We start from the raw sequence: 72,089 nt of genomic DNA, 5'->3' as shown, positions 1-72,089 counted from the left end.
TCCATATAATTATCAACAATACATTCGATATAGAAGGCAAACAGAAACAATTCTAAATTAAACACCCACAAAGACATATGATAAGACTGTATAAGATGGAAGAACCTACATAATAATAATCTATTAAGATACAATTGCAAATGAGTTACATATTGTAAACCACTAAATCTTATTGCCTGTATAAAGTGCATACTATGAAAAAGGAGTGCTACTAAGAAACCTGCTATGCTGGGATCCTAAAGGGACCAAAATGACCCAAAAGGATACTGGGTATTTGAAAAGCAAATAGTGCAAATATACAAAAAGGCATGGAGTTCAAAATGGAAAAATCCCAGAAAACTTGCTAAGGAGAATATATGTCAGAGTGTACCCATTGGTAAAGATAAATATCACCGCCCTCTAAGAGGAAATATAAATATATACCCATTGGTAAATATGATACATGACACAACCCTCTAAGAGGAAAGAATTGACATACCGTTGTACATCATTGCACCTACCCTGTATAAATGGGCTGAGTGAAACTCAGATTATAGTCTAGGTGTAAAAATGAGCCATACTATTTGGGGGTAAAAATATACAAAAATGAACAATTATGTTGCAATATAGGATAGTTATTCCCACAAATTCATGACATCATACCTGGAATTTAAACCATTAGGCAAACGTGTACCCATGGTAAAAATCCAGTATGCCTCACGTCTGGCAAGAAGTTGGTTAATGTCACCTCCCCTAATGGGTACAGTGACTCTCTCAATGCCACACCATTTAAAGCCTCTAAGATCATTATCATGGTATGTACCAAAATGTTGAACAATGGGAGTAGATGCCCTTTTAGTGGAAAAAGAGGATAAATGTTCCCTAATACGGGAATTAAGGTCACGAGAGGTGAGTCCAATATATTGAAGTTTCCACAAGGTACACTCAATTAAGTATATGACTGATTCAGTCCTACAATTAATGCAAGAATTTATTTTGTATGTTTTATTTGTCACCACACTAGTGTATTCCTTAGTTATTCTTGTGTATTCGCAAGGTTTACATTTGCGATGCCCACACCTATACATGCCATTGTGTTTAAGCCAAGAGGCTTTCTCTTTCTGTGTCGGTCTAAGTAAAGTGGGAGAAAGTATTGAACCCAATGTAGGACTTTTACGATATGAACATCTAAGTCCCCTTTGTACAGTGTCGACTAATTTATCCTCTGCCCGTAATATCTGAAAATGTTTTTTCACTATATTACAAATTTGTGTGTACTGGGCACTATGTGTTGTCACAAATGTGACATTCTGTTGTTTGACTCTCTCCCTGGTTTTGGGGATCAATAAATCATGTCTAGATATATTCTGAACCTGATGCTTGGCTTTCCTGATTGCCTTCACAGGATATTGTCTATCCAGGAGTCTTTTTTCTAGATTCACAGACTCCCTTTCAAATTCAGACTGATCTGTACAATTTCTTTTTAGCCTGATAAATTCCCCTTTCGCAATGGCAAAGGGGACATGTTTTGGATGACAGCTGGTTCCCAGTAAAAGTGAATTACCAGAAATAGGTTTTCTGTATATAGTGGATTTGATTTTCCCATCAAAGCCACCTTCCAAGGTGAGGTCCAGGTAGTTAATGTGCCTATCTTTTAATTCAAAAGTAAATTTCAGGCCCACATTATTCTCATTGAGAGAATCAACAAAAAAACGGGCTGTCTCTGGGTCACCAGTCCAGATGAAAAGAAGATCATCTATGTATCTCCTATAAAAGGAGATATGCTGCTGGAAAGGGCTACTATCTCCAAAGATGTGGTAAAACTCCCACCATCCAAGGAACAAGTTCGCAAAGGATGGCGCAAATTTTGCCCCCATGGCTGTACCACATCTCTGGAGATAGTAGACCCCCTCAAATCTGAAAAAGTTGTGTGACAAAAGGAAGCTGGTGACCCTGAGAATGAAACCAATGAATATGATAGAAAAATCAGTTTGCCTTTCAAGAAAAAATTGAATCGCTTGTAAACATTGGGTATGGGGAATACTAGAGTACAGGGAGACAGCATCTATTGTTAGCCATTTAGAAGATGGAGACCATTCGACATTCTCTAAGATGTTCCAGGTATGATGTCCTGAATTTGTGGGAATAACTATCCTATATTGCAACATAATTGTTAATTTTTGTATATTTTTACCCCCAAATAGTATGGCTCATTTTTACACCTAGACTATAATCTGAGTTTCACTCAGCCCATTTATACAAGGTAGGTGCAATGATGTACAACGGTATGTCAATTCTTTCCTCTTAGAGGGTTGTGTCATGTATCATATTTACCAATGGGTATATATTTATATTTCCTCTTAGAGGGCGGTGATATTTATCTTTACCAATGGGTACACTCTGACATATATTCTCCTTAGCAAGTTTTCTGGGATTTTTCCATTTTGAACTCCATGCCTTTTTGTATATTTGCACTATTTGCTTTTCAAATACCCAGTATACTTTTGGGTCATTTTGGTCCCTTTAGGATCCCAGCATAGCAGGTTTCTTAGTAGCACTCCTTTTTCATAGTATGCACTTTATACAGGCAATAAGATTTAGTGGTTTACAATATGTAACTCATTTGCAATTGTATCTTAATAGATTATTATTATGTAGGTTCTTCCATCTTATACAGTCTTATCATATGTCTTTGTGGGTGTTTAATTTAGAATTGTTTTTGTTTGCCTTCTATATCGAATGTATTGTTGACAATTATATGGAATATTGCAACGAATAATAATTATTGTTGTATAAAACATTGTTTAACTTTTATACACTGCATTTGGAAACAATTTTGCTCTGGTAAACATATATGCTGTTTGCTTCACGGGTGAATAATACAGATTAACATTTCTGAGTGGGTAGAGTAGTTGGGCGTGTTTTTTATTCTTTGCCAATCACATTTGTTCTTAAGGTATTTTAACAGGTGTGAGGCACATCACTGTAGGCTATGACTACGGAGTAGATCCGAAACATGTAAGCCATTCAGTGCTGCGCCCTCTACACCGTCAGTATTTGCTGTTTGCTGTGTCCTATATGTCGTTTTTAAAGGATTCAATAAAGACTTTTGTTTTACTTATGGGATAGCTGGACTCTTTTCATTTGATCTTAATTTAAATAAAAGACATGCAAAATGCAATCTAATTTGTAAAGATACACATAAATATATATAATATGAGCCTAATTTGTTTAGGTCACACTGAAATTGTGAAGGCATAATCAGAATTTGCAAAATCACAATCCTAAATACACTGCTGTAAACAATATAAAATACAAAATAGAAAGAGCAAAGTTTAAATGTAATAAAATTGAATCTGAAGTGTAAAGTGATATAAAATAGAAAGCAAAAAGTGTATAAGCAGCAGAACTGTCAGGTCATGCTGTGCTATATTGCACTTTGCTTGTCTCTCCTTCACATACAGAAATGCCGGGAGCGCCCCTTGGAGAAACAATGCAAAATCTGTCTTTTGAATATTTTACTAGGGATCTCTCAGTGCTGGAGGATTGTTTTAGAATATCTCACCTAAGCAGAGAGGTTTTTGAAAATCAGGGCCTAAGAATTAAACATTCGATTGAAGAGTTTACCCCACACCATTTAAAGATGTTAGTGTTCTTATGTGAATTTTCCTGCAGATACCTCGCTGTGGAGGATATCAATTACTCCACGCATCTGCACTAGTTGCACAACTGGGTTGTGCGACTAGAGATGCTGTTTGGATCAGCGTCAGTTTCCACTTGGGCCAACAGTGCGGATTCTGAGTGGAACTGTAAGTTTGTGTTTAATCCATGTGCAGAGGTTAAACACATAGCATTACACAGTCGTTAGTGTTAAAATGACATGCTCTAGCTGATTAAAGCATGCCATTTTAACACTATAATAACCCTTTAAAAAATAGAAAACAAACAGTATTGATGGCTAGTAGTATATGCTAGAGAGGATCATTTGATGTTTTCACAAGAATCGAGATAAAGAGATACATGTATATTTACTACATGCATATTGTTTGAGTACAGTATGTACACTAGATAGACAGATAGATATACACAATTTACTCTCTAATAATCAGACAAATACTACTAAAAAGAAAAAATAAATACTGTACATTTTCACAATTCTTTTAAAAAATATTTTAAAAATTATCTATAAATGTGTTTCATCAAAAGAAAACATTTTTGGTATTTTGGAGAAAAGATATAAGATTGGCAGGACATGATTAAATTCAGAAATTCTTATTTAAGCAAAGCCTGTCAAAACTAAGAAAAAAATAGTTGGCCTTTAAAGGGACATTAAACACTGTGTGCCAGATTACAAGTGGAGTGCTAAATATTGCTTTCATAAAAGCGATATTTAGGCTCCACTGTGTAATACATTAGCGTGCGCTGGTATTACAAGTTCACAGAAATGCGAACGCGATCTTGCGTTCACATTTCCTGGGAAGCATAGCGATCACGAGAGCGTGCTTCCATAGGCTCCTATGGGAACCTCGTTCTGATGCCGTCAGAACTTCAGCACAGCTAAGGGGTTAAGTAGCGCTGTGATGGCAGCAAATATAAATATAAACGTATATAATTATATACATTTATTTTTATGTGTTAATATGTGTATATACACATATTAACACATACATATATATGTATTTAAGCATATACATATATATTTACAGGGAACACACAGTTCCCCATAGATCACAATGTAAAGGTTTCAGTGCCGGGGACTTCTAACACCCCACTACCACCAACTTTAGCCCCAAAATACTGCCTAATATAGTAATTTTATAAAAAAAATAAAGATGCTGCTATCTTTATTTTCTAATAAAATACGCTAGCTAGGGAGGTGGAGCTTGGCCGGGAAAGAAGATGGCCGCGTAGTGTGAATGCTCCGTGTTGCGACTGACCAATTCACCCCCTAATCGGTTCCTAGTACCGGGAACTTCTGCTAAAAGTTGTGAGGAACATGCACTGAGCCATCCGGTGCCTGCCGCAATAGACGGTGAGAGAAAATACATCACCTTTAGCGTGACATAGACTTAGCCTGCCCGCCGGGCCCCCGGTCCGCCATTACTAACCCACCTCTCCTGGGATATCATGTACCACCCTTGGTAGCACCGTTGCTGTATGTCCGAAACCTGTCCCCAGCTCTGCATGGGTCTTGGGAAAACCCGCACCCGGTAATATCGCAGCTCCACGAACGCCATGACGGGCGCCACGTGGCTGGAGTACAAACGCTGAACTGAATCTCCAGACAGCACGCAAGGTGTAATTGCAGAACCTGAACATAGGAACACCATGTCAATCTCTTATTTTATAACACAATAGTCCTCCTGTCGTTAGCAATACAAAAATTTCTTCTTATTGAACATGACATAAAAGTGACAATACATTCAACTTTCCTGAAGTGCTGATAACAATCTTTCTTATTTCACTCCCTTGTATATGAGCCATATGAACTTTACTATGAACTTTAAACTCTGTAACTAACAGTCCGGGTCACAAGCAATTGAGCACGCATGGGACATACTTAATGCTCCAAATTGTGCGCACCTACAGCTACATATTCAACAGGCGGGTTTGTTTGTGTGTGCGCCACATTTGCTTCTGCACGCTACCAATCCTTCTGCTACTTCTATTACCCACAAGGTAATTTCACTAATACTTATCACACCGCAGAAGCAATACAAACAACACCACTAAATTGTTGCCACATGTATACAAGAAGACATCCTATTGCCCATCTGTAGGTGTCAATAATAGCGGTGATTGCACTTCTGCTGTAGGTGTTGCACAATTATATTGCTAGCTGATCTACCCAACATGGCAGCAAAGAAATCGGCCAAAGCAGACAAGATCTTGAAAGGACATCTATCTAACCTGGTCTCAGTCACTGCATTTTTCCAACCTCAAGATAATTCACAAGAAGAAAATAACGAACCCACTGTGATCTCTACCTCTGACACTAACCCGGCTAAGATAGCTTTGACTGTCGACTACGCTGAACAGTTAAAAGCGGACATTGCAAACTTACCTAATAAAGCCGATTTTGACTCCCTAAAAGCCCTCATCAAAAAAGAGCTAACATCCCTGCGCAAAGAAATTAGTGAAATTGGACAGAGGGTTGAGGACGTGGAAGACACGCAAAACATTCTATCGGGTATGATAGGCAATATCAACACGGGTGCAGCTATGCAAGATTCTAAAATTGATCTACTTCAAGAAAAGGTAGAGGATCTTGAAAATAGAAGCCGTCGAAATAACTTACGGATCAGGGGGATCCCTGAGACCGTTCAAACATCAGACCTACAAGATTATCTGCAAGACCTATTTAAGTTTATTAAAGCTGACCCACAAGCACAACCGATAGAGCTGGATAGAGCTCATAGAGCCCTGAGAGCAGCAAGACCCAATTCACCACCCCGAGATGTCATCATACGATTTCTTAAATACAAAGATAAAGAAGAAATACGGAACAAGGGTCAACAACTGCCCGAGATTCATTTCCTCGATCACACTCTCCAGGTTTTTATGGATCTCTGCCCTACTACGATTCAGAAAAGAAAGGACCTGAGATTTCTCACTAAAGCCCTACAAGAAAAACACATTAAATACAGATGGGGATTCCCATTCAGCCTAATGGTGTCAAAAGATGGCCACACTCACATATACAAATGCCAAGACTTGGACTCCTTCACAAAGGGCCTAGGTGTAACAGTGACGGACCAACATCTGGGACCCTCTGAGGGCCCCTCAAGGGCCACCCCGGAAGGACATCTGAAAAACAAAGAACTCTGGCATAAGGTCCCCACCAGAAGACGTAGGGACAAAACCTCTCCCTCGACTGCAATGCACCCTGAGGACGATAACACTTGACCTTCTCCACCCGGAGAAGTGGTGAGATAATAATTCATTGTATTATTTGTTGTTCTTTGTTCCTTTTGCAGGATTTCTGAGAAGCTAGATCCACCAGAACTTTTTCTCTTGGTATCAGCCATAAAGGCTGACCCACTTCATACTAAAGTATCTTTCCTAATTTTCTTTATTGTATTTAACGATGACTGTATTTGTTATATGAGTTTATGCTGAAATTCATCCACACCTACATGCCCCTCTTCTCTTGATTCTACAAGATCGTTTTATATTAAGGATATTTGCCACCTCCCCGATATTCTTATTACAGGGCCCTCCGAATATCTGGAGTGTGCGGCATTATGTCACTCAGTAATTAATTTCCACAGTTGGCCTATAACTCTGGTACTCAGATTAACTCCCCATGCAAACTTTTTTCCCTTTTCCCTTTTCCCATCCCATACTTTGTTCAGGTATTTCCCCTAACCCTTAAGCTATCCAATCCTTGTAGTCAAATAGTGTTAGCAATAGCATATTCATTTGTTATATGACTCTTAGACAATCATATCATCCCCGGTACAAATTAATAGAATTGCCTCCACAATCTAGGGGGGGAGTCTCTGGTCCGCCCAACACTCCTCCCACCGTATAAGAGATTTTCTCTTTTTGGTCTTTAGACCTGTTCAGGTTCAAATGTTTTACTGTTTTTTTGTTCATATGTTTATTTTGTTTAACTGTTGTTATATTGTTTAGTTTGTTGACAAAGCAGTTATTTCAGTCACTGATGGACACTCAGAGTTGCACGACACCAAACGTTCTGGCTTCCTCCAACAGAATCCCACGCCAGGCCCTAGCTCTCTCCGATGGAGACACGGGATTTCATTGCTATGATATATAGTTAAGATTAATAATGCCTGCGCAATATAGTCCCAAACTAACCCTCCTTACCATTAACGCTAAAGGCCTCAACAGCCCACATAAATGTAATTTAGCACTCAGAGACTTTAGACACCAAGGGGGAGATGTAGTTTTCCTCCAAGAGACTCATTTTATATCGGGAAAAGAACCTAAGACTTACCAGTATAAATTTGGAGACTCTTTCTACGCATCTCATAAAGTACAGAAAAATGGTGTGGGAATTCTATTTAAGAAATCCTTACCTTTCAAGCTTCAGAAAAAAATTAGGGACCCAGAGGGCCGGTATTTAATCCTCATAGGCACATTATATAGTAGCCAAGTCACCTTAGCGAGCGTGTATGCACCTAATTTGAACCAAGGGAGATTTTTAAAAGATTTTCTAATTTAATTCTCGAGGAAGGTAAAGGATCAATTATAATAGGGGGGGGGGACTTCAACATTACACTCAACCCAACCTTAGATAATTCTACCGGTTCATCCTACATTTCCCGTAACACTATTCACAACGTTAAAACATATCTAAGAAAGGCAGTTCTGCAAGATGTGTGGAGAATAACCCATCCGGAGGGTAGGTCCTACACATATTATTCCCCTCCCTAACAATCCCACTCATGAATTGATTACTTTATGATGGACGTAACTAGTCTTTCAACAGTCAAAAACATAACAATTCTCCCCAGAACTTGGTCCGACCATTCCATGATCACATGCACCTTGTCCTGGCCCACAGCCCCACTTGTCCCCTTCCAATGGAAGATGGATGAAAGAGTACTAGATGACCCAATTTACTTCACTAAGGTGGAAAAAACGCTTATTGAATACTTTCTTATTAATAAAGGTTCGGTACAAGATGATAGAACCCTCTGGGAGGCCCATAAGGGAGTACTTAGAGGAGAATTTATGAGTATTAATGCCCATCAAACCAAAATGAATAATACAATTCTTAAGAAATCTCTGGAGGAAATAGAAAAACTAGAAGCTGACCAGATAAGGGACCCCAACAACCCCTCTATTAAAGAGAACCTGGAAACACAGAGAAACATAGTTAAATCCTACGAGCATAAAACCCAGGCACTTAAACTACAACAAATATACTATGATGGGGATAACAAATGCAGTCGCTTATTTGCCCGTAAATTGAAACGTAAAACATACAAATCCTTCATATTAGAGATAAAGGACAAAGGTCAAAGAAAATTTTCCTCCACCAAACAAATTGCTGAAGCCTTTAGATCCTATTATGAATCCCTATACAATTTAGCACCCTCCGATGGAGCGTTGGGCAGTAACCTACTTCAAACTAAACAATAGAAAATAGACACCTATTTAGATAAAATCAAATTCCCCCAGATCTCTAAAGACCAATATGACTCCCTTAATAAACCCTTCGTCATTGAAGGACTAGAAAAGGTTATTAAAGACCTACCGAACGGTAAGGCCCCGGGGCCGGACGGCTTCACTAATTATTACTATAAAAAATTAAAAGAGCATCTGACCCCACATCTCTTACAAATCTTTAACTCCATTTCAGAGACTAACCCTTTCCCCAGGCAGGCATTAGAGGCACATGTAACCGTCATACCTAAACCCGGAAAGAGTCCTGACAGGGTGGAAAATTATAGGCCTATATCTTTATTAAATTCTGATGTAAAGATATATACGCTAAACTAATAGCTATACGTATGAACCAAATTCTTCCAGACATCATAGCTAGTGACCAAGTGGGTTTTATCCCCACCAGAGAAGCCAGGGACAATACGATCAGGGCCCTCCACCTCATCGAACATCAGGTCCGCCAGACTTCGCTGAATACGGCGAGCAATACGCTCGCCGTAGTCAGCATTGCACCAGCAGATCACAAGAGCTGCTGGTGCAATGCCGCCCCCTGCAGACTCGAGGCCAATAGGCCGCCAGCAGGGGGGTGTCAATCAACCCGATCATACTCCATCGGGTTGATTTCCGGCGATGACTGTCCGCCTGCTCTGAGCAGGCGGACAGGTTATGGAGCAGCGGTCTTTGTGACCGCTGCTTCATAACTGCTGTTTCTGGCGAGTCTGAAGACTCGCCAGAAACAGAGGCCATCAAGCTCCTTACGGAGCTTAATAACTAGAGGCCCTGATCTCTAGTAAGTTTTCTAAGTGCTAATTGCTATCCCGAGCTCACAGTAGCAATAACCCTCCACTTGTAATGGATCATTAATTTTCGTGCCCGTTTGTGGGTGTTCAATAATTTAGCGCTCCACTTGTAAACTAGCCCTAAAAAAAATGCTGGATAGAATTAAACATTTAAAGAAAAGATTAGACTGAGAATAACATGTGGATGTATTTTTTAAAGTTTCCTTAGTTTAAATATTGACAAAATAAGTGTAAAGTTTTAGTGACTATAATACAATGGAAGCTGCCATTTTGTAACTTAGGTTACCTTCTTTTCTGTGACCAATTAGGGACAGTTATAAATAGGTCACTAGATTGTAGCCAATGGCTGTGAGGAATATAACATTGTTCTGCATTTCCATTTCTAACTAGGGTTGTCAGGTGTCCAGTATTCAACCAGACAGTCCATTATTTTAGCAGGCTGTCCAGTAAAATATGTACATAAAAAGTGGACACTTTAATAGCTAGTGTTTTGCTAGACCACTGTCAGCTAAATGTAAAGGGCCTTCTAGGCCTTTATGCATTAGAAAAATGGCTCAAAAAAGTTACTCTGTGCATTTTCTATTATATGTGTTACAGGCAACCATGGGTGTGTTAAATCATTGCTGTGTGTGTATCTCTGGCAGCCAAGGGGTCACAACACTACTACGTACATGTGTTACTGGCAACCAAGGGGATAAAATGATTGCATAGTTGTGAAAAATATATGTGGTGGGATAAAGGGTGGGGCCTAAGGTTGAGCTTTTGTGCAGACATTGTTTAAACCCAGCTACGTCCAGTATCCAATCACCTATAGGTTGTCTGGTATTTTTAAGAAGCACAGCTGGTAACCCTACATAAAAATAACAGCAATGGGCTAGATTATGAGTGGAGCAATAGTTTGCACTCACATTCAAGCATTAAAACTGCTAGAAGTAATTTTTGTGCTCGGAGATTCACACTCGTATATGAGTTGAAAGTAAAAAGTTTGCTCTCTCATGTTCATAACATCACGGTAACAAATAGACTTTGAGAAGTTGCGAATGCAAAATCGCATTCCCCATAGACTTCAATGGAGCCGAAAAAGTTGAAAAAAAAAAATAACACCCACAAGTCGCACAAATACGATCATGGTTATTTAAAAATGTAACATAAGAAAATAATATTTCATAAAAGCAGAATATGTTCTATTTATTCTTAAAGAGATATTTAAATATACAGTATATCTGATGGATATTTGCACAAATATATATATATATATATATTTCTAGATATTCATATATATATTAAAATATCTATTTAAAAATACATAGAACATGGGGGCGTGGCTAAGAAGCTGCCATGACTGGTCGCAATTAATGAAGCTCCCTGAACAATCCTAATAATCCATCAACTATCCATGCAGATATATAATATCTTACTTTACATTTGGGATGCTCAGCTAACTCACATTGTGGTGAGTCTGGCACACCAAGATTAATTCATCTAGGGATCTGATTTAGCCAGCTGCGAGCTTATGTGGAGGCCTTCACTTGAACTCTCATTACCCCCCTCCTGGCCCACCGGGTTTGAGCGGCTATTGTTCTGCTGAAAAATTGAGTACACCCTAACTATCCTACTCAACTCGAACATGGAGGAGGACCACCGTTTACAGTTACAAGTGGTCCTCATAAAACTGGACCTGAAAATGCAAAACAACTTTACAGAACTCCCACAGTTATTCAGGGACTCAAGGAGACATCAGTGAACCTAAGATGGTGGAGAGAGGGGATATTATTCTGCAGTATACGTATAGAGTCACAGACCGCTACAAACACTCCTTATTCCACAGCAGATAAAAATCAGAGTTGTCTACTGCAGAATGGAAAGATCGAAGTGGCATTGAAATTTTTTTCACCTGAATGGGAACCTGGTAATTTCTCTAACGCTGCTGGATATGGCACTGCCATGCAACAGAGTAGTCCTCATACAGACTCCTCCCTAGCCAGAACTCAGGAAGGTGCGGTCGGCCTCCTGTTATGCTGTGATAATACTACAAAGGCAAGGAGCATTGACAGCCAGACCCTAGCAGCACAGCGAGGTAGCTCCCGACAACACTCAGCAAGCAAGGAGAGACAATGGACTATAGGACATGGGACATATGTTCGTTCCGGCTCATTGACATGCGGCAATCTCAGCCAACAGAACTCACATGTCAGGTGGTGGTATCTATCCCATTAGAAAATTGGATAGTAAGTGGGAGCCTAATAGAAGGCAAATCTAGCAGAAACCTAATAATAATATATATATATATATATATATATATATATATGGGATCAGTTAATAGGATATTAAACCTTTAAAACTTTAAAAAATTCACATTAGTTGATTTTGTAAATGTATAAAATATATATCTATTCATTAAAAATTATTTATTCTTTAAAAGTGGTTATATTTATAAACCTTTTCTTCTAGAGATACATACAATAAATATATGCTGCAATAAATTATTGCTAAAGTGCACACAGTTGATTATTGCACAATAAGTAGAATTTTTAGGTAAAAACAATTGTTTAGGTGTTTATTCTAACTCTGCTGCAGACAGAAGTTAGTGAGCCTGAAAAAGGAGAATCAGGCATTGCAAGCGTCCAAATAATTTATTCAGTATGATAATAGTAGGTTAGTAGCCAGTTCCTCAAGATTAGCGCACTATTTATTGTGTACAAGTTGAAATGGACAGATAGTACCTTAAACTGTACTTTGGAGCTCTGAGTAATTTGTATCGGTGTATCCGTTGAAGGTTTGCATGAAAAGCAGATCAGCTCTGTGAATCCTTTTGATCTATGCACTAGGAAAAGCCACCGAGCTCCTCTCTCCTGCACTTCCTGGAAACCACCGTCAGCTGGGTTTGCATCTTCGGTCTCTGCCAAATACGGTGTCCTGTATGGTGTCCTGTATGGGACGAATTCAGATAGGAAAAACGGCAACGTGTTTCAGCTTGCAATGGAGCCTTTGAGCTCTTTATTTTCTCCATGCTCAGTGAGGCACACAGAGAAACACAACAGAGAGGTTGAGTCAATTTATCACCATTTTAACTGGTTGCCGGTGTTATTTCTATATTGTCAGCGCCTGTTAATTGATACAGGTGAGTTTAATTACAAATTACAGGAGCATCACAAACTTGTAATGCAATTATTTCTTCCAATTTTGAGAAGGGTTTTTTTTTCACTTTTTGTGTCATACCAATACAAACAAAAGAAATAAACATGAGAATGCCTAAACATTTGGGCGAAATGGTGCATTATCTGATAGAAATGTAGGGGTGACATTAATTTTGTCCATGACTGTATATATTTATGTGTTTATATGTCTGTAAATACATATATACACAAATAAATACATATGTACACACATATAAATATATATAAATATATACACATATGCTTATTTAGACATGTGTATCTATGTATCTCTATGTTATATCTCTTTGCAGTCTTTTTTTATAACACCTGAGACCTCATATCTTTGAGAACTTATATTATATATAATATTTTTATTTATTTTTTTATTAGATAATGTTATTATGAGTGTAACTGTGCTTTTAAAAGTTGATGATGAGTTTTGTGATTTCTGCATAGTATATCAAGGGAATTAAGCACATTTGATAATAGGAGTAAATTGGAAAATCATTTAAAATTGACTATAATTTTGTATCTGGATCTTGAAAAAACAAAAATGGGTTTCATATCCCTTTAGTAGGTCCCATAGGATGTAACCTGTAGTGTACTACAAACATTTAAATGCTCTCAAGAACATTATATTTGTTTGGCATTTACTTTGATCTCACACCAGGTATTTGATAGCAAAAGTGCAATTTAAAATATCTAAATATCTGATTTCTAAGTATTAATAGCACTGTTTTTCAAGTTCTTAGTATACTGTAATTAAACCTTCTTTACTACATGTGTTACAGTGTGATGAGCTTGTTTTTACATCAAATTTGAAAAATGTGAGGATTTTTAAGTTTACAATTATACAGTGTGGGTTACATTTTCTAAGGGAGGCTTGTTGTGGTCCTATTATAGAAAGCTAGACCATTTCAGCACTGACAACTTGGGAAATGGAGACCTGCAGTGAAATAAGCATGGACATAACTGCTAAGGTTTTTTGGGTGATCCAGTTGCTGCTATCATTAACAAATATTCTTTGTGTCCCCATATATAAAAATACAAACATATTTATTGCAGATATGTGCAGAACATCTGATCATTTAATAGTTTTAGGTAGGAACCCTTTTAATATGTCAAGGGCACTGGGAAATCAGGCAAAATCTTGAATCTTATGATTTATTTAAGCCTTATTATTTTATAGTATTATACACTATTTATTTTAGTTCTGCTTACATACAAATCCAGTACAAAAAGAGCGGTGTCTTGCAGGGGAATAATGCATTGTAATACTACAAATGTAAAGTGTTTTTTCCCTATAGGCAGGTTGTTTCTCCCTCTTTGGGGCTCTTCAGTATGATGTAGGTGCTATGTTATTGGACTCAAGCATTGATTTTATCATTGATTTTAGGTTTAAGGCTATATGCCAGTTTTGCTGATGATTACATTCATTTTCATAACCACACTTACAAAGCGTGAAATTAATGCTTAAGCAGAACAACATCACCAACCATAGACAGCTTGTTTGGCCCGTTTGGGGCTCATCATCCCTCCATTGTATTAATCTTAGCAAAAACCAAATATACTTATCTGTGGAAAAGTGCAACAATTATAATTCAAAACCCATTTAAATAATGGGCAGTCCTAAAGCAAAGGGTGGAATGCTCGACGAGGACATCAGCATCAACCATAATGACTTGAGTGAGAAAGAGTCCCAAAGTAGCAAAACAGGCTGCCTATGGTTGATGCTGTGTTATTTAAGCCTCATGTATTTCACAGTTTGCTACACTACTGGTTTAAACAACTGACAGATGCATATGGGGTGCCATATAAAAAATGCATTTTGAATTAGTAATATACTCTGTGGGATAATTTGTATATTCTATCCATTGTATATTGATTCCTTGTTGAATTTAATTCAATAGAGGGTTTATCTCACTCTATTAACAACAATACATTTATTTGTTAGAATTGGGGTCCCTGCTCTAAAGGATTTCCAAGGGTAGGTGCAGACCCTGTTCCAAGGAGCTTACAATCTAGTGTTTCAGTGTTTTGCTCAAAGAGCTTACACTCTTGTGTTTAGGGAGAACTTATTTCTGGTTACAGTGTATAAAATAAAATATATTCCTGATGTAAGACTGCACTCAGCATGTGACATAACTCTAGTCCCTCTGAAATCTTCAATCTTCCTGCCACTGCCATAGAGTATTCCAGTCTTCGTTATACTGTTTGCCACATATTAATCAGTCTATGTACATCTTGTAAGGATTTTTCATCCAATGCAAGAAGATAGGTGCATAACAACTGTATCTTATAAAGCATTATTTTTTACAGTTTCTAATCTGAGGTATAAAATACAGGACCATCCCATGACGTATCAAATCTTGTGCTTCACTATGACTCTCTGCTTAAAAAAATCCAACAGTAGTACTTGTCCCACGGTGACTGTAGACATTCACGTTTAGTGTCACAGACATGGTAGTCCTTTTCCATGGTGCTTCAGTTCTCATATAAAATTGTAAACCAGCTGCAAGGTGCTTATAACTAGTTGTATTATTGGTGTCCCTACATCAAGGCATTGTATTGAGGATATAAGTGCAAACATATTAATCATATTGTATTCTCTTTGCCAAGATCCTTAACATTATTACATTATACAGATGTGTGCAGTAAGAGTGGATTTAAGCCATTCAATTTGATTTAATATCAGTTTATTAAAGTTATAGCAGTGTAAGTGTGTTTAGGTTTTATTGTTGGTGTTATGATTCAAGTTCTAGTGTCACAGAGATGATTTGTATATCTTATATTAATAAACCATGAAAAGTACAGTCAACTTTAAACATACAGAAACAAATTTAAGCTAGATTTTTATGAAATGGGAAAGTACAGGAAAAGCAACAGAAATGTGAGAAATGATCTGACCTCACTGCACATGTCTGTAGGCTCTTGGAGCAGGATCTTTATTTACAATCTAGTGTGGCCACCATAATTCGACTCTTATATTTTATTTTGCACCTTAAACTTTTTCTGTGCTTATTGGGTGTAAAAAAAGCTCCTCCACTTCCACTTCGTTACTGGTTTAATGAAGTGTTTTCAACTGACTCTCCTCACCAGCCTTACCATGAACTTTGATACTACGATTTGCTGCCATAACTTGTTTCAGATCTTCATACTCGATACTGGGATCTGTCAGCTTCCGTGTCTCTGACGTCATCTCCCAGCAACTGCCACAACTACCTGACCGAGCACCAAATCCTCATACATTTTGCAGCATCTATCACACAGACTTCCCCTTTACCTCTGCAAGTCATCTAGGGAGCATATGACCAAGGTTCAGTGAGTACTGTTAACACCTGCAAACATTTATCGCTGTACCTCTACCATCCAGCAGTCACTGTTTTGTTAGCTTGGGTATCAATCAGTGTTAAAGGGATTCTGAACCCAAATTGTTTATTTTGTGATTCAGATAGAGCATGCAATTTTAAGCAACTTTCTAAATGACTCCTATTATCAACTTTTCTTCGCTCTCTTGCTATCTTTATTTGAAAAAGAAAGTCCAAAACCCTGGACAGCACTTGTTTATTGGTGGATGAATTTATCCACCAATCAGCTAGAACAACCCAGGTTGTTCACCAAAATGGTCCGGCATCTAAACTTACATTCTTGCTTTTCAAATAAAGATACCAAGAGAATGAAGAACATTTGCTAATAGGAGTAAATTAGAAGGTTTCTTAAAATTGCATGCTCTATCTGAATCACAAAATAAAAAAATTGGGTTCAGTGTCCCTTTAAGTGTGTGCTGCATATTGCCTTCTTCAGCCTATAGATACCCTCACTACAGGAAGTATTTACACTTGTAGTAAATTGTACTGACCTTCATGCCTATGTAACTTAAGATACCTATATTTCTCATATATCTATACTTTAGTTACTCTGGCCATATTACTCCGCTTATATTGTATCGGTTTGCATGATAAGCAGATCTCCAAATATAACTGTAACATCTAAACATTATTTTGCACTTAATTGTGCCAGGGTTGCTGAATCTCTTAAAGCCACAGGTTATCATTACACTTACAAACTTGTTAATCTCAGAAAATCTTACCTTAGATACTTACAGTTTAGTAAAATAAAAATCCTTGAAGGACATCTGCCATCAGCGCGTATAATCTGAATTTAATTTAGATCGCCAGTTCTCTTTTCTTCATCCGGATCAAGCAGAAAAACAGCTGCATGAGATGCTGCACCTTACAGTATAGTGTTTAATGAGGGTCCCAGCACCAGTGAGTTTGCAGCATATAAATTGCAGGCCAGTGCCATGGGGTTTATATTCTAGGCCTTTACTAGAAGTCCTTGGTTTAGAGCATTTGCAGACTAATGATGCAGTAATTCTTACCATCCTTAAATCTGGTTTAAAGCGTTTACTGCCAGCAGCAAGTCTTTTAAAGATATGTAGAGGAAGCACAAAAAGGCATTGTTGTGTCCTACATTTATGGCTATAATACATATAATGCTATAATATGTTTAAAATATATATTTTAAAAATGTAAATATTTATTAAATTATATGTATTTTTAAATAAAGGTGTGAAGATAATATTAATCATTAGTAGGTACAATTTGTATGCTATATTTGTTCTCAGAGTACTGGTACCCATAGGAACCTACAAAGTTTAAGCTATTAATTCTGTCATTTATCTGTATAATTTTATAATGTATATAAATTTGACTTAGTATTATTCAGTTACTGAGCTGGGGTGATCATGATAACACTACCTGTCATTGGTGTTAATACCTGCAGCTCCCATTGGATGCCATTTACATTGTGTTGTAGGTAGTCACTGTTCTTCATACCAGCACATATACAGAGCTGTGGCTGTAAAACACTAGCTGCACTGTAATGTGCTGGCTGTGAAATAAAGATATTAGATAACTCATATTTATAGGTAATTGATTACTGAAGTTCAGCAGGATCAGTCTTGCAACTCTATCTAGTAAAGTGAGCAGCAGTTATGAAGGTGGTGGCTTTGTGTTGTCAGTTGGTTTTGTGACATAAGTGCTGCATCACAGAAGCCACTCCCCTAAGGCTATCACCATGACAACCAGGCATCAAATTATACCATGACTGACAGTTTAGCCTTTAGTTATGTTATTAGTGTAGCAGCTTAAACATAAGATGTTTAATTATGCATAATAAAACAACTTTGTAATATACTCATTTATTTTGTCCCTTTTCGTGTAATTTAGCTCTGAAAATTGTACATTGAGTTGAAACTGCATCATGCTTACTTTTCAAAGCTAACTCTGCATCAAACATTTTCCTTTATACTAACTTAATGACAGTGATTAGCCTTGTTGTCAGTCAACTCAAACTTATTTGGCTCCTCCAAATAAGGTGAATGTTGGGTACGGTTTGGCTATTGAAAACCAATTGCAGTAAACAGGATTTTATTTTGTTAAACAAATGTTTACACTAAGCTAATATGTTTAGTCTATAGGACTGTAACAGAAATGTATTGTAATTACAAGGTGTTTACAGTCCCTTTAAGTTCTAACAAAACTACCAATATAAATTGTGAGTTTACATTGCTTATATGTTGGGAATAAATTAGTAAAATCACATGAACTGCTTTGATCTGGTAATATCTACAGAGCTATGACTGAGCCTCAGGATCATTTCATGTGATTACCTCTGGGGTTACCAGCCATACTAATTAGCATATGTAAGAAACTACATGTGCTAGGTCTGTCACTATTTAATAGTAGATTCCGCACATTTAGAAGCCGTTATGTATGTATCATCAATTTTATATTAATTATAGTTTATCTGAACCATACAAATAAAGTTGCCAAGTGTCCCGTATTTTAGCAGGCTGTCCAGTAAAATCTGTACAAAAATACTAGACACTTAAATGTCCAGTATCTTTAACCCCTGAGTGACCAGACCACTTTACAATATGTTGACCGTCTGGGACCAAGGCAATTTTTGCATTTCTGCAGTGTTTGTGTTTAGCTGTAATTTTTCTCTTACTCATTTACTGTACCCACACATATTATATACCGTTTTTCTCGCCATTAACTGGACTTTCTAAAGATACCATTATTTCCACAAAATCTTATAATTAAATATAAAAAATATATATAAAATATGAGGACAAAATGGAAAAAAAACACACTTTTTCTAACTTTGACCCTCAAAATCCCTTACACATCTACAACCACCATAAAACACCAATGCTAAATAGTTTCTAAATTTTGACCTGAGTTTAGAAATACCCAATGTTTACATGTTCTTTGCTTTTTTTGCAAGTTATAGGGCAATAAGTACAAGTAGCACTTTGCTATTTCCAAACCATTTTTTTTTTTTCAAAAATAGCGATAGTTACATTGGAACACTGATATCTGTCAGGAATCCCTGAATAACCATTCAAATGTATATATTTTTTAAAAGAAGACAACCTAAAGTATTAAACTTGGGGTATTTTGACTTTTTTCATGCAACCATTTTACCACCAATCTATGCCAAATTTAAAAAAAAAAATTGTAATTTTTTGACAAAATAGCAACTTAAGAATACATTTGCTGAGAATGTTAAGGGTTACTGTCAAATAACACCCCAATATGTCTTCAGCAGCATCTCCTGAGTAAAGTGATACCACCCATGTATAGGTGTGTCGGGTTCTCTGGAGGCTAAAAGGCCTTATTTTTAGGGGACACATTCCAGTTTTCCAACTTGAAATTTTCACATCCCATGCCCCCATCTCCTATTTAGGACATTTCTGAAGCCGGCCAATGTAATTTACCCCCATCAAACCATATATTTTTGAAAAGTAGACACCCTAGGGTATTTCAAAGGCTGGTATTTTAACACTTTGTATGCACTAATTCAACCACCAGTCTTTGTCAAACTATTGGGCATTCATTTTTTTGTGTTATTTTTCACACACATTGTACTTTAGACATGGATTATCAGCTCCTGTTATGTGTTACTGCCAAAGAAGACCCCAATATGTGTTCACCAACATCTCCTGAGTACAGTGATACCACCTATGCATAGGTTTGTTGGCTTGTTTGGGGTATTTCAAATGCTGGTATTTTAACACTTTCCATGCACTAATTCAACCCCCAGTCTTTGGCAAACTTTTGGGTAGTCATTTTTTTGTGTTATTTTTCACACACATTGTACTTTAGGCATGGATTCTCAGTTCCTGTTATATGTTACTGCCAAAAAACACCAATCATCAATATGTGTTCAACAACATCTCTTGAGTACAGTGATACCACCCATGTATAAGTGTGTCGGATTCTCTGGGTGCTAAAAGCCTTATTTTTAGGGGGAGCATTTCCAGTTTTTCAACTTGGAATTTTCACATCCCATGCCCCCATGTCCTACTTAGGACATTTCTGAAGCCAGCCAATGTAATTTAATCCATCAAACCATTTATTTTTTTAAAGTAGACACCCAAAGGTATTTCAAATGCTGGAATATTAACACTTTCCATGCACTAATTCAACCACCAGTCTTTGTCAAACTATTGGGTAGTCATTTTTTGTGTTATTTTTCACATACATTGTACTTTAGGCATGGATTCTCAGTTCATGTTATATGTTACTGCCAAAAAACACCTCAATATGTGTTCAACAACATCTCCTGAGTACAATGATACCACCCATGTATAGGTGTGTCAGGTTCTCTGGGGGCTAAAAGCCTTATTTTTAGGGGGCGCATTTCCAGTTTTTCAACTTGGAATTTTCACATCCCATGCCCCCATGACCTATTTAGGACATTTCTGAAGCCGGCCAATGTAATTTACCCCATCAAACCATATATTTTTAAAAAGTAGACACCCTAGGGTATTTCAAATGCTGGTATTTTAACACTTTGCATGCACTAATTTAACCACCAGTCTTTTTCAAACTATTGGGCATTCATTTTGTTTGTGTTATTTTTCACACATGTTGTACTTTAGACATGGATTCTCAGCTCCTGTTATGTGTTACTGCCAAAGAAGACCCCAATATGTGTTCACCAACATCTCCTGAGTACAGTGATACCACCTATGCATAGGTTTGTTGGCTTGTTTGGGGGGTACAATGCCAAATGTCTGACATGCGTTTGTGATTTATTTTTCACATTTAACATATTTTCTTTGCCTATCATCTTTTTTGGGGGTCTTTTTACATACCCCAATTTATTTGTTTTCCATGAATGTGCATATATTTAAAAAGTTGACACCCCAAGGTATTGTATATGGAGTGCTTTGATGCCTTTGATGCAACCGTTTTAGCCCAAACAATTGGAGAAAGTGTATGGTGGTCATTTTTCAATTTTCATTTTTACACACACATTGCTTTTTTACTATGATTTAGGAGAGACTGTTGTAAGTTATTGCAAAAAAACACTCCAGGTTGTTTTCTGCAAGGCCTCCTGAATACACCTATGCCCCCCATGCATAGGTTTGCCAGGATTTTGGGAATGTTCACTTAAAATTGTATGACTTGTAATTTGAGTTGAAAGTGAAGGTATTTTTTCTGATAGGCCTATCTTTAGTTTGGGGCCTATAGCATACCCCAGTTTTATTTATTGCCATGAAAGTGTATATATTTGAAACGTTGACACCCCAAGCTATTGTATATGGAGTGCTTTGATGCCTTTGATGCAACCGTTTTAGCCCAAGAAATTGGAGAAAGTGTATGGTGGTAATTTTTCAATTTTCATTTTTACACACACATTGCTTTTTGACTATGATTTAGGAGAGACTGTTGTAAGTTATTGCAAAAAAATACTTCAGGCTGTTTTCTGCAAGGCACCCTGAGTACACCTATGCCCCCAATGCATATGTTTGCCAGGAGTTTGGGAAGGTTATGTTACAATTTTATGACTTGTGATTTTGGTTATTAAAAGTGAGAGTATTTCTTCTGAAAGGTCTATCGTTAGTTTGGGGCCTATCGCATACCCCAGTTTTATTTATTGCCATGAAAGTGTATATTTTTTAAATGTTGACACCCCAAGGTATTGTATATGGTGTGCTTTGATGTCTTTGAAGCAATCGTTTTAGCAAAAGAAATTGGAGAAAGTGTATGGTGGTAATTTTTCAATTTTCATTTTTATACACACACTGCTTTTTGACTATGATTTAGGAGAGACTGTTGTAAGTTATTGCAAAAAAATACTTCAGGTTGTTTTCTGCAAGGCACCCTGAATAAGCCTATGTCCCCCATGCATAGGTTTGACAGAGGTTTTGGTAAAAAAAAAAAAAAAAAAAAAAAACAGCACCAATTTTAGAAAAAAAGTAGTGAAATGTAAAAATCTGGCATAGTAAAATTAAAAAAACAACCAAAAAACAGTAAACATAACCCAAAAAACAGCAAATTTATTTTATTTTTTAAAAATTGACCATTGTATGGTACTGCTTGAAGCAGTCCCCATTGCAGAGTGCAGGCTGTCCAGTGCAATCAGGACAGTGATATATGGTGTCCCTTCTCTTCCCCCTCTTGGTACAGACTGTGATTTTTTTTTGTGGTTTCTGCTTTGCGGCAGTAGGGGGGATTTTAAAAATAAAATGGGTAGCCCTAACTCTGCTCTCTCCCATCATGGTACAAAATCCCCAAAATGATCTGGAGCTGAAACTGTAAAAAAGTCTGTTTCATTCCGGGGTTTGCTTTTTTGAACAACAAAAAAGTGTTGTGGGTTGCAATCTGTATTAGGCAAATTGCAACCTTTTTGTATCAGGCCCTTGTCTTCCGCATAATTAGGTAGGGCTACAGCAGCTGATCTGCCAGATCAACCCCTCTGATATGCCGGTTATAAGACTTGATACACACTGGCTTCCTTATGATCTCAGCTCTGCCACGTATAGAGATCGCCACCGTCCTCTCTGTGTGGATGGTGGTAAGAAGGTATACATCCTTCTTGTCTCTGTACTTAAGTGCCAACAGCTCCTCTTAGCGCAGAGCTGAGGTCTCCCCCCTTTGTAGCCGGGTGCGTACAAGTTGTCCTGGAAAACCTGTGCGGTTCTTTTTAATTGTACCGCAAGCTACTGTATCAAAGCAATACAGTAGCTTGAACAAAAGGACACTTGTATAAAAATTGTCTAAGTACAAGTGATACCCTTTGTTCATTAGGGGTAATATCAGGTCCCAGACAATCTTGCCAGTGGTTCCCATATGTTCTGGGCAACCTGGAGGGTCAAGGTGGCTATCCTTTCCCTCATACACCCGGAAGGCCTGAGTATACCCAGTCTCGCTCTCACAGAGCTTATACACCTTTACCCCATAGCTGGAGTGCTTGGAAGGAATATACTGCTTGAAACCCAGCCTTCCCTTATACTTCATCAGGGATTCATCAACGCATATATTTCTTCCAGGTGTATAAGCCAAGCAAACCTGGCAGAAAAGTGGGTAATCAGGGGGTGGATTTTATACAGCCTGTCAAATTGGGGATGCTCCCTAGGGGGGCACAGGCTGTTGTCGCTGAAGTGCATGAAATGCAGAATCATTTAATACCTCTGCCTCGACATACTCTGGGAGAAAATGGGGGTAGAGCAGATGGGGCTACTGCTCCAGTATGAGCGAACAGAGGGTTTCTTTATGATGCCCATCAGCATAGTCAATGCCCAGAATTTTTTTAATTCTGGCACATCTACGGGGGCCCATTGCTGCTTTGCCAAATATGTTTCAGGCTTTGCAGCACGGTACTGATGGGCATATAAATTAGTTTGGGCGACAATGTTCCCCAATACATCATCACCCATAAACACCTCCAAAAACTGTTGGGGGCTAAAACCTGCCACATCTATATTTATGCCAGGATATGCTGTGGGATATCTGGCCTCTGGAGATGAGGCGTTACCCACTCTTCAGCGGCAATGGCAGCAACACGCCTCCTTCTGGCAGGGGGGCTAGCAGCCACAGATACATCACTATCAGTTGAGACTGCATCTAATGATGTATTTGAGCATATGGCAGGGTCAAAATTGGGGTCTGAGTCAGACATAGAGGCATCTGACTCTGACGCAAGGATGGCATATGCCTCCACAGCACTATGTTTTCTGTGACATTATTGTATCTGTCACAGAAAAACAAATTAAAATTAATTAATTAACTAAATGGCTCTGAAAAGAGCCTTTGGGTTTTTAAAAAATTACAACAAAAAAATTAACCCCTAAAAAAATGCAGACAGCAAAAAAAGTACAGCTATGCTACGGCCAGTGATTTATAGCGATCACTGGCAAGCTAGGGGTTAATGGCTCTGAAAATTAAATTAAATTAACTAAATGGCTCTGTAAAGAGCCTTTGAGTTTTTTAAAAAATACAACAACAAAATGAACCCCTAAAAAAATGCACAGATAGCAAAAAAGTACAGCTATGCTACTGCAAGTGATTTATAGCGATCACTGGCAAGCTAGGGGTTAATGACTCTGGAAATTAAATTAGCTAAATAGCTCCGAAAAGAGCCTTTGGGTTTTTAAAAAAAATTACAAAAAAAAAATGAACCCCTACAAAAATGCACAGACAGCAAAAAAAGTGCAGCTAAGCTACTGCCAGTGATTTATAGTGCTCACTGGCAAGCTAGGGGTTAATGGCTCTGAAAAGAGCCTTTGGATCTCTAAATGTTTAACAAATAAAGAAAGAAATCTCTCTCTGCTAAACACAGGTCTCTCTCTCTCTCCAACAAAATCGTAAATGAGGAGAGGGAGGGAGATCCACACTGATCAGAGTCAATATTTACAAATATTGACATGATCAGACAAATGGGGTATTTTATTTTTTTTGGATGGGAGGCTCAGATTGGGTGACCCTAGCTTGTCCCTATGATGTGGCAGGCTAGACACACCCCCAGAGGCCCCATGAGCAATGGGCATCACCATCTTGGAAGACTTGTGGGGGGAGAAGGGGCTATATAGGGGTTTTTATTTATTGTTTTAACTTTTTTTTAAAAAATATATATATTTTATTTTATAACTAACTAAGTGCCTCGACCCACAGAGGCACTTAGCACACAAGCAGAGCATCAGAAGCGTGTCTGATCGCTTCCGATGCTCTGCTGCACTGCCGGGCTCCCAAAACTGGAAGTGATCACTTGTGGGGGAGTGATCAATCTGGTCCAGGCACTCTGGAACAGTATTGAAGGATGCCTGGACATTGAGGCATCCCTGCAATACTGTAAGAGCGGCTGGAAGCGATCTCGATCACTTCCAGTGCTCAATTTAGTCGACGACGAACGCCATAAGGCGTTAACTGTATTTTTTTTTAGGACGTACGGCATACGTCGTCGGTCATTAAGGGGTTAAAGACCCCTGTCAGCTAAATGTAAATGGCCCTCAAGCATTAGAAATATGGCTCAAAAAAGGGGTGTTCAATCATTGCTGGGTGTGTACCTCCCAAGGGGGTGACATCACTACTATATACATGTGTTACTAGCAACCAAGGGGATAAAATGACTGCTTAGTTGTGAAAAAAGATATGTGGTGGGATTAAGGGTGGGGCCTAAGGTTGAGCTTTTGTGGGGACATTGTGTGAACCCAGCTACGTCCTGTATCCAGTCACCTATAGGTCATCCAGTATTTTTATGGAGCACAGCTGGCAACCCTATTTCTAACGAACTGAAAAGCTCACATTTTCAGAATGGAATTACAGGAAAAGGGGACAAAATAAATAATGAAATTATATTGCAGGTTTTTTTTTTTAAATATACGATTTATCATTTTATATTGCCATCTCAAAATGTTTAATGTCCCTTTAATATTCACATTATATAATTTGTTAAAAGTAGAACACACAATGAACACTAGAAACATGTCTAGTGCCTTTCAGATATGTTTTTGTCCCTCTATTAAAACCACGTTGTAATTGTGAAAAATGTGCTGCTTTTTAAAGGGCCAGTCTAGTCAAAATTAAACTTTCATGATTCAGATAGGGCATGACATTTTAAACAACTTTGCAATTGAATTTAATCATTAAATTTGCTTTGTTCCCTTGGCGGTATTTTTGAAAAGCTAAACCTAGGTAGGCTCAAACTGATTTCTAAACCGTTGAAAACCACCTCTTAACTCAGAGCATTTTTAAAGTTTTTCACAGTTAGACAGTACTAATTCATGTGTGTCATATAGATAACATTGTGCTCACTCCCGTGCAGTTATTTAGGAGTCTGCACTGATTGGCTAAAATGCATGTCTGTCAAAAGCACTGAGATAAGGGGGCATTCTGCAGTGGCTTAGATACAAGGTAATCACACAGGTAAAGCATATATTAATATAATTGTGTTGGTTATGCAAAACTGGGGAATGGGTCATAAAGGGATTATCTATCTTTTTAAACAATAAAAATTCTGGTGTAGACAGTCCCTTTAACTACAAAGTCCATAAGGAGTTAAAGGGATAGTCTACACCAGAATTTTTATTCTGCCCCCTTATTTCAGATCTTTTGACTGACATCCATTTTAGCCAATCAGAGCTGGCTCACTGGAACTCCGCGTGCATGAGCACAGTGTTATCTATATGAAACTGAGAGAAGAGGCGGCCTTCAAGGGCTTAGAAATTCAGACATCCCAACTTGCAAAAACTAATTTCCGCGAGGTGGCTTCACCCGCTACGGTGCCGTCACCCCCCCAGTTAAATATTGGACACATTGAAAGCCTAAATAAGATAGAGACGTATCATTAAAGTAGCTTCCCACTAAAGTCACATTAAAAAAAGTAGCTTTATTGCACGACCACATACGACAAACCTATTTTCCAGTGATCAAACGCTTGTTGAATGCTTAAATATTTTAGAATACAAAGTTTAATTACGTGCAGTAAAAAAGGTAGCATTTTATTAAAATCAGTGGGGGCTACTGATGCATGCTTTGAGGGTTCTATAATGTTCCACCAACTAAAGGCATTCCTTAAAGAAACACTTTTCCGGATTTGGGCGACATTGGATCATGGTACTTGGAATTTCAGGGAGATTGCATTTCATTTGCTGGCATCAGGGAGCCGCTATTACAATCAGGGAGACTCCCTGAACTTCAGGGAGAGTTGGAATGTCTGGAAATTAGCATATGAACCTCCTAGGTTTAGCTTTCTGCTAAGAATACCAAGAGAACAAAGCAAAATTGGTGATAAAAGTAAACTGGAAAATTGTTTAAGATTTCATGCCCTTTTTGAATCATCTAGACTGCCCCTTTAACAGACATCCCAAGTCACCCTGAAGTTCAGGGAGTCTCCCTGATTGTAATAGCTGCTCCCTGATGCCAGCAAATGGAATGCAATTTCCCAGAAACTCCAAGTGCCATGATCCATTGTAGCCCAAATCTGGAAAAGTGTTTCTTTAAAGGGACAGTAAACCTAAAAAATAATGTTATATAATTCTGCACATAGTGCAGAATTATATAACATTATTTAGGTGCTATAGCTATAAAACACTTTTAATATTTAAAAAACATACCGCTTTTACAGACCCGCTCTCTGCTGAGCGGGTCTGTTTTTTTTAGTCAGCGCATCGGGCCAGCTGTATAGACACAGCCCGGCCCGACCGCGCCATAAGACTAAGTGCAGCTCGCTCCTGCTCTGTCTGACAGCAGGAGCGAGCTTCACTTAATGCTATGGCGCGGTCGGGCCGGGCTGTGACTATACAGCTGGCCCGATGCACTGACTAAAAAAAAACAGACCCGCTCAGCAGAGAGCGGGTCTGTAAAAGCGGTATGTTTTTTAAATATTAAAAGTGAAAAAAGTGTTTTATAGCTATAGCACCTAAATAATGTTATATAATTCTGCACTATGTGCAGAATTATATAACATTATTTTTTAGGTTTACTGTACCTTTAAGGAATGCCTTTAGTTGCTGGGACGTTATAAAACCCTCAAAGCATGCATCAGTAACCAAAAAGCCCCCACTTAGGGCTCGATTTATCAATCATTTGGGGAATTCTCCTTTCTGTTCTCCTATCAGTTCTCCACAGCTCTCCTTAGGAGAGGAGTACATGTGCGCCCATATTTATCATAAAAAAGTAGTTTTTTCTCCATGGGAGAGCTGAGGAGAGCTGGGGAGAACTAATGATAAATTTCTCCAGTCGGATTAGTATCTTCTCCTTATTTATCACTAAAAATAAGCAACTATTCTCCATGTCAATCATATATAAACCAATAGAAATCTTTATACAGCCTTCCTAGTAGCTTTGTTAACGCCCCTCTTCAGCAAACTTTCATATATGAAATAGATCTACATTTTCATTGTTTTTGTGCTTCAATTTTAGCGCTTTTTTATATCTTATTTTTATGCCCCAATAGATATCATTTTTGTGCTCTGTTATATATTATTTTGGTGCTCCATTATATATATTTTTTTTTTACTCCATCATAAATTATTATTGCGCTCCAATAACCATTATTATTGTGCTTTGTTATAGATCATTTTTGCACCTTGTAGAGCCCTTTTTGTGTGTGTAACTGCTTCTACAACTGGTAGAGAATAGATTTCTAATGCTGTTCTCCACTGTGGCTATGGAGAACTTTAAGGTAGGAACTTGCAGGAGAACTTTCAGTCCTCCACAGGAGAATATAAATGATAAATTTGTAACTAGGAGAATTATTAGGAGAACTTTATGAAATACGGCTAAAAAGATCTAATTTAACCCTTTTTTGGAGAACATGTTCTCCAAGGAGAGTTAGAACAGAGTAGGAGAATATTACAGTCGAACTTGCCCAATTTTAGGAGTATTATTGAATTATTTCTCATGAGAACTTTTAGGAGAAAATATAGGAGAATTGGAATGATAAATAGAGCCCATATTCTAATAAAATAAAACACAAATACTACCTTATTTACTGCACGTAATTAAACTTTGTATTCTAAAAGAGTTGAGCATTCAACAAGCGTACAATCACTGGAAAATAGGTTTGTTGTATGTGGTTGTGCAATAAAGCTACTTAATTTTATTGTGACTTTAGTGGGAAGCTCTATCTGTATGTGCTGTTGTATAAGTCTCATCTTATTTAGGTATATATAACTGGGAGGGGGCATGGCGACGGCGCAGTAGCGGGAGAAGCTACCTCCCTGAAATGAGTTTTTGCAGGTTGGTATGTCTGCTTAAACAAACTTTTAACGGCGATAAGACAACCCATTGGATAACGAAGTGATTACTTGCTCTTATCTGATTGGTTAGGGTGTAGCTTAGAAAATCCATCTTTCAGTCTTATCTGTACTTGTCAGCCATATTTATTATGGGCACCAATTCCTTTTTTCTCGGTGGATGAAAAATACGGCGATGTCTACTATTATCTCTGCAATCTGCTACGTCCATTTTCAATGGTTCTAGCTAAATTTACAATGATTTATTTTGTTACTCGTTTATAAGTTACTTGCCAGTACTCTTCGGTGTCTGTCATAACACGGAAATGATGTTGGAGGAAGCAGGAAGTTTTGTGCACCAAGGAGATGGTCATGATGGCGGTGGTGTGTCAGCTTAACAGCGTAATGTTGATAATCTTACCGCTGTTATTGAGTTCGTGGAGTTCCAGGGTTGTTGCCGACATCACCGATGGGAATAACGAGCACTTAAAACGGGAACATTCACTAATCAAGCCGTATCAGGGTGAGGAGCTGAGGGATATACTATTCAATTAGGCGGGGACGTTACAAATCTTACCTGAGTGTCTCTTAGAGGGGTGATTACATATCAGGTCCTGTCTGATACGGGTTTTATTATGTGGTAGAAGCTGTATATGCGACCGTACTGCAGACACAAGTCCTATTGTTGTACCTGTTTGTGTACTGTATGTTATAGGACTTTTAAAGTTTCGCCCGGGGGGGATACTGTACCCATTGGTCTAGACACAGCAGCTCTGTGCCTTTTACTTATTAAGGGGCAGTCAATTGGGTCAAATCTCTACTTTTTACATGTGTTACAGGAAAGCAGAGGTATGGTAATTGATTTGTATGTTACTGTGAGTTAAGGGTTAATATGACTGCCTAGTTGTGAAAAATATACATGGTAGGATCAAGAGAGGGGTATCATTTTGGGGGGTGGGGGACAATGTCAGACTATCAAAGGGGGGAATGAACACAAAAATACACAGTCATACAGACACAGAAGGTTACCACAGTAGAGAAATGTTGGTAGTCTCTAGATTATGGAGTGTAATGTAATGACTTTTTTACCTGCAGGATTGCTTATGAAAGTACAGCTCACCTAGGGACTTCTGGGGGAATACTTTTTTTCTTTTTTTTTTAGTACTTTTACTCCTCTGTGTTGTGGGAGGTAATTACATATACATACATGCATATATATTGTCTTTTTATTTGGTAGTGGGTAAAAGCAGGATCCATTTTTTTTAAATGATTTTACTCATTGGACTGCAGACCTGAATCCCCTCTGGCAGCCAGTCAGTTAAAGTTTTTGGAGAGAAACTGTCTAAAACAGCTAGGTGAGGGGACAGTGTCCTGTTTTATGACCTCCAGTCATAAATAAGCAGCAGTAACAGGAGGAATGTTAAAATGGAACTTGCAGAAGTTGTAATAATACAACAGCACATACCTGCCAAGTGTGGGAGGGATCAGTAGAAATGGCTGGGAATGTCTTTTCTTTGTGCTATGCGTCTGGGTCAGCAACACTATATTCAATAACAGGCTGTCTGAATCATGAGCTGCAAGTAGAGATTTTAACACTGCTCATTGAGCGAACTCTAATGTTTTATGGGCAAAACACCCCTACAGGGATAGTGACATACAGTAAGTAGTAAGTACACCTTACAGGAGCTTCCTAAGCCAACTGCTTAGCTGTCTGCTTCTGCACCAGCCCTTATTTCACCAGTAATGGGGGTGTTCTGTGAAGGGACCGAACTTTGTAAAAGAGCGAACCATGTCACTTCCTGTGACGTTTCATCAGCTTTTGCACTCATTTTGCCCCTAATGCGCATGCGTGCCAGCGTCATTCACATACCTGGCCGCATACGTCACAGTGAAACTATTTAGACTTGGGAAATTCTGAAACCAATGTATAGCGCATGCGTGGGCTGTTCTATCACAAATGGGGGTGTTTTATTGAACGATGTTTATTCAACACTGTGTGTGCATTATGGTGTGAAACAGAAATAAATGTATACTTATTTAAAAATAGTTATTAATGTATAACTTCAAACGCATACAAACATTCAAAGCACTTGACTTTATGTTTACTGTAAAATACAACATGCAGTGGTGATATCCGAGTGGCTGTTTGTCATGCATGGACGAATAAACATTGTTCCATGTTTGTGGCTATATATAAATAAATATTTTTAAATAAGTATATCTTTATTTCTGTTTCACACCATAATTTACATACAGTGTTGAATAAACATTGTTCCATAAAACACCCCCATTTGTGATAGAAAAGCCCACGCATGCGCTATACAATGGTTTCAGAATTTCACAAGTCTAAATAGTTTTACCATGATGTATGAGGCCAGGTATGTGATGACACTGGCACGCATGCGTATTAGGGGCAAAATGAGAGCAACAGCTGATGAAACGTCACAGGAAGTGACATGGTTCGCTCTTTTGAAAAGTTAGGTCCCTTCACAGAACAGGGGCAATGGCCTGCCTGCCTCCAGGCCTGTTCTGCTCTTGGATGTAGCACGACAGTCACACTGTATTTGGAAGCTCATTCAGTAGATAGGATCTTTTTTCATTTGAAAAATTTACAAAATGTAATGTTGCATTTTACAGATACCACAAAATGAATCGAATCTAAAGGCAGTTTTACACTGCCATGCTGTTAAATCATCACATTATATAAAGCACATTTGCTAATTGCATTAATTAAAGGGACATTAGGCACTAATTGCCAGCCCAACAGAACTTTGTGGCGCTGTACAAATAAATTATAATAATAAATTCTAGATATAGTAACATATTCAAAGCAGAGTTTAGTTTTACACTAATATGCAGATGCATTGTTGTTTTAATTATACTAGCTGTTTAAATATTAAAGAATTGTAAAGCAACCGGTGCTACCATGTTGTAACCTAGATTTTTTTTTTATTGTCTGCTAAGGCCAAATAATCACAATTATAAATGAGTCACTAGAATTAAATTACATGTAAAGTGGACAAGATAAATAATACAAGTAAATTGCAAAGGTGCTTTTTCCTGTATGTAATTAATTAAACATTGTGCATTACCATCTTAAATTTTTTAACATCCTTTTAAAAAAAATTTTGGTGTTAGAAATAATCACCTTTTAAATCTATAATAACTCCATTCCCTTCCAAAGCTGAAGATTCTGGTACCACCAGTCATATCAATCTTAAAGGTACACTGAACCCAAATTTTTTCTTTCATGATTCACATAGAGCATGCAATTTTAAGCAACTTTCTAATTTACTCCTATTATCAATTTTTCTTCGTTCTCTTGCTATCTTTATTTTAAAAAGAAGGCATCTAAGCTAAGGAACCAGCAACTTTTTGGTTCAGACCATGGACATCACTTGTTTATTAGTGCTGTCCAATCAGCAAGGACAACCTAGGTTGTTCACCAAAAATGGTCCAGCATCTAAACTTACATTTTTGCTTTTCAAATAAACATACCAAGAGAATGAAGAAAATTTGATAATAAGAGTAAATTAGAGCATGCAATTTTAAGCAACTTTCTATCTGAATCACAAAAGAAAATTTTGGTTTCAGTGTCCCTTTAAGCACGTCATTGGGTACTTACCTAAATTGCCACTCACGCACAATAATTGTCCCACGTCACTTACACATCACTGAGCATGAACTAAAAGAAAGTGCATTGTTTGGCTTGTTGCAGAATAGGAGGCAAGAGATTGCAGAAGCTGCATTATTTGCACAACTTTAGTTGGCACAGCACATAAGTAAGCTGCATAACTTGCTATTGCACAAATATCTTTTTTTTCCCAAAACAAAATGTTGATGACTGCTTTTAAAATTTGTATTAGAAATGGATTTCATCTGTGGGTCTGATTGTCGATTGCTATAGAATGTGTGTATGAAAGCTGATTGCATGAAAAAAGCATTCAACGTACAAATTAAAATATGTTGCACAGAGAAAGAACGAAGACTGGGTCAGGTTGCAGTTTTCTCCACAGGAATATTGGCTAGCTGGGTGGCATTATGAAGTAGTCGGATGGGGCAGTAAAATATTTTCTAATATTATATCATTTTCTTCTATCCAAAGCACAAAATAATTACATAATTTAATATAAATATATTTTTAATGATAATTTGTGCAATATAAATTGGCTAATTTTAGTTTAATATTGACTTAAATTTTAGCCAGAACATACCATTTAAAAAAAGTTTCCAATTTGCTTTGTTCCCATGACAGTCTGTGCTGAAGAGATACTTGGGTAGGAATCTGGAGCACTATGTGGCAGGGAATAGTGCCGATATCTAGTGCTCTTACTAATAGTCAACATTCTTGCAAAACTGCTGCCATATAGTGCTCTAGAAATGGTCGGCTCCTGAGCATATATCCCTGCTTATCAACAAAAGGTACCAAGAGATGAAGAACGATTGACAATAGAAGTAATATAGAAATGTGCTTAAAATCACACGCTCTATCTGAATCATGAAAGAAATATTGTGGTTTTTATGTCCCTTTTTAAAGAGGTGTTTAATATCTAATAAGATAACACATTTTTTCAGAAAGTGCCAAATGATTGTCTCCATTGAACCTCTTGTCTTTGAGTGCAGCATTGTATTTCATTTGCTTGTTTAAACAGATTTGAAACAGGCAGTGTGCAGAAAACATATGACCCTTCACACCTGACTACACAAGGGATCGTCTGCACAATTATAGCTACGTTGAATTAATTTGCATCTCTTGTGTAGTCAAGTGTAAAGGAGTTTGTTCCCTGCACAACTGTAGTTTCAAAGCTGTTTTGCAAAATTAAAAAAAAAAGATTCTGCAGACTTGACCTCAGATTATGTTCTGAGTGCAGTGATTATTAGCTGCACATACAAATATCAAGTGAAGCCTTGCTGGTTGACTAGAATGAATTCTCCCATGCTGCTTATGCCTTGTGTGTGTACCACTGTTCCATGGGCCGCAAAAGGCCAGTTTCAGTGGATAGGGAAAAGCAAGCAGATTACATAGGTAAATATAAAGAAACCACTTAAAACAAAAAATGAGCATCTATTAGGACTTGTTTCAGAAATCATTAAAATGTCTTTGTAGGTTTATGTTCTTTCTTAATCGATGTTGTGCTCTTTTTCGACTTATATAGACTCTGTTGCTTTTGTAGTAACTCCTCTTATTTTGTGTTCAACTTTCAGGTGTGGGGTCTAGTTCCATGTCTTCGTGGGATTTCAGCGGTAATACTATTCTGACAAGTCAGTACGTGCGCCTTACATCCGATGAGCGAAGTCGGGAGGGCTCAATCTGGAACAGAATGGTGAGCGTAAAATTATGATACAGTCTCTGGCTTTCTCATTATTGTATTCTGTTTTGTTTTGTTTTTAAATCAGTGGTGAATACATTGCTCGCTGATTGCCAAGTACCACTCTTACAGCTGTGTTTTTGACAGTGACAAGCCTTTTATGAATAAGTAGGTTTATTAAAAACTTAAAGCAGTTGAGCATTAAACTTTCTGAATACATTGACACCATTTAAGAAACAATGTCCATAATTTCACCACCACTTGCCTTATTTAGAGGGGCCAATCTAGAGCAAACTTTTTATTTTTTGTAGTGCCATTTTATATGCCTCTTGCCCCCCCTGCTGAGGATAATTAGGGACATATATAAATTAATTTCTACAATGTTCAAACAATAAATAGCTCATAAAGGGACATGAAACCCCAATTGTTTTTCTTTCATGGTTTATAGAGATCTTGTAATTTTAAACAAATTTTCTAATTCTTTTATCAAATTTGTTTCATTTTCTTGGTATTATTTGTTGGAGTAGCAATGCTCTGCTGGGACATAGCTCAACACATCAGGTAAACCAATGACATGAGGTATATTTGTGCAGCTAGCTCCCAGTAGTGCATCAATGCCCCTAAGCCTACTCAATGATTTTCAACAAAGGATACCATGAGAATAAAGCAAGATAGAGAATAGAAGTAAACTGGAACTTAGTTTAAATGGTATGCTCTGCCTCAATTGTGAAAGTTTAATTTTGACTTTACTGTCCCTTTAAGGGGACATATTTGTCAAAATTGAATTGTACGTTAGTGCATTTCGGTTTTGTAAAAAGAAAATTTGTGCGATTTACAGATATAAACAAAAACACAATCTCTTCTTAATATTGAATTGTATGAGTGTAGTAGTATGATGTGTTTAAAGGGACACTAAATACATTTCATCCACCTTCTTGCTGCCATTATTTAAACTAGGTTACACTGCAGGTGTCTGAAGGGAAGTTGCTGCACATTTGCAAACAGGTCAGCACTTTAATTTAGTGAAAGATAGATTTCAGCATGGCAGTACCCATGAGTAGTGGTAGGCAAGGAAAAGCCTCAATACTATGCTTCTAAAATATATTTAGGGCGCAAGACAATTTGTCAGCCATTACAAGTGGCTGGTTATTGCTACCTCAATTAGCACTTATAAAATTAACCAGAGATCAGATCTCTGGTTAAAGGGACACAGAATCCAAATTTTTTCTTTCGAGATTCAGATAGAGCATGCAATTGTAAGCAACTTTCAATTTTTCTTTGTTCTCTTGCTATCTTTATTTGAAAAAAGATGGCGTCTAAGCTTTTTTTCTTGGTTTAGAACTCAGCACTTTTTTATTGGTGGATGAATTTATCTACCAATCAGCAAGGACAACCTAGGTTGTTCACTAAGAAAGGGCGGCATCTAAACTTACATTCTTGCATTTCGAATAAAGATACCAAGAGAATAAAGAAAATTTGATAATAGGAGTAAATTAGAAAGTTTCTTAAAATTTTATGCTCTATCTGAATCACGAAAGAGAAAACATTTGGGTTCAGTGTCCCTTTAATTTTATAAATATGCCCCAAAATACAGTGTACTTTATTTTATTAAAAAAATAAAGATAGCAGCATCTTTATTTTTTAATAAAATAACTGTACTAGGCAGTATTTTGGGGCTAAAGTTGGTGGGAGTGGGGTGTTAGAAAAAAAACTATAAATTATTATTATTCTTTATTTATAAAGCACCGACAGATTCCACAGCGCTGCCCATGGGTACAAGGATAACAGTACAATGGAGAAACAATACGATAAAAGACAAAATTTTACAGACAAATACAGGGGGAATTGAGGGCCCTATTCCCGTGGGAACTTACAATCTAGATGGGTAGGAGGATGGGAAACAGGAGGTGGGGACTGCAAAGGTGAGAATATTAGTGAGGAGATAGATGGGGGGCAACTTTAGTTTAGTGAAGTTAGTTTGTTAATAAGTCTGGTGATAAGCTTCCCTGAACAGAAAGGTCTTTAGGGAACGTTTAAAGGAGGAAAGGTTAGGGTCAAGTCTGACAGCGTGAAGAAGTGCGTTCCAGAGGGTTGGTGCCGCACGAGAAAATTCCTGTAGTCTAGCATGAGAGGAGGTGATGGTAGAGGATGCAAGAAGCAGGTTGTTGTTGGATCTTAGGGGGTGGGCTGGAGTATATTTGTTGATGAGTGAGGACAGGTAGGGTGGGGCAGCATTGGTGAGGGCTTTGTAGGTCAGGGTGAGAATTTTGAATTTAACTCTGTTGTGAATGGGGAGCCAGTGAAGGGACTCGCAGAAACAGAGCGTCAAGAGAGGTGGATTAGCCTGGCAGATGCATTAAGGATGGATTGGAGGGGAGAGAGGCGGGAGAGAGGGAGGCCAGTTAGTAAGTTGTTACAGTAGTCAAGTCAGGAAATTACCAGGGAGTGGATTAGCTGTTTAGTAGTTTCAGCACTCAGAAACGGACACATTTTGGAGATATTGCGTAGGTGGTTGCGGCAGGATGTAGAGAGCAGTTGGATGTGGGGAATGAAGGACAGATTTGAGTCAAGCGTATATATAAATATATATTTAAATATTTGATGCCATTACTGCTTTACTTACCCCCTTTGCTACACTTAGGTTCTGATGCCTTCTCTGACAGCATCAGAACGAGGCTCCCATTGGAGCCTATGGAATAGCACTCTTGTGAGCGCAATGCTTCCCAGTAATGCAAACACAAGCTCGCCTTAGCATTGCTGACAAATTGTAATACCAGGGCACATTAGTGTGCGCTGGTATTACACAGTGGAGTGCAAATATCGCTTTTATGAAACCAATATTTAGTGCTCCACTTGTAATCTGGTCCTTAGCATTTAATGTCCCTTTTAATCTTAAAATATATTTTGAGGTGAAATGCATGTGACCTATCAGGATACATAATATATGGTATATATTTTTAATTCCTATTACTTTAAAATTGATCTTCTTAAATTGAAAGAGTCCATAGCTGCATTCATTACTTTTGGGAAATAAGAACCTGGCCACCAGGAGGAGGCAAAGACACCCCGTCAAAGGCTTAAATACTCCTCCCACTCCCCTCATCCCCCAGTCATTTCTTTGCCTTTCGTCCCAGGAGGTTGGCAGAGAAGTGTCAGAATTTATTTTGTCTCTTATGTACTCTTCGGCATTCAGTCTCTCAGTGAGGGCTTGGATGAGTCCGGAGATGCAGGGAGAGTCTTTCTGCAAAACCACCCTGATTCATGTTAACAGCTCCTCAAGCAATCAGCGTAGTCTAACTTCGCTTCGCTGCCTGTTTTCTTCTCTCAAGTCCATGGTGGAGGCAATGCTACTATCCGTCACACTTGAAGGGCCGTGTTCTGTTTTACGGCGTAGATTCCGGTAAGATCGTTTCATTTTACTTTCTTTATAAATGTACTGTAATACAAAGGTTTTCCCGAGCAGCTACCACCTTGCGGGTCTAACTTTACATAAGGGTCTCAGTGAGTCTCCTTCAGTATCTTGGAATCAAGGGTTAATATCTCCTCAGGGGGTTATGGAACAAGGGGGTTTATAATCATGTATGTTTTTTGATTCAACCTGCTGATGTGTGATGCTTACTGGGCTTGTGGTTTTGAACATTGATGCCTTTGGATGTGACGCAACCTTATGATTGGGCGCGCTTTTTTGGACTGTATGGTTCACCTTCTGGTTGGACGTGGTTACATTCTGTCTTCCATTTCCGCATTCCCGACCGTGTGGTGAAGGAAAAATTCTAGTCTGCAGGGGTCTGGTCATAGGAGGTGGTGAGTGCCCCAGCCATTGTAGGTTTCAGGTGCTGTTTTTGTTTTACTACTTTAGTCCATATTTGCATATCTTCTATCCAGTTATGGAGGATTCTGATGCTGAGACTATTTTAATTTCAAACTCAGATTCTGCGTCCGGTGAAGAATCCGGATTGGCCTCGTTGACACATGTCAACCAGTTCTGTTCTGTATGCCATTTGAGAGCGACTTGTTCCTCGGACTCGGGGAATCAAGGGACAGCTGAGCCGTCCTCCCAGAGGCGAGTTCCCTTCCGCTCCACACTTCTACACATGTGGGTAACCCAGTTTATGATTATTCCTCCATGCAGGGTGGCGTGTTGCAGCACGCCTTCGCTTCCACATATTTTTGGCGATTATTCGTCTGCAGAGTCCAGACATCTGCTAATTCGAATGGTGCACCTCATTAGACATGTGGGGATGATGTTGTCTCCTTTTTTGTTCATTTATCAAGATTGTTCCCAGTTTATGGAAGATCTCGGCTCAGTTTGGCTGGTCCTGTGGGTAGGCCTGTTTCTTCTTGGGCGTTAACGTCCAGTTTGCCTTATATTTTATTTTATCCGATGGGATGTTTTTTGTTCTGTTTTATTGTTTCCTTCGGGAACTCTCTGGGATCGATACTCTTTGTTACTTCTTCGGAAGTTGTTTTGGACAGGTTAGTCCTATGTTAAAATGTCTTCTTCCCCTTCTGAGGGAGGATTTATGCAGCCTGCCGGTTAGGACCCTGGGTGCAGGCTGGTCCTATTGGGTTCGGTTCTGTCTTGTGGCTGTTCAGACACGTGGCGCTGTTCGAGGTGCCGAGTGCCCATGTTACCATTTGTTTTACATGTTTCAACTACGTATCAAGAGGTCTGTGGGCCTGTGAGGCGGGAAGGATTGTTTCAGTTCTTATAGCCTTCATCTGGATGCCTGGGTTAGCGGAGTTTCCGCTGCGTCACTCTCTCTTATGTCTGGTATTATCGGACAATAGAGTTTCCTCTCCCACGTAGTGGAGGGTTGGAAGGCTTAGCGCCCTCTTACCGCTGTTTGATTGGTTTGGCCTTCTTTTGAGGCTCTGGTTTTGTCCTTTTTTGGACTTGGTCCATCTACAGCTAGTAGTTTGAATAGCTGACTAGCATGCAGAAGATTTGCAGTTTGAATCTGAGGCAGCACCTTGAAGGTGTGCTCACAGGCTGTTTAATGTAGCAAGCTTCAGCTATTGTTCATGACCGTGTACTGTCTAGCTAGCTGATTAGGAGACCTTCTTAGTCTTACCCCGTTGTCTCCTTTTAGGGATCTGAGTTTCCCTCCGGGAGATGGTTGATCCCTGTGGGGACATTGGGCTTTGCTCGGGTTCCCCGGAGCTGAGGCTTTGTACCCTTTTCTCCCTGTATCCCTCTGTTGATAGGGAGGTGATGTGTAGACTAGCCCTGCTCGAGGTTTTTTGTCCCGAGGCTGTGTTGGAAGTCTAGGGGCTCTAGAGTCGTTATTCGACTTTTATCGCCTTGCTCCTTGGAGCATAGTACTATTAGCAAGGGATGGTTCCTTCCTTAGGTTGGGACTTACGAGTGCTTCTCGTTATCCGGATTGCTCTGAATATTGCATTAATACCCCTTGTGTCTGTTTTTTTATCAGATGGGGTGTTAAGTTCTTGGATATGTTTGATCAAACATTTGGGTGCCCAGACCTGTTTTCTCCCTGAGGCTTCCAGTTGCTGAGGCTTCGCTCAGTTTTCCCTTGTGGACCCAGTTGTGAGTTGTTACCAGACTCTTAGGCCTAGGGGCTAGTTTGGGGTTCTCCAGTTACTGGGAACTTGAGCTATGTCTCTTACTCGGTCTATTTGACCTGGTTATGGTGGCCAGGTTTTCTGAGTGTCTGTTGCTCATTAGGCTTGATGCGCCTGGGAGTTGGCTTCCCTGGGTCAGCTTGCTAGGATAACCCTTGGATTCACTGCTCTGCAGGCGCATGGGTTTGCAGTATTGGCGAGCTGCTTTTTAGGGGAGTCCTTTCCAAGGGAATCAGTGTTGGGAGTTGATTTCTCTTTAGCCTGTAGCTTCCTGCCTCGAAGACAGGTGTTGCCTTCTGGCTCCTTCCTTTTCTTAAGGGGGTTATTCTCACTCTTATGGTGATGTGCTCTCTTTCTTGGGGCTTCTCCTGGATCAGGAGGTTGGAACTTTGTAACTTATCAGAGAGGGGTGTCTCTCTGGGGTGTTACGTTCCATCTGGAGTCTTGCTGACTCTGTGCAGACACTTTGTTGGGCCTTTTGCTAGATCCTTTGGGTCTGGGCGTGGGTTCAGATAGACGTCATTTTCAGGAACTAGGTGGGTGTAGTTGCTAGCACCCTAGTCCTACAGGCAGAGGGTCCAGGTTTACACCTCCTTTGGGCTCTGGGTGTATCCTCTCCTTTCGGGGGGCCTCGACTGAGGTTGTGTTCCCCTTTTTGGAGACCTGTGTGTAGGTCTGGCGGTTTGATTGCCTAGAGTGTGCACTCTGTCTGGGGGTTGCTTTTTGCAGTCTGTTCTCCGGTTGACCGCTTCTACTTATTAGCAACTATCCTCTGTGTCGCCCTGTTGTGGACTCTGTGTTCTCGACTCAGGGTTTTTTGTCTGGGTCTGTTGCACATTTTTTTTTGTGGTTGAATACTTTGTATTCTATGTTCGGACGCTGTGAGGACTCAGTCTTCCATTGTCTTTCGGTGCTTTGCACGATGTTGAGAGAAGGGTTTCTCTGTTTTTATGCCCGGTCCTAAACTTCCGGTTTCTGCTTGGTCTGGGCGTAGTCTCCCCTTGTTTGTGAGGACCCATTTGGGTCTTGTGAGCGGGGCTCGTTATGGGAATTGTTCCTTATGGATTCTGTGGTGACCTTTCGGTTTCCCTTCGGTTCTTCCTTGCCCTATCTCATTGGGAGTTTAGGCTGGTGTCCCCTTTATTAGTGAGTGGTGAGGGATCGACTTTTGGGCGACGGTGTTTCCTGGAGGACTTTTGGCTCAGTTGAGTCAGATTTTGTCTCTAGCTAGGCTTATACACTATCTGCGGGTCAATGTCCTTGGGGCCTTTCCTTTTCAAAGTTTCTTGGCTTCGGACGAAGCAGGGTTTTTGTTGGGTAGTGGTTTCAGGCATGGTGCCCTCAGAATGGGCCGCCTATTGTACCCTCCCGTCTTGGCATTCAGTGTCCTCTATAGCTTGGGTATTGTTTTCCCAAAAGTAATGAATGCAACTGTGGGCTCTTTCCATTTTAAGAAGAAAAACATAAATTATGCTTACCTGATAAACTTTTCTTCTGATGGAAAGAGTCCACAGCTCCCCACCCGTAATTATTTATTTTATTTTTTTTTTGTCTGGCGTCCTGTTATCTTCTGGCACTTTTCACCCTGATATTTCTTCTACTCGTCCTTGTTTCTCGGCTGAATGACTGGGGGATGAGGGGAGTGGGAGGAGTATTTAAGCCTTTGGCTGGGGTGTCTTTGCCTCCTCCTGGTGGCCAGGTTCTTATTTCCCAAAAGTAATGAATGCAGCTGTGGACTCTTTTCATCAGAAGAAAAGAAAATTATCAGGAGAGCATAATTTTATGTTTTTTATACGGATTAACTTTTTGGGTTTGAAGGTTTTTGAGTGAATGTGGAGATAACGGGATTTTGGTGCAAGCATGTTGTATTCTCTGCATCACATCCAAAGGTTGTTGGTAATAGAGGTTTTACCAATATCTTTTCTTATTTTTTTATTATAGCCATGTTTCTTGATGGACTGGGAATTGCATGTACAGTTTCAGATCCATGGAGGAGGAAAGAAGAACTTGCATGGAGATGGCTTTGCTCTGTGGTATGCAAAGGATCGTTTGATACCAGGTGAATTGTAGTCTGTTTTTTCTGCTGGAATTAAAGGGATAGTTAAACCCATTTTTTTTTCTTTCATGATTCAGATAGAGCAGCAATTGTAAGCAACTTTCTAATTTACTCCTATTATCAATTTTTCTTCCTTCTCTTGGTAGCTTTATTTAAAAAGCAGAAATGTATGTTTAAGAGCCTGCCCATTTTTGGTTCAGAACCTGGGTTGCACTTGCTGATTGGTGGTTACATTTAAAGATACCAAGAGAAGGAAGGAAAATTGATATTAGGAGTAAATTAGAAAGTTGCTTAAAATTGCATGCTCTATCTGAATCATGAAAAATATGTGGTTTTACTATCCCTTTAAGATGTGTATTAATGTGTTTTTTTTTTTTTGTTTTTTTCTCTAAGGTCCTGTTTTTGGAAACCAAGATAACTTCCATGGTCTGGCAGTATTTGTGGACACCTATCCTAATGATGAAACAACAGAGGCAAGTCCATAAAATAGAACAGAAGTGAGCTGACTGTATTAAGTGACAACTATTTCAGATAGTCAGCTTCGCAAAAATGGACAGTACCGTGTTAGCCCGTTTTTTCAAAGAAAGTAAAAATCCTTTTGTAAGAAAATAAAAAAATTTGATGTACAGGTGATACCTTCAATAGCTCACTAATAGTGGATACCGTGGCTGGACTATTATCCGATGGATATTTGTGCGACAGATAATAATCCGACAGAAAAATGTCCGTCGAATAACAGTCCGGCCGTGGCTAAATGTGTCAGATTCTAATCACGCTCCACACCGCATGGACCCATCACAGCCTCACTCTAATATCATGATATATAGTGAATCTTTATTTAAAATATAACAAAAAGCACAAACCTAAAACAATTAAAATTAGCTTATATTTTTTTTTTTAATAATATTAACTTACATATTTATATATATATATATATATATATATATATATATATATTTTTTTTTTTTTTAATATATTAACTTATAATTATATTTACAGGGAAGGTAATAGGAGATATGTATGGGGAGGGGAATGTGTTAAAAGCACATCGTAAGGGTGGGACCAATGGTTAGGTTCCCAGAGGCGGTTACGGCGCCTGAGGCACTGATTATAAAATAACACTCTGGAGCGTATCTGCCGAATGTTCTTGTATAATGAGGCTTTACAATCTGATAGTGAGTAGTGTACGTGGGCCTGTGAGTTAAGAGAAATAGACGTCAGCCATTTGTGACTCGGTCATTTCTCCACTCAAAATATAGTCTCTCAGACATATGTCTGACGGATAAATGTGCTTCAGCATTCTGTACGAGAGCCATGGATACAGTTGCAAGCTTTTAGGATAATGAAGTCCCTTCATCATGCATTCATAGTAGACTAAAAATGCACTTTCACTGTAGTCTAATCGGTTTCATATCTTCAAATTGTTTTCAAAAAGTATACAGTATTTTGTTGTTTAAACGTTTTATCACATACATACAGACAGAAACATATTTCTTGCCTGAATAGAATAGGCAGACATATTTGTTGCTTTAGAAAGGCTTATTCTTATGTAAACTTGCTTTTCAGAGAGTTTTCCCATATATATCTGTCATGGTAAATAATGGCTCATTAAAATATGACCATAGTAAAGATGGACGCACTGTAGAACTTGCAGGCTGTACTGCAGATATCCGCAATAAGAATCATGACACTTTTCTCGCAATCCGCTATTCTCAAGGACGTCTTACGGTAAGAATAGGTTAATCTTCTACTACTGAAGACATAGATTCAATATAGTTATCAAAATGTATTAATTTTATTTCTTCACTTGAAATTAACTGATCTGAATTAATTGAAGGTCATGACTGATATTGAAGATAAGAATGAATGGAAAAATTGTGTTGATATTTCTGGAGTCCGGTTGCCAACTGGATACTTTTTTGGGGCATCTGCTGCCACGGGAGACTTATCGGGTTTGTTTGATCTTTTTACATTTACAACAAACACTCAACCTGGCAATCTGATGTTCCTATTTTTATTTAGTGTCTAAAGATCTGTTTGTGCTCTATAGATAACCATGATATAATCTCTATGAAGTTATATCAGCTGATGGTAGAACATTCACCAGAAGATGAAAACATTGACTGGACCAAGATTGAACCCAGTGTGAGCCTACTGAAATCCCCCAAGGGTAAGATGCTTAGTATTCACATTTTGAGTTTTCATCTGTGAATAAAGGTTTAGTTTTAAATTGCCTCCTTTTATTCCATAATTGAAACATTTAATACTGTTTATTTGAAAAACCCAAAATTGATAGAGGCTACACCTTCACTAGAAACGGTACATTCTGGTGGTGTGGCTACACCTTCATTAGCAACGATCACCAGATCTTCTGTCATTATGTCATATTATGTAAAGAGTTTACCATCAGTAGGCAGCATAAAAAGCTCTGGTGGTGAGGCTACACCTTTTCTAGCAACAGTACACTCGGGTGGTGGGGCTACACCTTCGCTAGCAACAGTACACTCGGTGGTGAGGCTACACCTTCGCTAGCAACAGTACACTTGGGTGGTGGGGCTACACCTTCGCTAACAACAGTACACACGGGTGGTGGGGCTACAGCTTCGCTAGCACACTCCTTGGATAGAGTCTTTAAAATTGCCTTTAAAACCAGTATGTAAGTATATATTTCTTTCTCCATCAGATAATGTTGATGACCCAACTGGAAATTTTCGAAGTGGACCTCTAACTGGCTGGAAGGTTTTCCTACTACTACTAGCTGCTCTCCTTGGTATTATTGTATGTGCAGTAGTGGGAGCTGTTGTTTTCCAGAAACGTCAAGAAAGAAACAAGCGATTTTACTAGTTGGAAGTTATGGTGAACATTATCAGTGCCCAAATGTGAACTTTGTTTTTCTTTTTTTTTTTTTTTCTTTTTTTTTCTTTTTTTTCTTGATTTTTAAAAAAATTGTACAAAACTGAAGTGGGTTAATAAGAAAATAACTTCATTTCTATTTTCTTACTTTGCATTTAAAGGTGAAGGAATGAAATCCATAATATGGGTAAAAAGAGGAGCAATTGTTTTATGGACAATACCTGATATCTGTTTGTTTGTTTTTATGACATATATTAATTTCTGACTGTAGCGGAGTGTGCTTTGGAGACATTTCCTAGTTTCTGCACACACAGCCTAGAATGCTTCACTTGTGGAGTTGAATCTAGGTGTGTAAGGCAAACCATTTTTCATACTGAATGTCTTCTTGTGCAGCTTCTGGCAGCAGGATCCTGTGGATTGTAACAGCTGCTCTGCACAAAACGCTGACCGGATTTAGTAAGCATGGCTGCACTTTCCATTATGGTTTCCTCAATCACAAAGTTTACAATGACCTGAGGATGGGGAGTCAAGGATTTGGGATTTTTTTTAGCTTTGGTCTGCACTACATATCCTGTAAATCCTCTGGAAAGAATATTATGCCACAGAAATATTGACTCTGCAGGAATCTGGGTATGCATTTAGTAACATTGTGGAACATCTAGCTGTTACGGAGGTTGGTTGCTCATTAAAAAATATTTGGTATCTTTTTGTCTGGTGTTTTTATACTAAAGGGAGAAAACAATTCTATACTTGCCAGTATTTTTGTTTTTATTATTTTATTTACTGTGCAGTGTCAACATGCTATATGAATAAAAAACGCTAAAATGTGTTTCATGTTTAGCCCTGCAGTTTAATACAGGTGGCCCTCATTTTACAACGGTTGAATTTACCAGATCTTCCTGTCTATAAATCAGTCCAGATTGGAATGCATAGAAAGAACTGTTTGCAGAAAAATGCAAGTGAAGTCTGTGTTGTGTGATTATTTTATTAGGTTTATAATGCTGCTTAGCAAATGTTTTTGTTCATTTAACTTAGTTTAATTATATATTCTGTGTTGTGTGATTATTTTATTAGGTTTATAATGCTGTTTAGCATTTAAAGTCTTTATTTCAAAGCTTTAAAAATAATGTATTCGGTGTTACTCATTACAATTTTGAGAGGGGCCTGGAACCTAACTCCCTCACTTCCCATTGACTTACATTATAAATTGGGTTTCAATTTACAACGGTTTCAATTTACAGCCATTCCTTCTGGAACCTAACCCCGGCGTAAACTGAGGGCTACCTGTATTATATATTAATATTATGACTGAAATCATTAACCTGACAATAACATGGAAGTCACGAATCAACGTTAGTAAGACAGAGCCTGCATTTTTAAAGGCTCATTAAATACGGTAGATTTGCATAATCGCCAAATGCATGATAAAATGACAATGCAAGAGCATTTAGTCTGAACTTGAAATGAAGAGTAGTTTTTTTGTTTGTTTTTTTGACAAATTTCAGTCATTTCTATTTCCACTCTCCCTGTATCCTGTGACAGCCATCAGCCAAAAACAAATGCATATACGTATATTCTCGTGAATTCTTGCACATGTTCAGTAGGAGCTGGTGACTCAAAAAGTGTAAATATAAAGAGACTGTGCACATTTTTGTTAAAGTTAATGTACATTTTGGTGCTAAAGTGCCCGGTTTTTAAAAATTCTATTAAAAACGGGGGCAATTTAATTAATCAAAATTTACTTTTCACTCGTGTTGTGAAAAAAAAACTTACCTTTTAATCTTGACAGCAGCTCCAGCTTCCTCTACCCGTCGCAAAGCCTCTTCCTGGGTCTAAAATGAGGAATCCGGCTTCCTCCAATCACAGCGTTGAATCAGACACTGTGATTGGAGGATGATCTATCCATCATTTCTGACATCAGAAATGACTTGCGACGACCGGAGGAAGCTGGAGGGGCTGTCAAGTTTAAAAAATAAGTTTTTTGTTTTTGTTTTTTTTCTTCACAACGAGTGAAATGTAAATTTTGATGAATTAAAGTGCCCCTGTTTTTAATTGAATTTTTAAAAACCGGGCACTTTAGCATCAAAATTTACATTCACTTTAATGGAAGAAGTAAATTGATAAGTTGCTTAAAATGTTATGCGCTATCTGAATCATTAAGGTTTCATTTTGACTTGAGTGTCTCTTTCAAGAGGCTTTTTAACTTTATTACAGAATGTAATTTTTAGAACATAAAGACAGCACTGTATAAAAGGTATCTAATATTAGATGCAACAAAGAAAATGTTGTAAAACAATTTTAATTAAATATGCTGTATATATGCATATCACATAATATTAAAGCAACTGAATACAAATATTTGCATATCACAATGTAACAATTGCAATACAATCAGTGTATGATATATTGTGCACTAAAAAACATTAAAAAGCTCAAGTAAAATCACACAAAGAAACGGCAGCACATGTGGTTAAAGTCTGACCAGGCAAGTGCAGCTGTTTTTTCTTGTGATTTTACTCAAGCTTTTTAGAGGGATACTAAATCCAATGTTTTCTTTCATGATTCAGATAGAGCATGCAATTTTAAGCAACTTTCTAATTTACTCCTATTATAAAATTTTCTTTGCTCTCTTGCTCTCTTTATTTGAAAAGCAGGAATGTAAAGCTTAGACGTCAGCCAATTTTAGGTTCAGCACCCTGGATAGTGCTTGCTTATTGGTGGTTACATTTTAGCCACCAAACAGCAAGCACTACCCAGGTGCTGAACTAAAAATGGGCCGGCTCTTAAGTTTTACATTCCTACTTTTCAAATAAAGATAGCAAGAGAAGGAACACTAATTGATAATAGGAGTAAATTAGCTTAAAATTGCATGCTCTATCTGAATCATCATTAGAGAAAAAAATTGGGTTTAGTATCCCCTTAATGTTTTATTAGTGCACAATATATCATACTGTAATTTGGAAATATTTGTATTCAATTGCTTTAATGTGTGCCATGCATAATCATTTAAAATTTGTTTTATAAAAAAATGTGGTGTCTTTTATATTGGAAACTTTCTATACCGCGCTGTCTTTTTGTTCTAAATGGGTTTTTTGTTGGTTGTGGATAGCTGCTGATAGTTTGTATATTTCTGGTTTGCTGTCATATTCCTGTTTAAAAGGATCGCTGTGTTAAAACAGAATTTTTGAAGCAAAAAAACTGAGAATTTGCATATCTTACCCACAATTCTCTTGTGCATTGGAAACATTGCATATTAAGAATTTCTGGGAGCAAGCGGGGATACTTGCTTAGATGTACTAATTTCCTATGCAAATATTTACATTGATTTATATTGGGATACAATTATCATATTTGTGAAATTAAATAACACTAGGTGGCGCTCTTTCATAATCTTTAAATGTATAGGAAAGGCAAAATTAAATTTGCATGATTCAGACGCTTTTAAATTCACTTCTATTTTAAAATCTATTGTTAAAAAAAAAAAAAGAGTGTACATATCCTACACTAGTAGGAGCTAGCTGGTGATTGGTGCCTGCACACATTTGTCTCTTGTGATTGGCTGACTAGATGTGTTTAGTTAGCACTCCGTAGTGCTGATCCTTCAGCAAATAATATCAAGGGAATGAAGCAGATTTGAAAATAGAGGTAAAGTGGATAGTTGTTTAAAATTGTATGTTCTCTCTGAATCCCGAAACACAAAATCTGGTTTCATGTCTTTACAAAATGTACTTTGTTCTCGTAGTCTATTTTGTAGAAAGCATACCTAGGGAGGCGCAAGAACCGCTGCAAAAACATGCCTCTTGCTTTCTGGCCTAGTGAGATTCTATCAGATGACTCATTAGTACAACGAGGCCCCTCGGGGATTGTTCTAAAGGCAATCTGTTCATTGGGAACTGTGTATCTCATTAAGGGGCGTTCACTAGTATATTTTATGTTAAGAGAGACTTACTTTACAATATAATGGTCCGTAAAATAACCTAATCATTTCTTTCTATGCCAGCAAACTTTTGAGAATTGGACCCCAGATCTGTTCAACCAATTCCCAAAAATGCATTGCTGCGTTTAACCCATTTGCAGGAGTTAAATACACAGAATTTTTTTTTGACTTGTGAATTAGGATCTAAATGCGTAAGAAGGCAGCCACTTGTGGGATTCGGCTCTTTTCAGAGCCGGATTTATTGTTGTGAAAGTTTAACACACTTAGATCTGGATTAGCAGTCGATTCTCTAATGTCTGGGATTTTGTGATTTTCTAAGAATACTCGCCAGCCCTTCTATTTCCCTGGTGAAGTTCAATAAAGCCTCTTTTTACCCTGAAAACAGGGTGTCTTGCTAAGGGGGCGTATACTGCATTTTCGTATGAGAAACAGATGCACACATTACAAAAGTGCACAATAAAATTTGTAATTTAAAAATCATACAAAACATACAAAAGTAATTGGACCATTGCATATAATTAAAAAAAAAAAACGCAGGAAAAAATTTGTATTGTTAAGGTGCATTAAAAATTGTAACAAAATTCTTCACCAAAAATCTTATTTTATCAAAATTTAAAGATTGTATGTAAATTACAGTGTAAATCGTAATTTAAAGTGATGGTAAATCCTAGCGTTTGTGAAACGCTAGGATTTACCATTGGAACAAATAAAGGGGACTTTCAGTCATGAAGTACAAAATACTTCATGCTGAAAGTTCCTTTATTTGTTTGAAGCGTTGCCACGCTAAGCGCCTCAGGCAGCCCATGGCTGAACGCTATTTTTCTAAAAGTTGACATTTCCACCTCTTAGCCAATAGCTGTGCGGGCTATCCGGCTTGGCGCCAGCTGGGAACCACGGCTGTTTGCTAAGAAGTGGAAATGTCACCTCTTTTATAAATAGGATGTTAGAACATTTTCTTTTTACACTTTTTTTATGTTCCTTTTAAATATAATTTAAAATAAAATAACTGCTAAAAAATGTATATTTTTGTTTTGAAAATATAGAAATGAGAGTAACCTTATCCTTGTGCCACAAGCCGTTTAATCATGTGCTGCTTATACTGATATTCATGATTCTTATGCTGGGACACACCCAGTAAACTGAAGCACATTAATTGAGTAGTTACGGAGTGTAATGTGCGCGTAGTACTCTTCATCACGTTAATGAATTTTTAAAACATTTACTTATGTTAACACGTGGTTAGCATAAGATTAATCCTTAGGCTTTCTAGTTTCGATTATGCATTCTCTATGGGCTGTAAATTAAGAGAAATATGTGTGTGTGTGTATATATGTATGTGTATGTGTGTGTATATATATATATATATATATACATACACACACACACACGCTAACAAGCACTTTTTCTATTATATTGGTGCATATCATTGTTTAAACACTGACATTTGGCAGTTGTGTTACTTATTTTTACATATTCAATATCCTAACTAATCCTGTTAAAGGGATAGTCTACACAAGAATTGTTATTGTTTAAAAAGATAGATAATCCCTTTATAACCCATTCCCTAGTTTTGCATAACCAGCACAATTATAATAATACACTTTTTACCACTGTAATTACCTTGTATCTAAGCCACTGCAGACTGCCCCTTATTTTATTTATTTTCACAAACTTGCATTTTAGCCAGTCAGTGCTGACTACTAGGTAACTCCACGTGTGTGAGCACAATGTTTTCTATATAGCACACATGAACTAACACCCTCTAGTTGTAAAAAAAAAAAACCTGTCAAAATGCATTCAGATAAGAGGTGGCCTTAAAGGGCTTAGAAATTAGCATATGTGCCTACCTCGGTTTAGCTTTCAACAAAGCAAATGTGTTTCAACAAAAAAAAAAAAATAGCAAGAGAACAAAGCAAAAGTAGATAGGGCATGCAATTTGAAACATTACAATCTGAATCATGAAAGTTTAATTTTGACCTAACTGTAACTTTAACTATGTGTTTAACCCCATCACAACATATGACATTTAATGTTGGGTCATATACCTGTCTTTTATACATGCACCCTATAGGTAAGTGCTCTTTTTTTTTTTTTTTTTTTAATATAACAAAGATAATGTGACTCTGTTTAAAAAAAAAAACAAACAGCGTTTCATTTGGCCCAGTGACAAATTTCATCAGTGTTAACACTCGATTCTTAAAGGTCCAACCACAAATGAGATTGTGGACCTCGTTCGTGACTTAGGGCTGGATGATGTAAACATCGCCTGCTCAAAGCTACTTTTTCTCGCAGGGCTTTCCCGGTTGAATGATCGTTTAAAAGCGATAGGCCCTGTGAGTGGCGAGATGGCTCCTATTGAAAGTAATGGAGCTCGCTGGTTAGGGAAACTTCGCTCCTTAGAGCGAAGTTAGCAGGGAGCAGGGGGAGCACTTTAAAATTAAAATCCTGCAGCCAATGTAACCCACATTATGCTGCTTTCTGCATAGAGCATCTTACATTTGCCTGTACAGGTATACCCCGCTCATACAGCGGGTTAGGGACCGGAGCCCCGCTGTAAAGTGAAACAAGGAGTTTTTAGCTTTCTTTTCACTTGCCAGTGTGTTTAAAACCTTGAAAACATGTTTGAACTAACATGTATTAGGGGTGCAATAGTACAAAGTTTAGTTTAACACTAGCACAGCATAGTATTCAATAAATACTGTACCTGTAAAATAGTGACAATTACTGTAGTAAAATTTTCCAGACTATAGCACTGAGACACTGTAATGCTGTAAACAGAGTGAACTGCGCATAACAAAATAGTGCCAGTCACTTTTCTTGCAATCTCACGAGGTTGAACTTCAGCTCCACAAAGCGCTGTATTAGCGAAGCGCTGTAAAGTGAGGTATACCTGTATTTTCATATATAGGTGTTTTTCTATTAGGATTATAAGTATACTGAGTGTTATGAGAAAAGCTCACCACCTTTTAGTTGGCGAGGGAAAAAAAATGAAATCTGTAGTATGAAAATCTTTATAGAATTACGCTGGGATTAGAGAGACATTTTCATATATACCAATGTTCAGCCCATTTTACGAAAAAACAATTACACTTTGCATTTTGTATTTATAAGTACAAATTTCTGTGTGATTTTTGCACATCCAGTGTACTAAAATTACGATTCACGCTGTGCATATTTAATTAGATTTATTCCTGTGTAAATTACACACAAATGTTATGTTTTTTGTTAAAATACGAATTTTGGTGAAGAATTTTATACGATTTTTGATGCACTTTAACAATATAATTTTTCCCTGCTTATTTTTGTGTGATTGGGTCAAATATTTGTTTTGTATGATGTTTAAAATACAAATTTTATTGTGCATTTTTTCATGTGGAAATGCAGTATACGCCCCTTAGCAAGACACCCTGATTTCTCTTGTAAGGTGTATCCAGTCCACGGATCATCCATTACTTGTGGGATATTCTCATTCCCAACAGGAAGTTGCAAGAGGACACCCACAGCAGAGCTGTAATATAGCTCCTCCCCTAACTGTCATACCCAGTCATTCTCTTGCAACTCTCAACAAGCTAGGATGTTGTAGGAGAGAGTGGTTAAATATAGCTAGTTTATTTTCTTCAATCAAAAGTTTATTTTTAAATAGTACCGGAGTTGTGCTATTTTATCTCAGGCAGTAAATAGAAGAAGAATCTGCCTGAGGTTTCTATGATCTTAGCAGGTTGTAACTAAGATCCATTGCTATTCTCACATATGTCTGAGGGGATTACACAGATGAGGTAACTTCAGCGAGAGAATGGCGTGCAGTTTATTCTGCTATCAGGTATGTGCAGTTATTTTTTCTAGAGATGGAAAACACTAGAAAATGCTGCTGATACCGGATTAATGTAAGTTAAGCCTGAATACAGTGATTTAATAACGACTGGTATCATGCTTACTCCCAGGGGTAATACCCTTATGATATTGCAATATAAACGTTTGCTGGCATGTTTAATCGTTTTTATATATGCATTGGTGATAAATCTTTATTGGGGCCTAGTTTTTTCCACATGGCTGGCTTAAATTTTGACTAGAAACAGTTTTACTGTGGCTTTCCACTGTTATAGTATAAAAGTTACAGTTGGTGCAGTTAAAATTACAAACTGTGACATCCAGCTTCCCTCAGGAGTCCCCTGTATGCTATAGGACATCTCTAAAGGGCTCAAAGGCTTTCCAAAGTAGTTTATTGGGGAAGGTAGGCCCACAGCTTGCTGTGGCAGTTGGTTGTGACTCTTAACTTTTTTTTTTTTTTTTTTAATTTCGTTTTTTTGATCCGTTTTTTGAACTAAGGGGTTAATCATCCATTTGCAAGTGGATGCAATGCTCTGCTAGCCTATTACATACACTGTAAAAATTTCGTTTGATTTACTGCATTTTTTCACTGTTTTTCAAATTCTGACAAAATTTGTTTCTCTTAAAGGCACAGTACCGTTTTTTATATTTGCTTGTTAACTTGATTTAAAGTGTTTTCCAAGCTTGCTAGTCTCATTGCTAGTCTGTATAAACATGTCTGACATAGAAGAAACTCCTTGTTCATTATGTTTAAAAGCCATGGTGGAACCCCCTCTTAGAATGTGTACCAAATGTACTGATTTCATTTTATGCAATAAAGATCATATTCTCTTTTTAAAAAAATTATCACCAGAGGAATCTGACGAGGGGAAAGTTATGCCGACTAACTCTCCCCACGTGTCAGACCCTTTGACTCCCGCCCAAGGGACTCACGCTCAAATGGCGCCAAGTACATCTAGGGCGCCCATAGCGTTTACTTTATATAGCGCTGCGGAATCTGTTAGCGCTCTACAAATAACCGATAATAAATACAAGACATGGCGGCAGTCATGGATAATACACTGTCAGCGGTATTAGCCAGACTACCTGAACTTAGAGGTTAGCGAGATAGCTCTGGGGTGAGACAAAATGCAGAGCATACTGACGCTTTAAGAACCATGTCTGATACTGCCTCACAATATGCAGAAGCTGTGGAAGGAGAGCTTCAGTCAGTGGGTGATGTTAATGACTCAGGAAAGATACCTGATTCTAATATTTCTACATTTAAATTTAAGCTTGAACACCTCCGCGTGTTACTTAGGGAGGTTTTAGCTGCTCTGAATGACTGTGATACCATTGCAGTGCCAGAGAAATTTTGTAGATAAATGCTTTGCAGTGCCGGTGTGTACTGATGTTTTTCCAATACCTAAAAGGTTTACAGAAATTATTAATAAGGAATGGGATAGACCAGGTGTGCCGTTCTCTTCCCCTCCTATTTTTAGAAAAATGTTTTCCAATAGACGCCACCACGCGGGACTTATGGCAGACAGTCCCTAAGGTGGAGGGAGCAGTTTCTACTCTAGCAAAGCGTACTACTATCCCTGTCGAGGACAGTTGTGCTTTTTTAGAGCCAATGGATAAAACATTAGAAGGTTACCTTAAGAAAATATTTATTCAACAAGGTTTTATCCTACAGCCCATTGCATGCATTGCCCCTGTCACTGCTGCTGCGGCGTACTGGTTTGAGTCTCTGGAAGAGGCTTTACAGGTAGAGACTCCATTGGATGACATACTTGGCAAACTTAGAGCACTTAAGCTAGCCAATTATTTTATTTCTGATGCCATTGTTCATTTGAATAAACTAACTGCTAAGAATTCTGGTTTTGCTATACAGGCGCGCAGAGCGCTATGGCTTAAATCATGGTCAGCTGACGTGACTTTAAAATCTAAGCTACTTAACATTCTCTTCAAGGGGCAGACCCTATTCGGGCCTGGTTTGAAGGAGATTATTGCTGATATCACGGGAGGAAAAGGTTGTGCCCTTCCTCAGGACAGGTCCAAATCTAAGGCCAAACAGTCTAATTTTCATGCCTTTCGAAACTTCAAGGCAGGTGCGGTATCAACTTCCTCTAATAATAAACAAGAGGGAACTTTTGCTCAATCCAAGACGGTCTGGAGACCAAACCAGACCTGGAAAAAAGGTAAGCAGGTCAAAAAGCCTGCTGCTGCCTCTAAGACAGCATGAAGGAACGACCCCCTATCCGGTAACGGATCTAGTAGGGGGCAGACTTTCACTCTTCGCCCAGGCATGGGCAAGAGATGTTCAGGATCCCTGGGCGTTGGAAATTATATCCCAGGGATATCTTCTGGACTTCAAAGCTTCCCCCCCAAAAGGGAGATTTCACAATTATCTGCAAACCAGATAAAGAGTGAGGCATTCTTACACTGTGTACGAGACCTCCTAGTTATGGGAGTGATCCATCCAGTTCCAAAGGAGGAACAGGAACAGGGTTTTTACTCAAATCTGTTTGTGGTTCCCAAAAAAGAGGGAACCTTCAGACCGTTTTTGGATCTAAAGATCTTAAACAAATTCCTCAAAGTTCCGTCGTTCAAGATGGAAACTATTCGTACCATCCTACCACTGATCCAGGAGGGTCAATATATGACTACAGTGGATCTAAAGGATGCTTATCTTCACATTCCGATACACAAAGATCATCATCTGTTTCTCAGGTTTGCCTTTCAAGACAGGCATTACCAGTTCTAGCTCTTCCCTTTGGATTAGCTACAGCCCCAAGAATCTTTACAAAGGTTCTAGGGTCGCTTTTGGCAGTCCTAAGGCCGCGGGGCATAGCAGTAGCCCCTTATTTAGACGACATCCTGATACAGGCGTCAAACTTCCAAATTGCCAAGTCTCATACGGACGTAGTACTGGCATTACTGAGGTCGCATGGGTGGAAAGTGAACGAGGAAAAGTGTTCTCTATCCCCACTCACAAGAGTTTCCTTTCTAGGGACTCTGATAGATTCTGTAGAAATGAAAATTTACCTTGACGGAGTCCAGGTTATCAAAGCTTCTAAATTCCTGTCGGGTTCTTCATTCCATTCCGCGCCCTTTGGTGGCTCAGTGTATGGAAGTAATCGGCTTAATGGTAGCGGCAATGGACAAAGTGCCGTTTGCACGCTTACATCTCAGACAGCTGCAACTATGCAGGCTCAGTCAGTGGAGCGGGGATTACACAGATTTGGCCCCTCAACTGAATCTGGACCAAGAGACCAGGGATCCTCTTCCCTGGTGGCTATCTCGGGTCCATCTGTCCAAAGGTATGACCTTCGCAGGCCAGATTGGACTATTGTAACAACAAATGCCAGCCTTCTAGGTTGGGGTGCTGTCTGGAACTCCCTGAAGGCTCAGGGATCGTGGACTCAGGAGGAGTCTCTCCTTCCAATAAATATTCTGGAACTAAGAGCGATATTCAAGGCTCTTCAGGTTTGGCCTCAGTTAGCAACTCTGAGGCTTACATCAACCATCGAGGGGGAACAAGAAGTTCCCTAGAGATGTTAGAAGTTTCAAAAATAATTCTCTGGGCAGAGATTCACTCTTGCCACCTATCAGCTATCCATATCCCAGGTGTAGAGCACTGGGAGGCGGATTTTCTAAGTCGTCAGACTTTTCATCCGGGAGAGTGGGAACTCCATCCGAAGGTATTTGCACAACTGATTCTCCGTTGGGGCAAACCAGAACTGGATCTCATGGCGTCTCGCCAGAACGCCAAGCTTCCGTGTTACGGATCCAGGTCCAGGGATCCCAAGGCGACACTGATAGATACTCTAGCAGCGCCCTGGTCTTTCAACCTGGCTTATGTGTTTCCACCGTTTCCTCTACTCCCTCGACTGATTGCCAAGATCAAGCAGGAGAGATCATCAGTGATTCTGATAGCACCTGCGTGGCCACGCAGGACCTGGTATGCAGATCTAGTGGACATGTCATCCTTTCCACCATGGTCTCTGCCTTTGAGACAGGACCTTCTACTTCAGGGTCCTTTCAACCATCCAAATCTAATTTCTCTGAGGCTGACTGCCTGGAGATTGAATGCTTGATTTTATCAAAGCATGGCTTCTCCGAGTCAGTTATTGATACCTTAATACAGGCACGAAAGCCTGTCACCAGGAAAATTTACCACAAGGTATGGCGTAGATATCTTTATTGGTGTGAATCCAAGGGTTACTCATGGAGTAAGGTCAGGATTCCTAGGATTTTATCTTTTCTCCAAGGTTTGGAAAAAGGATTGTCAGCTAGTTTCTTAAAGGGACAGATTTTTGCTCTGTCTATTCTTTTGCACTAGCGTCTGGCAGATGTTCCAGACGTTCAGGCATTTTGTCAGGCTTTAGTTTGAATCAAGCCTGTGTTTAAACCTGTTGCTCCACCATGGAGCTTAAACTTGGTTCTTAAAGGGACACTGTACCCAAAAAATTTCTTTCGTGATTCAGATTGAGCATGAAATTTTAAGCAACTTTATAATTTACTCCTATTATCAAATTTTCTTCATTCTCTTGGTATCTTGATTTGAAATGCAAGAATGTAAGTTTAGATGCCAGCCCATTTTTGGTGAACAACCTGGGTTGTCCTTGCTGATTGGTGGATAAATTCATCCACCAATAAAAAAGTGCTGTCCAGAGTACTGAAACCAAAAAAAAGCTTAGATGCCTTCTTTTTCAAATAATGATAGCAAGAGAACGAAGAAAAATTGATAATAGGAGTAAATTAGAAAGTTGCTTAAAATTGCATGCTCTTTCTGAATTACAAAAGAAAAAAATTGGGTACAGTGTCCCTTTAAGGTTCTTCAAGGAGTTCCGTTTGAACCTCTTCATTCCATAGATATCAAACTTTTATCTTGGAAAGTTCTTTTTTTTTTTTGGTAGCTATTTCCTCGGCTCGTAGAGTCTCTGAGCTATCTGCCTTACAATGTGATTCTCCTTATCTGATTTTTCATACGGATAAGGTAGTCCTGCGTACCAAACCTGGGTTCTTACCTAAGGTGGTATCTAACAAGAATATCAATCAAGAGATTGTGGTTCCATCCTTGTGTTACACAATCTGGACGTGGTCTGTGCTTTAAAGTTTTACTTACAAGCTACTAAAGATTTTCGTCAAACATCTGCTTAGTTTGTTGTCTACTCTGGACAGAGGAGAGGTCAAAATGCTTTGGCAACCTCTTTTTCTTTTTGGCTAAGAAGATTAATCCGCTTAGCCTATGAGACTGCTGGACAGCAGCCTCCTGAAAGGATTACAGCTCATTCCACTAGAGCTGTGGCTTCCACTTCGGCCTTTAAAAATGAGGCTTCTGTTGAACAGATTTGCAAGGCGGCGACTTGGTCTTCGCTTCATACTTTTTCAAAATTTTACAAATTTGATACTTTTGCTTCTTAGGAGGCTATATTTGGGAGAAAGGTTTTACAGGCAGTGGTTCCTTCCATTTAAGTTCCGGCCTTGTCCCTCCCTTCATCCGTGTACTTTAGCTTTGGTATTGGTATCCCACAAGTAATGGATGATCCGTGGACTGGATACACCTTACAAGAGAAAACACAATTTATGCTTACCTGATAAATTTATTTCTCTTGTGGTGTATCCAGTCCACGGCCCGCCCTGTCATTTTAAGGCAGGTAATTTTTAAATTTAAACTACAGTAACCACTACACCCTATGGTTCCTCCTTTCTCGGCTTGTTTTCGGTCGAATGACTGGCTATGACAGTTAGGGGAGGAGCTATATTACAGCTCTGCTGTGGGTGTCCTCTTGCAACTTCCTGTTGGGAATGAGAATATACCACAAGTAATGGATGATCCGTGGACTGGATACACCACAAGAGAAATAAATTTATCAGGTAAGCATAAATTGTGTTTTCAGGATAGAAAGTGGCTTTAGATCATTCCACCAGGGAAATAGGACTGGCGAGCATTCTTTAATAATCTCGCCAGCCCAGAGAGCGTTTAATCATCGAGCCCTTAGAGTAAACCTAAACAAACTTAGGCCTAGTTTCCATTGAGGTGAGTTTTAAAACTGGTGGTAACATAACAAATCTCCATAGACTTTAATGGAGATTAAAGAGACAGTAAACACCAGAATTTTTGTTGTTTAAAAAGGTAGATAATCCCTTTTATCACCCATTCCCCAATTTTGCATAACCAACACAGTTATAATAATATACTTTTTACCTCAGTGATTACCTTGTATCTATGGCTCTGCAAACTGCCCCCCTTATTTCAGTTCTTTTGACAGACTTGCAATTTTAGCCAATCAGTGTTTGCTCTTAGGAGCTTCATGTGCCTGAGCTAAATGTTATCTATATGAAACACATGAACTAACGCCCTCTAGTGGTGAAAAACTGTCAAAATGCTTTCAGATTAGAGGTGGCTTTCAAGGTCTAAGAAATTAGCATATATACCTCCTAGATTTAGCTTTCAACTAAGAATACCAAAAGAACAAAGCAAAATTGGTAATAAAAGTAAATTAGAAAGTTGTTTAAAATTGCATGCCCAATTTAAATCATGAAAGTGTATTTATGACTTGACTGTCCCTTTAATGTTTTTATCACAAGTTTCCACAATTTACTACATCAATGGAAACTAGGCCTTAGTTTGTGGATTCATTTCATTGTGTTGTATTAGTACTACCTGTCAAGTGTACCAGCAAACCCACACTATATGGCAGCAGTATTTGCAACAATGTCTGTAACAATGTTACATTTATAGTGCTCAAGGCACATGCATGGTGCTGAGATTGTGTTCTGTCTAAATTTGCTACCTGGATGTGTGCATGCTCGGAATTTTGTAATCACACTCCACATATGTTTGAAAAGAATGTGTGGAATACGATTACGTGATGACAAGCATGCGCACATGGAGGTAGCAAATTTCGACAGGGGATACAAATTTAGTCTTGCATTTCAATCTTAATCCAACCACGGACATGTGCACATGCGCAGTTAAAGATGTTAGGAAATATTGACACTGTCATATCTTATTGAAATACACAATATTTTTTGACTGCTCATGTGAGCCACCCCCGCCACTTCTTAATTTTATTTACAGATGGAGGTATAAGTAACTAAACAGTTTGTCCAACACTTTTTAATATGCAGCTACACATGTCATCCCAATAAAGCTTACGCCTATATTAACTGTACGCTACAGGGGCTCATCAAGTAAAGAAGATAATGTAGCGCACAGTTATTGAATTTAGGAGTAAGTCAGGAATGTATTGCTATAAGAAACTCATTTTCTCCAACATTGGTGTGTCCGGTCCACGGCGTCATCCATAACTTGTGGGAATACCCTCCTCCCCAACAGGAAACGGCAAAGAGCACAGCAAAAGCCGTCCACACAGTCCCCCCCAGGCTCTGCCCCCCCAGTCATTCTCTTTGCCGCTCTGAACAAGTAGCATCTCCACGGAGATGGTGAAGAGTATGTGGTGTTTAGTTGTAGTTTTTATTCTACTATCAAGAGTTTGTTATTTTAAAATAGTGTTGGTATGTACTATTTACTCTGAAACAGAAAAAGATGAAGAGTTCTGTTTGTGAGAGGAGTATGATTTTAGCAGCAGTAACTAAAATCGATTGCTGTTCCCACACAGGACTGTTGAGATGAGATAACTTCAGTTGGGGGGAGCAGTTGGCAGACTTTTCTGCTTAAGGTATGACTAGCCATATTTCTAACAAGACTGTGTAATGCTGGAAGGCTGTCATTTTTCCCCTCATGGGGATCGGTAAGCCATTTTCTTAGTCTCAAACAGAATAAAGGGCTTAATATGGGCTATAAAACTGGCAGACACTTTTATGGGCTAGATCGATTGCTTTATTTAGGCATTTTATACAGTTTGATGTTGATATTCACACTTTATAACTTTGGGGAACGTTTTTTATGTCAGGCACTGGTTTAGACACCTTCCCAGTCAGGAAGGGCCTTTCTCTGTAGTAGGCAGAGCCTCATTTTCGCGCCATTACTGCGCAGTTACTTTTGAGAGCAGTACATGCAGCTGCATGTGTGTGGGTCTGGAATTAGTTGAAAAGGTTCCTAGAAGGCTTCATTTGGTATCGTATACTCCCCTGGGTTTGGTGAAGTCGCAGCAAAGGCTGGGGCTGGGACTGTAAGGGGGTTAAAACTGTAAACGGCTGCGGTTTCCACATTTTAAGGGTTAACAGCCTGAAATTTGGGGTGCAACGCTTTGAATGCTTTAAGACACTGTGGTGAAAATTTGGTTAAGATTGAATAATTCCTTCATAGTTTTTCACATATTCAGTAATAAAGTGTGCCCTGTTTAAAATTTAAAGAGACAGTAACGGTTTTGTTTTAAAACGGTTTTTGTACTTTATTGACAAGTTTAAGCCTGTTTAACATGTCTGTGCCTTCAGATAGACTATGTTCTGTATGTATGGAAGCCAATGTGTCTCCCCCTTCAAATATGTGTGATAATTGTGCCATAGCATCCAAACAAAGTAAGGACAGTACTGCCACAGATAGTAAAGTTGCCCAAGATGATTCATCAGATGAAGGGAGTAGACATAGTTCTACATCATCTCCCTCTGTGTCTACACCAGTTTTGCCCATGCAGGAGACCCCTAGTACTTCTAGCGCGCCAATGCTTGTTACTATGCAACAATTGACGGCAGTAATGGATAACTCCATAGCAAATATTTTATCCAAAATGCCTGCATTTCAGAGAAAGCGCGATTGCTCTGTTTTAAACACTGTAGAGCAGGAGGGCGCTGATGATAATTGTTCTGTCATACCCTCACACCAATCTGAAGGGGCTATGAGGGAGGTTTTGTCAGATGGGGAAATTTCTGATTCAGGAAGAATTTCTCAGCAGGCAGAACCTGATGTTGTGACATTTAAATTTAAATTAGAGCATCTCCGCGCACTGCTTAAGGAGGTGCTATCTACTCTGGATGATTGTGACAACCTGGTCATCCCAGAAAAATTGTGCAAGATGGACAAGTTCCTAGAGGTCCCGGTGCACCCTGACGCTTTTCCAATACCCAAGCGGGTGGCGGACATAGTGAATAAGGAGTGGGAGAAGCCTGGCATACCTTTTGTCCCTCCTCCTATATTTAAGAAATTATTTCCTATGGTCGACCCCAGAAAGGACTTATGGCAAACAGTCCCTAAGGTCGAGGGGGCGGTTTCTACACTAGCCAAACGCACGACCATTCCTATTGAGGACAATTGTGCTTTCAAAGATCCTATGGATAAAAAATTGGAGGGTTTGCTTAAAAAGATTTTTGTACAGCAAGGTTACCTCCTTCAACCTATTTCGTGTATTATTCCTGTCACTACAGCAGCGTGGTTCTGGTTCGAAGAACTAGAAAAATCGCTCAGTAGAGAGACTCCGTATGAGGAGGTTATGGACAGAATTCACGCACTTAAGTTAGCTAATTCCTTTATTTTAGATGCCGCTTTGCAGCTAGCGAGATTAGCGGCGAAAAATTCAGGGTTTGCAATTGTGGCGCGCAGAGCGCTCTGGCTAAAGTCTTGGTCAGCGGATGTATCTTCCAAGACAAAATTGCTTAATATCCCTTTCAAAGGTAAGACCCTCTTTGGGCCAGAGTTGAAAGAGATTATTTCAGACATCACTGGGGGTAAGGGCCATGCCCTCCCACAAGATAGGCCTTTCAAGGCTAAGAATAAGTCTAATTTTCGTTCCTTTCGCAATTTCAGGAACAGCCTCCAACTCTGCAGCCTCTAGACAAGAGGGTAATGCTTCCCAGACCAAACCAGCCTGGAAACCGATGCAAGGCTGGAACAAGGGTAAACAGGCCAAGAAACCTGCTGCTGCTACCAAAACAGCATGAAGGGGTAGCCCCTGATCCGGGACCAGATCTAGTAGGGGGCAGACTCTCTCTCTTTGCTCAGGCTTGGGCAAGAGATGTTCAGGATCCCTGGGCACTAGAAATAGTCTCTCAGGGTTATCTTCTAGAATTCAAGGAACTACCCCCAAGGGGAAGGTTCCACATCTCTCGTTTATCTTCAAACCAAATACAGAGACAGGCATTCTTACATTGTGTAGAGGACCTGTTAAAAATGGGAGTGATACACCCAGTTCCAACTGTGGAACAAGGACTGGGGTTTTACTCAAATCTGTTTGTAGTTCCCAAAAAAGAGGGAACCTTCAGACCAATTCCGGATTTAAAGATTCTAAAAATAAATTCTCAGAGTGCCATCGTTCAAAAAGGAAACTATTCGAACGATTTTACCTACAATCCAGGAGGGTCAATTTATGACTACCGTGGATCTAAAGGATGCGTATCTACATATTCCTATCCACAAAGATCATCATCAGTTCCTAAGGTTCGCCTTTCTGGACAAACATTACCAGTTTGTGGCTCTCTCATTCGGGCTAGCCACTGCTCCAAGGATTTTCACAAAGGTGCTCGGGTCCCTTCTAGCGGTTCTAAGACCAAGGGGCATTGCAGTGGCACCTTACTTGGACGACATTCTAATACAAGCGTCGTCTCTTTCAAAGGCAAAGGCTCACACAGACATTGTTCTGGCCTTTCTCAGATCTCACGGGTGGAAGGTGAACATAGAAAAAAGTTCCCTATCTCCGTCGACAAGAGTTCCTTTCTTGGGGACAATAATAGATTCTTTAGAAATGAAGATTTTCCTGACAGATGTCAGAAAGTCAAAGCTTCTAAACGCTTGTCAAGTTCTTCACTCTGTTCTACGGCCTTCCATAGCTCAGTGCATGGAAGTAGTAGGGTTGATGGTTGCAGCAATGGACATAGTTCCTTTTGCGCGAATTCATCTAAGACCATTACAACTGTGCATGCTCAAACAGTGGAATGGGGACTATACAGACTTGTCTCCAGTGATTCAAGTAGATCAGAAGACCAGAGACTCACTCCGTTGGTGGCTGACCCAGGATCACCTATCCCAGGGAATGAGCTTCCGCAGACCAGAGTGGGTCATTGTCATGACCGACGCCAGTCTATTAGGCTGGGGCGCGGTCTGGGATTCCCTGAAAGCTCAGGGTCTATGGTCTCGGGAAGAGTCTCTTCTCCCGATAAATATTCTGGAACTGAGAGCGATATTTAATACTCTCAGGGCTTGGCCTCAACTAGCAAAGGCCAGATTCATAAGATTCCAATCGGACAACATGACGACTGTTGCTTACATCAATCATCAGGGGGGAACAAGGAGTTCCCTGGCGATGAGAAAGGTGACCAAAATCATCAAATGGGCGGAGGATCACTCCTGCCACCTATCTGCGATCCACATCCCAGGAGTGGAAAACTGGGAGGCAGATTATCTGAGTCGTCAGACCTTCCATCCGGGGGAGTGGGAACTCCACCCGGAGGTGTTTGCCCATTTGACCCAATTATGGGGCATTCCAGACATGGATCTGATGGCGTCTCGTCAGAACTTCAAGGTTTCTTGCTACGGGTCCAGATCCAGGGATCCCAAGGCGACTCTAGTGGATGCATTAGTGGCGCCTTGGGCCTTCAACCTAGCTTATGCGTTTCCACCGTTCCCTCTCATTCCTAGGCTTGTAGCCAGGATCAAACAGGAGAAGGCCTCAGTGATTCTGATAGCTCCTGCGTGGCCACGCAGGACTTGGTATGCAGACCTGGTGAATATGTCATCGGCTCCACCATGGAAGCTACCTTTTGAGACGGGATCTTCTAGTACAAGGTCCATTCGAACATCCAAATCCTGGTTTCTCTCCAGCTGACTGCTTGGAAATTGAACGCTTGATTTTATCCAAGCGCGGGTTTTCAGATTCAGTGATAGATACTCTGGTCCAAGCCAGAAAACCTGTGACTAGAAGGATTTACCATAAAATATGGAAAAGATATATCTGTTGGTGTGAATCCAAGGGATTCTCATGGAGTAAGATTAAAATTCCCAGGATCCTCTCCATTCTCCAAGAAGGTTTGGATAAGGGATTTCTGCTTTATCTGTCTTGTTACACAAACGACTGGCAGCTGTGCCAGATGTACAAGCTTTTGTACAGGCTTTGGTTAGAATCAAGCCTGTTTACAGACCTTTGACTCCTCCCTGGAGTCTAAATTTAGTTCTTTTAGTTCTTTCAGTTCTTCAAGGGGTTCCGTTTGAACCCTTACACTCCATAGATATCAAGCTGTTTTCTTGGAAAGTTCTGTTTTTGGTTGCTATTTCTTCTGCGAGAAGAGTTTCTGAATGATCTGCTCTGCAGTGTAATTCGCCCTATCTGGTGTTTCATTCAGATAAGGTTGTTTTGCGTACTAAATCTGGGTTCCTTCCAAAAGTTGTTTCCAACAGGAATATTAACCAGGAAATAGTTGTGCCTTCTTTGTTCCCGAATCCAGTTTCAAAGAAGGAACGTTTGTTACACAATTTAGATGTAGTCCGTGCTTTAAAGTTCTATTTAGAAGCAACAAAGGATTTCAGACAAACGTCTTCACTGTTTGTCGTTTATTCTGGCAAGAGGAGAGGTCAAAAAGCTACTGCTACCTCTCTTTCCTTTTGGCTGAAAAGCATCATCCGATTGGCTTACGAGACTGCCGGACGGCAGCCTCCTGAACGAATCACAGCTCACTCTACTAGGGCTGTGGCTTCCTCATGGGCCTTCAAGAACGAGGCTTCTGTTGATCAGATATGTAAGGCAGCGACTTGGTCTTCTCTGCACACTTTTGCCAAATTCTACAAATTTGATACTTTTGCTTCTTCGGAGGCTATTTTTTGGGAGAAAGGTTTTGCAAGCCGTGGTGCCTTCTGTTTAGGTAACCTGATTGGCTCCCTCCCTTCATCCGTGTCCTAAAGCTTTGGTATTGGTTCCCACAAGTTATGGATGACGCCGTGGACCGGACACACCAATGTTGGAGAAAACAGAATTTATGCTTACCTGATAAATTACTTTCTCCAACGGTGTGTCCTGTCCACGGCCTGCCCTGGTTTTTTAATCAGGTTTGATAAATTTCTTTCTTTAACTACAGTCACCACGGCACCCTATAGTTTCTCCTTTTTTTTTTTTCTCCTGTCCGTCGGTCGAATGACTGGGGGGGCGGAGCCTGGGGGGGACTGTGTGGACGGCTTTTGCTGTGCTCTTTTGCCGTTTCCTGTTGGGGAGGAGGGTATTCCCACAAGTTATGGATGATGCCGTGGACCGGACACACCGTTGGAGAAAGTAATTTATCAGGTAAGCATAAATTATGTTTTTATTTTACTTCCAATTCTGATTGCAATGGAATGCACTCAAACCTCTAGGGGCAGTGGAACACTGCACTATAACATGGAACTAACAATCTTTAGCTTTGGTTCTGTTGATTTGACAAAGAGATGTTTATCACAAGAGGAGCTGTGTCCTAAGCTCAGTTTTTGGTGTGTACCATATGCTTTTTGTCAATGGGGCCAAAGTACAATACAGGTCAGATTATGAACAGCATTACTGGAAGTGCAGTGGTAAAATGCATTATACTATTGTTACCCATAACTCTTACACTCCCCTAAAGCTTTATTTTGTTCTATCGTTTACATGAGCTTATGTACAGGGCTTAAAGGATTACTTTCTGTTATAATGTTTAAGCTAAACAACTAACATATTAAAGTTAATAAACATTAATTAAAACCTACTGACCTATATTTTCTCCAAAACGAAGTTTCATAACGTTCTAAAAGTTATCTTTTATTCGCCGATGATGTCACGTTATCCTGCCCACTATTTTCAGCACTGCATGTTCAAAATACTTAAACCAATAACTTTGTGTTTAAAGCGCCATTTTGAAACCTAGGTATTGTAAACGGATTGGTACAGACAAAGGATACCCACGGAGTGGCTTGGAAAACAATTAAATTTGCAGACAAGATTTCTGATATACGGTAGAGATATGTTAATGAAATGCTATTGATAAAAAGCGTATTTGGGGTAGTTAGTAACAAGCATAGAAAATATTTACTTACAGTGGCCCTTTAAATAGAACACCTAGAAGTAGGATTACTAAGCATATACGTCTTACATACTGATTAATAGTACACCTTGCAACATTTAGTTCATTACAAACATCTAGTTTGTTTTAGACATTTTTGAAGAATTATTCAAATTTACAACTCAATAACAGCCATGCAGGCATATCAACTTCAACCTGCCAAACTAATTTTATTGTGACTCATACTTTTCTTGAATGACAAATAGAAAATATGGTCACTCTAGAAAGTGTATTCAATTTGCTGCATTGTCTATATGTGTAAGTATGTACTATGTGTGAAACTGAAGCATATTGTGTTTCACCAACTGCCAGGTGTACAAAATCACCTGGGATAAACCTAGGTTCTTATTGATCAGTGCTCCTTCCGACAAAACCAGTTGGAATAAATACATAACAACCTAATGTGGTATAAATGTGATGCATCTATAATCTTACTAGTGGTAATTTTGTGGTTCATGAGATTCTGCTACAACTTTATGGTCAAGTAAGGAACTACTTGGATGCCAGAGAGGACACAATGTGTTACATGATACCTAAAGGTTTGGAATAAGACACTGATAAGGGAGGGGTGGAGCAGGCTACACTTGGCACCACTAAAGTGTAATTACTTTTGCAGATTTTTGTAAATTTTATTAAAATACTTATAAGCTTCCCCCCCATACTGTTTTACCTCAGTTCACCCTTTTCTGATATGCATAACTGAAAATGTTTTATGGCACTTTAACGTTGGGGCATAGACAGCCCTGTATTTGGTGTAATGTCCAGTGTTTCAAGCTATCCTCTCCAAAGTCCTCAGAGAGAGTTAGGGGCAAGTGACTGTGTTGTCAGGCAAGATCAATGAATGCAGGAACACCTGCTGCCTTGAGGAGATTAAGGTCACCACCAGATGCACCATCCTGCATCATGTCTGTAGAATATATTGCAGTCTCACCAAAGGGGTCATGTCTACAATGCTGGGGATGCAGACATCCCAACCTACAAAAATTCATTTCAGGGTGGTGGGTTCACCCGCTACTGCACCGCCACCCCCTTCCCAGTTATATATTGGACACCTTGAAACCCTAAATAAGACAGACACTTATCATTAACCTTTTAATGCCGTTCTATTCCGTCATAATTACACTGGGCTTTAAAGCCGTTACGACGGAATAGAACGTCATAGCTAACGGCTGTCCTGACTCCTGAAGCCTTCTGTGCTTCTAGGATTTGATTGCGGTCTGGAGGGCGTTCCTAGGGTTGTAGGGACGCTCCCCAGAGGCGATCCAGTAATTGAAATCTCGCGATCGTATGCACGATCACGTGGTTTCAATTTGTCTACTTTAACCCTGTCATGAAAGGGTTAAAGTAGCATCCCACTAAAGTCACATTTAAAAAAAAAAAAAAAATTATCTTTATTGCACAACCACATACAACAAACCTATTTTCCAGTGATCGTACGCTTGTTGAATGCTTAAATATTTTAGAATACAAAGTTTAATTACGTGCAGTAAATAAGGTAGTATTTGTGTTTTATTTTATTAAAATCAGTGGGGGCTTTTTGGTTACTGATGCATGCTTTGAGGGTTCTATAACGTCACTCCCAGCAACTAAAGGCCACATTGGATCATGGTACTTGGAGTTTCAGGCAGCTTGCATTCCATTTTCTGGCATCAGAGAGCCGCTATTACAATCAGAGAGAGTTGGGTCTGGGGATGAGAGTGCGCTGCTGTTCATTCATGTATTGTGCACTTATCTATTGTACAGGTGGTGCGTGAAGCAAGTGGATCGCATGAATGTACACACCAACACCAAGTTCCCTTATTTGTCCCGGAAATGGGTGCAAAATTTTGAGAACATTAACCCCAAAATGTATTATTTAATCCACGGTCACATAGACAATTTATACGCATAACCCTTACCATAAGTATATATTTAATTTAGCCCCAAAACTCTCATTTGACAATACAGTATAAAAAGAAATCGCCCCTCACAATGTATTACCTAAGTCCTATCCACACATTTTTAGGCTTGCCATAAAATCTTTAAATTGATAATTATTCGTCCGTATTTACCGCTAATGCATATAACAGCGATGCAATTAAGAAAATATATGGACAGTAAAATCACAAAATCAATCCTTGGTACCGATAAGGAAATAAACTGCGTGTATCGGGTCATGCTGCAATGACCGGTGTGTAATGTAAATACAATTAGCAAAAATGTGTTACTTAGAATTAAGAGCAATTAAATCGTTCATTGTTACTTATATTATTTATACATAAAAACCATGTTTTAATATATATAAAGATATGTAAATATGCGAGCTTCTGAAATTCTTGAAGACTACAATTCCCATCAGGTATTGAGTGCTCGCGGCTCATTGGTTAGTACAGAGGACGTGGCAGAGCGTAGGTGATAGTGCTTGTGCCTTGCATTGCAAGCTTCCGGCTTTATGTGAAGATGGCGATCGCTAAGTTAGTTCTGTTAATTGGTGCTTTTCTGGGCCCAGTATCTTGTTTGTATTTCCATATAGGGGAAACCGAGAAGAAATGCTTCATAGAAGAAATCCCAGACGAGACAATGGTTATTGGTAAGGGCTGGTGTGAAGAGAAAAATATTACTTGTAGCAGAGTCGGGATGGAAACACGCTAGTAATGTTAATCTTTCTATCTATCTATGGTATGTTGCTTCTATAAAGTTAGTTTTGTGATCAGTTTGATTTCCTTTCCCCCCCCCCGTTTATTATAAGAAACCATGATGCACACACTCATGTTCTCTTTTCTCAGAGCACAAGATAATACTGTTTCAGGTTCAGTCAGTTCTGTGCATACATATCATTGTTTCAGCTGATCAAAGATTAAAATCATAGTGAAGGAGTAAGCCAATACTAATCGTTAAAGTAACACTGAAGTCCAACTGTTATTAATCTTCAATGTAACATAACTGCATAAACAAGACCATTTTTACTATTCCAGGATGCTCACTCCCCCCTTTTCATATTTCTTATATATGTTCAAAACTTCTATAAAAGTGGAGGTACAGTCACAAGCTACCGCCAACTACCCACCTGTCTTCATTGCTTACTGTGCAGAGCTATATAAACATATTGTAGGCAGTGTGCTTGGCTTTTCTTATGTTAAATAAATACACAGTCCAAGGCACTGAAAACTCCACAGACAGGCAAATCCATTAGTTAAATGATTCAGATACAGAATACAATTTTTGAAACGTTTCCAATTTACTTCTATTATAAAATTTGTATAGTTCTCATGTTATTCTGGTAGCGTGCACATCTGGATCACTACATGACAGGAAATAGTGTGTACATCGCTTGCTAATGTATTACATTGTTGCAAAATTGTTGCCATATAGTACTATAGATGCATGCAGACTCCTGAAACTACCTTCCTGCTTTTCAACAAAGGATAATAAAATTTTATAATAGAAGTAAATTGGAATTTTTTTTAAAATTGTATGTTCTATCTGAATCATGAAAGAAAAATGTTGGGTTTTATGTCCCTTTAAAAGTTCTGCATTCACTTACATTTTAAAAATGCAAAGTGATCACATGGCATATCCACAATGATACAAAGTATCCAAAGCATGGCGTGGTGACCGGAACTCCTACGCAGTAGGACTGTGTGTTTATACTGGACAGTGATGCCGTCTTTAGCACTGACAAACAACTGCTTACGTTATCCTCCACTCTACAGTGTGCCAGTGTTCTGTCGAAAAGTTTACGCCACATTTTTGAACTACGCAAATTTCCAGCTGATTTTCGGTGGTGTAATTACATGTATGCGTACGACGGGTTGCACTTTTAGACTGACTCTTAGGCTCAGCCTGAAAGTAGCGAATAGAGGTGCTTGAGAGAGGGGGCGATATTAGAGAAAATGGGAGGTAGAAAACTGAGGGATATAAATTATGGTGTGAAGAGCCAGTAAGCATAGAGACCTGCAGATCGTTTGTGGTATAAACACTACGGCAATATCTGTGTGTTTTTAAATTTATAGCCTTATGGTGAATACATGCATGCACATTCGGGTGGGTTCCAGCTGATTTGTGTGCATGCGCACGACAGGTTCCTCTCTTCAACATGACACCTGTGTGACCGCTGTTACTGGTTAAGTCACAACATTCTTCATGTTTCAAAAACAATGTGTGGAATGCAGTGATATAATGTAAGCATGCGCAGGGCGTGCATTAGGAAATTTTGACGCAGAGAAAATTAATACTATGAAAATAGAGACAAAAAACACAAGGGCCCAAAGCACCTCTAAGGGTAAAAGTTTTAATTAACACATAAAATAGCGCAGAATAAAAAATGCACGTACAAGATTAATAATATAATATGCAACTTATGCAAGTAGTGAAAAATATCACGGTGTACTCCTCCGCAAGTAAAGGACCATCTTATGCCAGATAGTTATCCTACTGTTCACACCAATCCAGTGAATAATTAAATGTCAAAAGCTGATGTGAACCTTGCGTTAGTAGAGGTATATGTAACCTCAACGCGTTTCATCTGGTGACACCCAGACTTTCTCAAGAGGATTAGTAAATACTGTGCCACGAAGACCAGCAGCCTCTTCACTTATTATAATATATACGTATGTTAGTCTTAGTCGAAGTGGGGAATGGGTTCCTAGCCAATACCCATATCTTTTAATATGTATTCTGAGCGTACTCCCCTTCACAGTGCCTCACCGGCTCTAACCTAGGATCGGATTGTCCTGCACACTCCAGAACTCTGGTATGGCACCCGACTTCCACCTCCACATCAACGGACGCTTGTACACACTTGTGTTCGGCTCCAGCCGCAACTGCTGGTTTATGTTTCCGGATGCTTATCCTGATTTCCACCTGGTTGTGTCCCTAGCGGAACTGCGCGCCCATTGCAGTACCCTGGTTTTGTAAGTAGTATTCTCCCTCGAACACGAAGTAATTGTGTTCTAGGAGGAATTTGATAACATCCAACACCTAAGTCCTAAAACCTTCTTCAAAATTACTCTAAATTTAGAAAGTATGCCACAGCTTTTAAACCTAAGTCATGTGAGATAGTAGAATATAACAAGACAGCATCAACTGTTAACCAGCTGTAAATAGTTTTTAAATAGATTCAGAACATGCTTAGTATCTTTAAGGTTACTATCAATCTTAAGGACTAAGGGCTGCAAAATTTAATCTACCCAATTGGGTAATGGTTCTAAAATGGACCCCAGACCAGAAACAATGGGTCTCCCTTTTATATCACTTAGCCCTTTATGTGTTTTAGGCAAATTATATACTCTATCATTTAGATAGTCTTTACTATCTCTTAGAAATTTAGTATGTTTAGTTTTAATGATAAGCTGTCTAGCTTCCTCAACTGCCTCTTTAAGTAGATCGTCATATGTGGCATACTCAGATATTTCTTTAAATTTATTCAGCTCTAGTTGTATCTTCACAATTTCATCTTTAACCTTAGGTTCAACTTTATATTTTACACACCG

At 38.9% G+C, this 72,089-nt stretch overlaps 2 protein-coding genes across 2 annotated transcripts in view; both read left to right on the top strand.

Moving 5' to 3' along the window:
- The first annotated feature begins 29,442 nt into the window (after positions 1 to 29,442).
- LMAN2 (lectin, mannose binding 2) lies at positions 29,443 to 45,618 on the top strand. The gene is made up of 8 exons (XM_053717035.1): positions 29,443 to 29,631; positions 34,314 to 34,432; positions 41,945 to 42,062; positions 42,453 to 42,532; positions 43,626 to 43,787; positions 43,897 to 44,011; positions 44,110 to 44,229; positions 44,743 to 45,618. The coding sequence occupies exons 1-8, from the start codon at positions 29,475 to 29,477 to the stop codon at positions 44,901 to 44,903; spliced, it is 1,032 nt and encodes a 343-aa protein (XP_053573010.1). The 5' UTR covers positions 29,443 to 29,474; the 3' UTR covers positions 44,904 to 45,618.
- Positions 45,619 to 69,025: 23,407 nt separating this feature from the next.
- Positions 69,026 to 72,089, top strand: part of TMED9 (transmembrane p24 trafficking protein 9) — a 13,153-nt gene continuing 10,089 nt past the window's right edge. Inside the window, exon 1 of the mRNA XM_053717034.1 lies at positions 69,026 to 69,187. Within this exon, the coding sequence (XP_053573009.1) occupies positions 69,058 to 69,187 (130 nt within the window). The 5' untranslated portion in view covers positions 69,026 to 69,057. The remainder of the gene's footprint in view (positions 69,188 to 72,089) is intronic.

The sequence above is a fragment of the Bombina bombina genome, chromosome 6, assembly GCF_027579735.1.
Source record: "Bombina bombina isolate aBomBom1 chromosome 6, aBomBom1.pri, whole genome shotgun sequence".
Lineage (NCBI taxonomy): Eukaryota > Metazoa > Chordata > Amphibia > Anura > Bombinatoridae > Bombina > Bombina bombina.
This window is presented reverse-complemented; position numbering and strand designations above follow the sequence as displayed.

What these genes read in the sequence shown, in the direction of transcription:
- LMAN2 (XM_053717035.1), top strand. Translation starts at nt 29,475, where the DNA reads ATGGTCATGATGGCGGTGGTGTGTCAGCTTAACAGCGTAATGTTGATA. An exon ending in AAAGGATCGTTTGATACCAG is followed by an intron (nt 42,063 to 42,452) that starts GTGAATTGTAGT and finishes TTTTTCTCTAAG; the next exon opens with GTCCTGTTTTTGGAAACCAA. An exon ending in TGCCACGGGAGACTTATCGG is followed by an intron (nt 44,012 to 44,109) that starts GTTTGTTTGATC and finishes TGTGCTCTATAG; the next exon opens with ATAACCATGATATAATCTCT.